Below are 60,948 nucleotides of genomic sequence, written 5' to 3'. Positions count from 1 at the left end.
ACATTCTGTCATCAACACTCAAATTATCATTGTGCTCAAACCTTTGGTCCAGTAATATGACTAATATAATGCTTATTTGAGTGCTTTGATTACACTTTCATCTCAAACAGCGGAGCATATATTAAGAAAACCTTAATCTAAATTAATTACATGGCTTTGATGTTCGAGTTCAATGGGTTGATTAGTGGAGCAGAGACATGCATATTCCTGAAATTGCTGCTGCAAACACATACACTCATCTCTCTCCACTTTGTGTTTCTCACCAGCATGTCATCTCTCTTACTTTGCAACATAATGCACACATATGGCTTTGTTGAAATCCACATTTTGGCTTTCCCCTACATTCTAAACTGAGAAAGAAAACTATATAGATAACTATAACTATATCTATATTAGTGTCTACATCAAGGCATAGTAATGTTCTGTTTATTATAAGCACTGCAACTTTGTTGTCTGCCACTTTAAATGCTCAAGCTCTTTAAATGTAGACACCGATTGGCTGTCAGTGTTTCATTGTTCATCAGCTGGAACAATTTTTTTTTGAAAGTGATTCAAGTGATATCATTCCCCTGTGCCATTATTGTTATAGTTCTGGTTGGACTCTGCTGTTCTTTTACACTCAGAATGAAAAACAATATATTATTATAATTATATTATGTTCCCTGGTGTGAATGGGCCTTTGTAAAAATAGGGCCCAGTGTATTGTTAATATAAAGGAATTATCCGTATTGAATTTTCACACGTTGCCTATGTTTTGAATTACGCTTTGCAGATCTTTAGCAGAATGTCTGAGCTGTTCTCTTCCATACATTGAAAATGAATGGGGACCCAGACTATCAAGCTCCCAAAATGACTAAAAGCCCCATAAATGTAGCCCATACAAATATTTCTCTGACATAGGATATTTTTGTGCAAGGAATAGACTTAAATTTAAGCTGCTTATCAACTTGAAAATCTAGCTCCTTTACAACTTTCATTGTATGGATATTCCCAATATACAATATACAATATGGATATTGTATGGAATGTTATTTCTGAATGTTCTCTAAAACATGGAAAAAAAGTTTAAAAAGTGATTTTTTTTTCTTGGTTATGTGAATATTGCAGACAACATTAAGGAAAATGTTTCATTTTATTATTGTGTAAACAAACATTATAGGAATGCTGCTTTTGAATGTTCTCTAAACCTTCTTAGTCGAATGTCCATCTAAAATCTTAAAGACATTCCATAAACGATGTAGAAAGTTTTTGTTCCATCTTTTTGAGAACGTTATTAAAAAGACCCCATATATTTGAATGAATATGCTAACAACTGGAAGATGTTTGAGAGAACCTTTCCAGAAGATTCTGAGAACATTCCCTGTTTGCTGGGAAATCAGCTTGGATATTCTGCTGTAAATAACTACTTTTGTGTTCCACTAAAAAGATATGAGGGTTTGTAAATTAAGGCAGAATTTTTACTTTTGGGCGGACTTATCCTTTTACAATTAGTATTGAGGCCTTGTTGTCTATGGCTGTGCCCACATTCATTATGTTCACATGTAGATAGATAGACAGACAGATAGATGGATGGGTGGCTAAATGGATAGATCGTAAATGTGCAAGTGAGTTCTACATTCTCTTAACAAATTTGATTTAATGATAGATAGATAGACAGACAGACACACAGACAGACAGACAGATACTTAAAAATGGATATATTGATGGACAGACAGATATATCGATAGAAAGATCACGTCCTCATGCTCTTTGTCACATATAGATTTTGCTGTCTTAAATGTCTGTCTCATGTGCAATGAAATGGCTTCTACTGTCAGATCTTAATTTGGTCCATTCTGACCTGTCACATGTCTGCAGTCTCTGTATTTATGTCTCTGTGCTGTGAGTGTAATGCTGGGAAGGTAATTGCCTCTTAACACTGTAGAAAGCAATTCAGTCTCCTAAAACTCAATGAAAGTGGAATATCTCGATTGTGTGGCTCAGTTCTGGATGTTTTACAGTTCCTCTCACTTCAATGAGTCATAACCTCCTTGAAAGCATTTTTCACAGATCAGGAGGTGATCATGACTATGATCTTGTCATAGTTTCCAATCCAACAAGTGTTTTTTTTTCTTTAAAAACTTGATGAATTTCACAGGTGACAATGTCAGCACGGATATTACTGCTCACTGTGGGTGTGTCTGTCCTGGGACTGTCGTGGGGTCAGCGGACTGAACCCATGTTTGCGTCAGTAACTCAGAATGTTTTCCCGCCGGATTATGAGAATAACCCTACCCAGCTCAACTATGGCGTGGCTGTCACTGATGTGGATGGAGACGGAGATCTGGAGATGTTTGTGTCAGGGTGAGTGTACTAGTCTTCAGATCAAATGCGGAATAATGACGTGAAGCATTTATAATATTATGTTTGTCTAGAGAAAATACTTTTATTAGTGTCTAGAAGTTATATGGTGCTTTTGTGCTGTTTGACTGAGCTTACATTTTTGTGATATTGACACAGAACAGATGCACTGGCCAAGAACATTACCTCAGTTTGTGGCTTGAAAGTGATATTTTCTAGGGGAAACAGAAATGTCAAAGCAATTAATTGGGATTATTTGTAAACCATTTGTGAAATGATTTGGAATTTGTGTTGATGAAAATAGATGTAATTGGAGCGTTCAATGTTTTGAGTTGTGCTCAAGAATGAAATTAAGTGCAACTGACAGAATCGTATATCTCTAGGGAAACTAGAATATGTTTTTCCTTCCATTAAATGACAGCTGAGGTGGAATTGTGGGTTTGCAGGTCAGTGAAATACACCAACAAAAATGTGCCTTGCTGGAAACTGGAGACAAATAAATCGAATATGGTTATACATTAATCCTTCAAGGCATGTTTTTATTTGAGTTGAGTTTTCAGGGAATATATCTTGAATTAAATTTATTTCACCTACCCCAATGGCTTTGTTTTTTCTTGTTTTAAGCATTTTTTAAGCATAAATCAAAAAACAATCATACTTAAAAAAAAGCAGATGGGATATTTTGGGATATTAATGTGGGACATTAAAGTAGATTATATTATTTTAAATATTACATTTTAATATTAAATATTTATATAATAAAATAGATTTATAGTATTAAATATATATATATAATTTTTTTTTACTGCAGACCAAGGTATACCAATTAAGGATTTTAAACTGTGGCCCTTTTTGTTTATTTGTTTGAAATATATAACTTAATATATAGCTCTGCCTTTTTTCTCTTTAGCTACAATGGTCCAAACCTGGTGTTGAAGTACAACAAGTTTAAGAAGAGGCTTGATAACATTGCGGTTGACAACCGCAGTTCTCCATATTATGCACTCAGAGATCGACAGGGCAATGCCATCGGAGTGACAGCATGTGACATAGATGGTGATGGCAGAGAGGAAATTTACGTCCTTAACACTAATAACGCCTTCTCAGGTATGAAATGGTTTCATAAACAAGGCTCTGAAGTAAATGCTACAGTAAATGAATGTTAGTTTCATGTAAATTGTTCATGTCGTTTCATGCAGGGAGAGCAACGTACACTGACAAGCTCTTTAAGTTTCGTAATGGCCGGTTTGAGGATCTCCTGAACGATGACATAAATGAACATAGAGACGTTGCCAATCGCGTGGCTGGCCGGTCAGTTGCATGTGTGGACAGAAAGGTAACACCTCTACTAAGTTTGCTTCAATTGAATGCTTTTGGGAAAGCTTAGTGGAAGAAACATTTTCCTCACTAAATCAACCAAGTGGAAAAAGGAATAATTTGCATGTTTCCCTCAAACACATTTTCTAAGATTTCCATCTATTTCAAGGTCAATCATTTCCAAGTATGTATCAAATGATATGGGAAGTGTTTTCTTCTCCATTTTAAAAGCTGATAAGCTCAATTATTTTTCTACCTCTGCATTTTTATGTTTTAATTTACATTTGCTTTTAGTATCATCCTTGTGGATAATTGTCCCTTCATTTTTAGATGGGGAAGCACAGCTGTTGTTCTCAAAACCTTCTCAGAACTTTGGCTCTTAAAGTTATGAACAAATATTTTTTTCCAGTAATGTTAATAGAACCTTCATTCAAAGTTATCTGGTCTTTCATAATCTTAAAACACAAAATGTTTATACATCATTCATGGAATGTGTTCTTTTTAAAACATTTTAGTTGGACAGTTGTGTAACATTTTTCAATATTACTATTTCAGAAGGTTCAGAGCACATACAAATGTAACGTTCCCATAATGTTTGCAAAATGAGGAAATGATTCCCTTAACATTCATACAACCAAGAAAAAAAGTTTTTAAACCATTGAAAAAACATGGACATTTTGAATGTTTAGAGAACAATAAAAAAATAGTGTTTTTGTAACGTATAGAACATGCAGGATGTTTCGGGTTATTCTCAGCTCTAAAATATTGCACAGACTAGAAGCTGCTCTTCTTGAGTGCAGTCTGTATAAAATGATGTTTAGAAATGGTCATCCAGTAATCATGAATGACTGAAAATCATGGAAATTTCTTGCTCAAAGCATTTGGGAAGACTGTTAGAGGAAAATGTGAATGATAAGTTGCAGCCTGAGGTATGTATTGATCATCAACAGAATTGCAGAACATCAGCATGTAGAATCTGAGGGAAAGTGAGTTCTTGAGGGTGTTGAGTGACTGTTTACATCTCATTACTGTCTGATCGTTTCAGCCTGACAGACTCGAAATCCTCTGCGGCCATCATTTGCTGTCCGCCATTACCGTTGAGTCCTGCCCCCTTCAGCCAACCAATATGATTGTTAATTTCCAGTGTTCTGCAGTATTTGTCTCTGACATTGAATCATGTGCTGTGATAATTAGAAAATGCAAGGCCTCATTTGTTTCTTTTTGTAAGGAGACGTAATAGGTGGGAAGTGCCGCCTTCATTTGTCTCACTGCATGTAGGTTATCAGAGCTCCCACCGTCTGACCGCGCTTCACTGCTAGCTGTAATCCCAGACGGCATGATGAATGGCCAAACATGTCTATGATTTGTATTTAGTCCAAAACACAATAAGCTGAACAGCATATTTCTGCAATTACTTCTGGACTGCATGCTGTTGTGTGGAGCAGTCAGCGGTGAAGGATGCCCAGTAATCCTGGGGAAGAGCTGCAAGGGATTGAAATGGATTTTTTGCACCCGCAGTCATTTGACTGGGCTGATGATAGTGAGACGGTGCTGCTTAAAAGTCCTTCATCAATGATTTTATGATTTAAATGATTTAGGATCAGGCTTATAATACGTTTGGAGAGAAACAAAACAAAATGTGTTTGGTCTTCTTAGAGTTCAGTTGGGAATCAAAAAAATCGCCCTGTCATTTGATACTATGTCGATTCACAAAGAAACTTTCACAAGTTGAAATGAACTGCTGATGCAGATTGAGTTTGCTTAATTTATTCCTAACTACAGTCATATAAGGTCACACAAACATTAAGATCCATAAATCTGGGTTAAATATGTATTCATATAATTACATTCATTCATATTACTGTATCTTCATTCTCGATTAATTCAAGGCAACACTCAATAATTGTGATTTTAAAAAAGTAATTAATAATTTTCACTTTCTTTAGTGAAAAGGTAATCAGATCTGAATCAGAAGAGAAATCAGATCAAGCACCGTTTACAAGTCTAAAAACAGTCCAAAACAGTTCTGAACAAATATTTTGGTGGATTTTGATGTGAGAAGACAACAGGGGAAGCACTTTTTCACTGAAGAAAACATTATTATGGATTATAGACCTGTATTTTGGCCAGAAGCAATGGTTTAACACTATAATGCCTTATGGATTTGTTTCTTACAAATGCACAGCTTTTTGCTTCACAAGATGTTAACTGATGGACTGGAGTGGTGTGGATTACTTTTCCATTATTTCGATTTTTTTCATCAGCTGTTTGTCATTCAGATGGCACCCCTTCACTGCATTGGTGAGGAAGTGATGTTAAATTTCTCAAAATCTCTTTCTATAAAGAAACAAACTCAACAATACTAGTGAACAATTCGCTATTTGCTCTTAATGGCAACCTCAAATAACGGAGTTTCCCCAGTGACTAATAATTGTTTTATATGAATGATTTAATACGATATTTGTATTTAATAATACAGTTAACCAGTCTTAAAACATATATGTTTTCTCTTGGGAACTATGCACATTGACTAAAAATGAGTGACAGCAGCTGCCACAGTTGTAAAATGACCCCTGTATTATATTCCCTTCAGCTTCAGAGACATTAATATTCAAATGCACTGTGTAGTTTTTCTCTCCTTGAAACCAAAGCATTGTCATTTGTCACTTCAAAGTGGACAGGAAGACACATGGGCCTGTTTCTGTAAGAGATGGATTGATCCTCACATTCACCCATCTTCATGGGTTAGTGATTACCTGCATCATGTGCTTATTGCAGCTTTCCCTCCCAATAATACATAAAATACCAAATTTTACAGTTTAGTCTGCAACAAAATATTTTCTTTGTATACAATTTGTTTAAAAGCGCTAAAACAGCAGTGCCCCATATTTAATATTTAACCCATATGAATAGGTATTTATTTTGTGCACAAATTACTAAATACTGACTAACAACTAAATATTGTTAATAATGTTGTGTGGTAATATTTGCATATAATAATAATAATAATAATAATAATAATAATAATAAGGAACAAAGCAACATTATTTATTTATTTTTATGTTCATTGGGTGGGAGGTCTGTACATTTTACACCAACCTTTCAACCCATAATTTTCAACCGAAAACATTTTTGCAGGAAACTAGAGTTGGTACAAAATATGCTTTGAAAGCATTAGTTTCGCATACTTTGCTGGCCCTTGTTACTGGCAACATTTCTGTAAATCTAAATCTTTATTGATAAACAGAGCATGAAATACATGGAGATCATGACATTAAAACCTAAACTGCTAATGCATTCTGTGGCAGCATCTGTTTTAACTCCATTATGCTTTAATCTGTATTTTCTGACCTGAAGTGGCGCTTATGTAGAAACCAGAGAGCGTTTGACATTTTCATTGTTGTGCCTCATTAGGATTCTGGTCACGAGCTGCTGATATTTATATACTTATGTATATATTTCTTTATTTCACCATTTTCATGCTGTTGGATCGTGGGTGTCTTTATTGAAACTGTGTGCGTAAGTTCATTTGCTTGGCTACTTCACTGACTTCATGTCCACAGGGAATCTTTCTGATAATGGGGTGTGAAATTAATATCCAAGGGGAGGCAGTTGAAATATGTGTGTGGTGTGTGAGAGTATGTGTGCGTGTGCATGCAACTGTATGCGGATGAGTGTCTCAACTTATTTCTCTTATGTTATATGAAGATCACAAATGTCTTTTTTGTTGCTATGTTTTACAAATCTTTACTGTGAGAAAATGATTTACGGTATATTAGATTTTTCATAAATTACACACCACTGCAACTAACGATTTTGCCCCTAATTGAGTTTTATACTTTATGGCCCCTAATAAAGTTAGTGTACTTGTTTACTAAGCAGACACCAGTTTCAGTGAAGAAGAGCATTTTTGAGATGAAATATGAGTGTTTTTTAATGTTTGTAAATCATGATAAAATATAGTGCCACCTATGAACAAAAGCATTATGTATATCAATGTCAATCAAGCTGTGAATTTATTTGATATATTATATATTCATAAAACATTACAATAATCCCAAAAAAATTACAAAAAAAGTGAAGTGTGAAGTATAAAAAAAATAATTTGCTTTATTTATAATAGTGAGAATTTTTTAAAAAGTTTTTTTTTTTGATTGTTTATGAGATGAAACATTATTAGTTATTACTATAAACTCAATGTATTTATCTTTTTTTTTTTTTTTAAGGGAACAGGCCGTTATTCCATCTACATTGCCAATTATGCCAGCGGAACTGTAGGTCCACATGCTCTGATTGAAATGGATGAAAGATCAAGTGACCCTTCCAAGGGGATCATTGCACTGTCAAACGTGGCTGAGCAGGCTGGAGTCAACAAGTTCACAGGTGCGTGCCCGCTTATTTATGAATGCGTGAGCGAGAGTGTGTAAATGTGCGATGATGTCAGTAAATATATTACCCAAGACTCTTTAACGGCCATGAGCTTTAGGATCCAGATTTTTTGCCGTGTGGCTGATTTACAGTAGAGCTCAGTGCTCATATCAGCTTTGAATCACTGAGTTATAGACAGTGTTTATCAGCTAAAGCAGCCAGTAATAGAGAGAACAGGGCCCTGGAAGGCAGCGCTGAATAAAGAGATGGAGGTTTTGGCCCACTCAGCTGTTTACTGCACTGAAAGTCATGTGAAGGCACAAGGACAAGTGAGCCGTATTTCAGCTCTGACTTACTCAATGAAGCAGCCATTCCATTAATCACTACAGGGAGAGCAGGGCTTTGGACCACTGTTCGGAGCAGTTTCGGAGAGCGCTCTTGAGAAGGGTTCGAGCGGGACAGTCTCAGAAGGGAAAGCAACAAAATTAAGCTTTCGTGATGTTCTTGCCTCACTATGGAGGATTCTGTCAAAGTCTTGGCAGACTTCACATTTGAATGACACAAAACTTGGAACAGCTTCAACCACAATATGTTAATAAAATTTAATTTAATTACATTTTTTAATAATTATTTATTTAGTTTTTATTTTATTCTCATATTTAATATTTCATTCACATATATTATCACACATTTAAATGACACAAAACATCGATTGGTTTCAACGTTTAATTTCATTTAAATTTTATTTTATTTAATAATTTTAAAATACTTTTTTGTTGTTTGAATGATACAAAATGTGGAATGGTTTTAAGCACAATATTTTTGTTTAGTTTAACCAATGCATATTTTATTTTATTTATTTTTTCACATTTCACATGTTTTATTCACGTATTATCACATGTTTAAATGACACAATCATGGAATGATTTCAATAACATGTTTTATTTGATTTATGTTATACATGCAATTTTATTTTATTTATTTACTTCACAAATTTCATATTTCACATTTTATTTACATTATTCACCTATTATTGCATGTATAAATGGCACAAAACCTGGAATGGTTTCAACTACAGTATGTTTTACCTCATTTATATTATAAATGCATATTATGAAATATTTGTTATTGATTTTATATTATTCTATTCCCATATTTCATATTTCTACATTGTTTACATTATTCACATACTATCACACGTTTAAATGACACAAAACACTATTTTATTTTGTTTTATTTTATTTTAATCTGTCTGTAACAGTACAAAATGTTATAATAATTGAATTCAACAAATTAAAGTCGATCCCTCTCCCAAATTTCTGTTCAAATGTCTTTCATGCTTATATTTAGCATGAAGAAAAGCCTGGTCCTGCTGGGCTTTAAGAAATAAAAGCACACTTTTCTTTAAAGCTGCTTCGAAACATTGTTCATCATGAAAAGTGCTATACAAAATGAAGAATTACTTGCTGCTGTAATTCAACTAGAGATCAGAGCTGTAGAATAGTGATTGCCGGGTAAGATGTGTGGATGTAAAGCTGGTTAAATGCACATGTTCACACTCCCTGTAATGTGATTATGGGCAGTCAGAGTCTGTGTCAGCAAAAGCAGCAGAGAGCCGCTGCTGGGGAAATGAGCTGGAAAGCCACTAATGATTTCTGCTGTGCGCTTGGTGATGATGGCCGTCTCTGTTGTATGTTACAGGGGGACGGGGGGTCGTAGTCGGTCCCATCCTCAGTCAGACCCTACCTGATATTTTCTGTGACAATGAGTACAGCCCTAACTTCCTGTTTCGCAATAATGGAGATGGTACATTTACAGATGTGGCAGCACAAGCGGGTAAGTAAGAGCTGGTGCCTTTCTTTTTTCTGCTGATTTTTTTTTTTTGGAAAGGTCAGTTTGTTAGCCTTTCGCAGCAAACATGCAATGAAATATTTGTATTTGTTGTCACAGGGGTTGATGACCCGATGCAGCATGGCCGTGGAGTGGCGTTAGCAGATTTTAATCGGGATGGGAAGACTGACATTGTCTATGGAAACTGGAATGGACCACATCGTTTATTCCTACAACTCAGCAATAATCGCAAGCAAAGGTTTAAGGTGCAGATTTTAAAATCACTATTTTCATATTCTTTTAGCTGTAATGGAAGCAAAAAAGGGTTTACTGCAGTGCGTGCCAGGCCTGAAACTAACACAGTTACTTAGCTGCCTTCAAAACATTGGTGTTTCTGCCAGGAAATGCAAATCTAGTTGTTGTTTTTTAATTAGATGTGAATATACTGAATGGTAGGTTTCATCTTTGTTAAGCAGAACAAAACATGATCCCTACATTTTGATAATTAAATCCTTCTGAGAGGAGACAGAGGATAAAATAATACCATCTGCTGTCTGATTAGAGTATTCAATTATTCTCTAATCATTGTTCTATTGTTTGCGCAGCGACCTGGCTCTCGTTTCAGCTGGTAAAGCACAGTGATTGTAATTAGTCACAGAAAGATCGAAGAACCTCTTTATTTTCCTGAGACTTACCCAGGAAGTTTTATAAATCTGCTGATAGCTTGACTGAATCAAGTCTGAATGTTGTGAGAATTTTTTTTTTTTCGCATAACCTACTTTTCAAAACTTTGTGGTCAGTAAGATTTTCTTTTTAAAGAATTAATACGTTATTTCATAAAGGATGCATTCAAATAAAAGGTGTTCTTTTGACATTTTTATTTCTCAAAGTATCTTGAAAAAACGTGTCATGGTTTTTCACAAAAATAATAAGCAGCACAACTGTTTTCAACATTGATGATAATGTTTCTTGACCATCAAATCAGCGTATTAGAATGATTTCTGAAGGATCATGTGACACTGAAGACTACAGTAATGATGCTGAAAATTCGGCTTTACCATCATAGGAATAAAGTATATTTAAAAATATATTCAAATAGAAAATGGTTATTTAAATTGAAATCTTATCTCACAATATTACTGTTTTTACTGTATTTTGATTAATTAAATGCAGTCAGGAAAAAGTGAACAGATCCTAAACTTTTGAACAGTATATGTGGCTGATATTTGTTAACTTCTCTATGATAAGGAATAATTGACGACGGGCCGTTGAATTATTAGAAAAATAATGCACACCCGAGGTGGTGATGCGGCCACGACGCGAAGCGGAGTGGCCGTTACACCTCGGGTGTGCATTATTTTTCTAATAATTCAACGGTCCGGAGTCAATTATTCCGCTTATACTACGGTTGCCACACCTCAAGACATCGATCAGATTATATATTTCAAGGGATTCGTCCGGTTTTTCTACTTAAATCGCTATTGTGAGTAGGATTATTTCTTCCGCATCTCATCCAACGACTCTTTTGCTAGTTCCAAAACGTCATTTTAAAGCTGGCAATGGAGGCTTGAGCCGTTGATAGCAGACTAATGCAGTTAATAATGAAGTTATTAGAAAGAGAGCGAGAGAGACAGAGACACAGAGAAAGAGAAACAGAGAGAGAGAGAGAGAGAGAGAGAGAGAGAGAGAGCTTGTATGAATTAGGCTACCTCTGTGTGTCCCTCAACAGTGTTCTGAAGCACCGTCTCTAAACTGTAAGTCTGCTTTAAGATGCAGCGCTGTTATTACCTCGCTAGTGAGAAATGTCATGTGTAGCCTTTAAGTTGCTACACTAGGCTAACTGATAAAATCGTCAGGGCAGCGCTGACAACGATGCGAAGTGATATGGAACTGTAATGCGGTCAAGAAAGCTGCCTGGAACTACGTTCGCCGTGCGTTTCCCTGAAAATAATTGCACACCTCAGAACGTTCGTCAGCCAATCAGATTCAAGCATTCAACGGCCCCGTAGTATAAAACAATATAAGCTACAAGAGGTTGTGCATTATAGTGATTCTACCACAGCTTTTAAAAAGCAGCGGCAAACTCCATGTATTGAAAGTCACAAATACATATGACAATGAATGCATCTAGCTTAAATTACATTTGGACTTTTGAATAATTTTGTGAAATATGTTTAAATTCATAATGAACTTGAAATGTCTTTTAATGCCAGATTTTGTTGGCAACCCTAAGAACATTATGATTTCTTCTGAAACTCTAGATGTGACACATGTGAGGTCACTAGGGTCTTTTTCTCAAGATAACACTCTGAAATGCGTAAGTCTTAAAGAACCTCAATCTGCTCTCTTTAAGAACATTGTTGTCTAGGAGACATTTGTCCTGTGGGCCCAGTCAGAATTTGTAAATCTGCTAATCTTGAACTAATGGTTTAATTAGGCTATGAAAGCAAGCCTGTTTTTAAATAAATAATAATAATAAAGAAGTAATGATCCCCATTATCTGAACCTTTGGATCTGTATCACCAGAGTGTGTTAGGTAATTGTGTTTGGTATGGGTGGATTGGCGCTGTGTCTGTAGGTCTTTCTCAGTTTTAGTTTGATCCCAGTGTTAGTGGCAGTGATTGGCTTCTTTAGCACAGAGATAAATGTCAGCAGGAAGCTGTTTTATGGGGGTCAATTGTTGGGTTAATGTCTCATGGGAGATCTTACAGAAGGATTTGTGCATCAGCGTAGGGCAGTGTGACCTTTGCCATGTATAATTGCATTGTGATTAAGATGCTCTGTTATTCCGTGTGTTAATTAAACTTTGGTTGAACAAGCACACCAGCTAGTGGAAGATCATGTGTGAGTCATAATAAGGGAAATAATTGAGCAAATTCAGACTGTGGACCTCGTTCTATCTATCTATCTATCTATCTATCTATCTATCTATCTATCTATCTATCTATCTATCTATCTATCTATCTATCTATCTATCTATCTATCTATCTATCTATCTATCTATCTATCTATCTATCGTTCTATGATCTATCTATCTATCTATCTATCTATCTATCTATCTATCTATCTATCTATCTATCTATCTATCTATCTATCTATCTGTCGTTCTATGATCTATCTATCTATCTATCTATCTATCTATCTATCTATCTATCTATCTATCTATCTATCTATCTGTCGTTCTATGATCTATCTATCTATCTATCTATCTATCTATCTATCTATCTATCTATCTGTCTGTCTGTCTGTCTGTCTGTCTGTCTGTCTGTCTGTCTGTCTGTCTGTCTGTCTGTCTATCTATCTATCTATCTATCTATCTATCTATCTATCTATCGTTCTATCTATCTATCTATCTATCTATTGTTCTATGATCTATCTATCTATCTATCTATCTATCTATCTATCTATCTATCTATCTATTGTTCTATGATCTATCTATCTATCTATTGTTCTATGATCTATCTATCTATCTATCTATCTATCTATCTATCTATCTATCTATCTATCTATCGTTCTATGATCTATCTATCTATCTATCTATCTATCTATCTATCTATCTATCTATCTATCTATCTATCTATCTATCTATCTATCTATCTATCTATCTATCTATCTATCTATCTATCTATCTGTTGTTCTATGATCTATCTATCTATCTATCTATCTATCTATCTATCTATCTATCTATCTGTTGTTCTATGATCGATCTATCTATCTATCTATCTATCTATCTATCTATCTATCTATCTATCTATCTATCTATCTATCTATCTGTTGTTCTATGATCTATCTATCTATCTATCTATCTATCTATCTATCTATCTATCTATCTATCTATCTATCTATCTATCTATCTATCTATCTATCTATCTATCTATCTGTTGTTCTATGATCTATCTATCTATCTATCTATCTATCTATCTATCTATCTATCTATCTATCTATCTATCTATCTATCTATCTATCTATCTATCTATCTATCTATCTATCGTTTGTTCGTTCTGATCCACTCATCTTTCCATCCATCAGAGATGATCAGTATTGTCTCATGCTCAGCTGTACCTCCTCTGCTGGTTCCTGTCCAGAGATGGCCATCACCTCTCCTTCAACCAGACAGCAAGAAGGTCACTTCATGGGCTTTCACCTGCAGGCTTTATGAGCCCTATAATTAAAATTGGGGTTAATACTTGAGAGACTGCCAGCATGCTCAATAACTCTTCCATGACTCGTTGCTGCACTATTGAAGCGCGACGATAGCAGTTACTTTTCTCTGCTCCCACTCCTCAAAAAAAGTTTTTAGACTGTGATTTACCTGCAGCTTAGATCTTTATGTCATAGATATCATGCATCTGACACTCCAAATCTTAAAGCTGATGCTCTCCTGCCAGCGAAGGAAAAAATACTTTCCCGTCCCAGTTTAATCTGTAGAGAAAACCGTATTACAAGGAAGGCGTTCTTCAGGTGATTTTCCAAAGTGTAAAGAGTGTCAACACTGCGGTGTTGCAAATTTTGATATGCTGATATTCTCTGTACCAGGACATCGCCACACAGAAGTTTTCCATGCCATCTCCTGTTCGCACTGTCATCACAGCCGACTTTGATAATGACAATGAACTGGAGGTTTTTTTCAACAACATTGCCTACAGAGGACCATCAGCCAACAGACTGTTCAGGTGTGTACTATACTGATATGCATAGGCTACATCTTGCAGTGGTGCAGAACACATAAAGGAGATATTTAGCAGGATGTTCACACTGATTTTTATTTAGTAATATTTTGCTTTTATTTTAATTTATATAATGATAATAATTGCTTTAGCTTTTAAATGTATGTTTTATTTTAATTTCAGTCATTTTGTTTTGGGCTTTTTAAATTTATATTTTTGTAATATTTCTATTTAGCTTGAATTGATTTTCATTTCAATTTTAGTTTTATAAATTATTTTCATTTTGATCATTTTATACAGTTAGTTTAGAGTTTTTCAAATCTAGCATCTATATTTATATTTGATTTTATTTTAGCTGTAATTTTATTGACGTAAACACTATTCACTTCCATTGTATGGAAAAGAACAACAACTTTCTGATTAAACCTTTGTCCCTTACAAGATATCAGTAGGATATAAACAAATTGTATTGTTTTATTAAAAAATAATAAGAATTAAAAAATGAATGTACAGTAACCTGTCTTGGATCTTTTTATACATGATCAAAATGACCTGTATTATCATTATGCAACAGATTTATTTCTTTAACATTTACATTGTAAGGTAGGAAATAATTATGGAAACTCTCTCTCTATTTTGGGGATTTGGTGGTAAGCCCAGGCGGCACGACAAGCCAGCAAGTCCAACTGCCAGACCACAAACAAACCCAGTCCAACCACAACTCTACCTGATGGGAAATTCCCCCAACATCCGACCTCACCCGTTACACGATGGCTTTCTAATGAGAAAACTGGATGTAGCATTAAACAGAACATTGTTTCAAATTAGTTTCTAATCCCATACTCAAACAGTCTGGACCTCGGTTCTCAGAAAGCAAAGACTTAAGCTTTATATAAAGAAACCTTTTAGTTAGCATTATTAGTCATCAAAATATAAAGTATGAACTTTCAGCCCTAGAAATGTTTTAACTGAATCAATATTGTGGGGGTTTCATGAGCCCGTAAATTAATATCTCCTTTGAGACATGTTGTATAACATGCAGCTGACAAGGTACATTTGTCTTTGACTGTTCCTTTGTGTGGAGCTCTCTCAAGCCAAAAGGCAAAGTGAGTAAGTAATTAATCTTTACTATGGCAGAGTTTCTCGGAGAGAACACGGAGATCCACAGATCGAGGAGCTGAACGTCGGGGAGGCCGCCGAACCAGAGGGACGGGGAACCGGTACGAAGGGTTTGGCTCATTGGTTCATTCCATTAAAATGTAGGACTGTTTATTTTACAAATGACATATTAAGTTTTTCCCCTTAAAATTACTTCAAAATGAACCAAATCTTTTGATTTATTATTATTATTATTTTTTTAGTTATGAAGGACTATTAATGTTCTCAACTTCATGTGGTGACATGCTTTGAAACATCACATTCATCCTGTAAAGGCTAGAATGTGTTGATGCATCAAAGTACCATACTAACTTGTCAATCATCCACTGTGCTTAAACTTTTTTTTTTTATTTATTTAAAACTAACCTTAGTTAATACTATGATAGTCTCCAGTGTGCATCCTCTCTTTCTTTTGACATGGTTAGTGAAAAATGTACACTATTGTTCAAATGTAAGGGGTCATTAAGATTAGTTTTTTTTTTTAAAGAAAGAAATTAATATTTTTATCCAGCATTAAACTGAACATTATATTTCACATATTTTTGAACTTCCTATCCATCAGAAAATCCTGAAAAAGTAGGATCCTTCACAAAATAGAAGGATCACCTGACACTGAAGTCTGGAGTAATGGATGCTGAAAATAAATAACATTTAGAAAATATATTAAAACAGTTGTTTTAAATTGTAATAATATTCACTTTGTTTCATGTATTTTTTCCTTTCAAAAACATAAAAAAAAAAACTTACCGACCCCAAACTTTTAGTGTAAATACAGTATCGAGCAGTAGTGTATTGTTAATTGGGCACACATATTGTATAGAAATTATGAGTTTTTGGTGTAGATGAACAAACAACTAAACTGTGCAGTGACGGGATGGTTGAGTTTATCTCCAAACCTTAATCCTAGTTATCTCCTCTCTACCACTAGATGGCATTATAAATCCAGGCTTGTGTGTAACTGCATCTTGGGTCATTTACTAACATTTACAATCAGTGCAGTTACCACTCATCATCATCATTAGAAAACCACTGTATTAATATAGAACTGGTCTAAAGTTAAAGATTTGTTTTTGGTATTAATTTTGAGAACCAGAAACAACATTTGTTACAGCTGTGTCTGAGCAGAATGATCTGTATTTCAGGGGCAGCTGTGACTGATTTTGATGGAGATGGACAGCTGGATCTTCTGGTGACGCACGGGGAAAGTGCAGCTCAACCCATCTCAGTGTATCGAGTCACTCAGGTGAGGACGTGTTTTAGGCCTGTCAGCCACTTTTAGGCAAAATACTAAAGGTTTCAAGGAGAAATAAGATACACTTGGTTTTAGTATCGACTTCGTCTCAAATGCCTACCCCCCCTTACAATTCCTTAAGAGAAGTAAAAGTGCAGTATTTACAAATGAGACAACTGTATAATGTAAAATCGGCCACGGTCATTTGTAACTTGTATGCTGCTGCTTTCGGTGTCATTTGCTTCCAGTTATTTTACCTGTAGGCCTACAAAAACAGTCCTTTATGCTGCTTATACTACAAATTGGAATGATATATTACTGTAATTTATTATCATAGTCATAAACACACTGGTTTGTAGCGCCAATAGTTTTTACCATATACTTAAAGGAGGGGTAAGCGATCATGGTAGCCAATGTTGATATTTGAAATCACCAAAACAAACACGCCCCTAGCCCAAAAGGGTCTCGCCCCTATTTTGATAGCTCCGCCCCACACATACGTAGCCTATGCAACCCAGGCAATGATTAGTTCTGTGAAACAAAACGCAAAACCAATGTTACACCGTGTCTACACCGGATGCGTGCCAAAATACTGTAGAAGTCATTATAATCAGTGTTGCTATCTACACTGGATGCTGCGCGGCTCGACGCGACAAATCCCCGTCAGAAAACTGCTGCCGCGTTCTATATATGACGTGCTGACACAAATTTCAAATGATTTTCAACGGTCGTTTCATCGCATCCAGTATAGGCAGACTTTAGCTGTTGTTGTCTTGCCTGGTGTAGACAAGGTGTTACTCACCTATCTAGAAGAAACAAAGCAACCTCGGCGTCCGATCGCAGGCCTTCCGCTCCTTGAGTTCTCTCCAGCGCTGGAAAGCTGATCAGATATTTACATGGGTCCTACTTCTTGCCTTATCGTTCCGCAGACGTTTTCCGCTTTTTTTTTTTTATCCGCCATCTCTATCTTTCTGTCGCTCGGCTTGGCTAATGTCCGTCCTGTTCACTGAACGCTCTCTCCTCCACATCATGAGTAGACACGCCCCTTGCTGCTGATTGGCTACAAGTTTGTTTTGGTAATTGTCCCTGACTCAGTTTTCGAAAGCATTTTTGAAAAATTACATAGCCCACCTTTCACAACTGAAAGTGCTGTTCTGACATGGAGTTTTAAGTTGTTTTGTTTCTCATTACAGGGCTCATCTAATAAATGGCTCCGAGTTATCCCACGCACACAGTTTGGGGCTTTTGCTCGTGGGGCAAAGGTGATAGTCTACACCAAGCGAAACGGCCCTCACATGCGCATTATAGATGGAGGATCAGGGTACTTGTGCGAGATGGAGCCAGTGGCTCACTTTGGACTTGGTATGTATTTCTTTCCCACTCTCTTTCCCTAAAAAGCCTGCCTGCAAAAATCTTTGCGGGAAAATCACTTTAAGGAAGGAACGGCTATGAAATTGACCAGACCTGTAAAATATCTATTTCATAAGTGCATCCACCATCTCGGAAATGTTCAGGGTCGCCGAGCAGCAGGAAAACAAGCATTCGCTCTGCTGACTCATTACAGAGGAACAATTATGATGTAACTCCAGGTCATGTTCAGCGGGGGGCTTTGGGTCTCAGTAACATAATCCTCCGCGTGGAGGCCGGTTCCTTGAATATCCTCATAGACTGAAGGCCCGGAGAGAAGCCTGCAGGTGCAGCAGCCGGTGGCAGCAGACCGGGACCTTTTCCCCACGGCTCGGCCGTGTTACAGATGCTTGGAGGCACATGGCTTCATCTGGGAGCTATCGGACAAATTTGTGGCAGGAATAGGCTGCCAGCTGGAAGCTCAGATTGTTCTGAATGTGCTGTGAAAAACAAAACGATAGCCATCAGTGGTCACTGGATCACCCTGAGGCCTCGTAAATATGTGCGTACGTGTTCAGGCCTCTCATCGATGTTTCTTTCAGTAAGAGTGTTTGCAAATTGATATAAAATATCTGCTCTGCAAAATAAATCCATAGTACAGTTTATGTTATCAGATTATGGAAGTCCAATTTATTTAATTTTTTTAACACCCGTTTTTAACACATTTTTATCTTACAATTGCAGCTTTATTTCTTGAAATGATGACTTTGTCTCAAAATACTCTATGACATAATATCTAACAATGGTACCTTATATCTCACAAGTGCATCTTTATTTCTCACAGTTGTGACTGTACATTTCACATTTGTGAGTTTATATCTCATAATGCGACTTTAGTTTTTAATAAAGTTCCCAGTTATGTTTCAGATTAAACAGGGTGCTAGAAATGTTCTTAGTGACCTAATTAGTTAAATAGAGCAGAATTTAAATTCTTCAAAATTCAGACTTTCAGAATTAGATTTTTTTATGTTTAAATTAATAAATTAATTTTGTTTAAGAGTTTAGAATTTTTTGATTTTTTGAACAAAAATATACTATGGTATATACAAATAAATAAATACAATTTAACAACTGATCATGCCAAAAACATTTATTTTTATTTTATATTTTTAGACTACATTAATTATTTTTTAATTAATTTATATTGTTAGATATTTCAAATTTTTTGATTTCTCAGACAAAAAATGTGCTTCATAAAATATGGAATTTTAATATATTTATTTTTTCAGATTAAATATACCTTTAGGCACCTCAACAGAAAAAAAAATGTAATTAATTTTTTATTCATATTTTGATTTCTCAGACAAAAAAAAAAGATGTGATGATAAATTCTAAATAAAAAACATAATTTTTTCTTTTTAGTGTACTATGGGATTTTTTGTTAGTGAATATTATCAGTATTACATGCAGTTACCTAAACCTTACAATCAATCATTTTCCACATGCTGAATTTGAAGATTGCCTTTATTACATAAAAACCCGACAGATGCTCAGTTGTCCTCTCCAACTAAACTGCGTCTTTCAGTAACCGCTGGTGAAATGTCATGCCCTGTGGATCTGTTTAGCTAAGAAATATCGCTTTAATTAAGAACTGGGAAGGCAGTCAGCTTCTCTCCTGCTTGACCAAAGGCTATAATGGAAAGAAAGTCTAGCGCCCACCCTGTCCCTCCTAATTTTAACTCCTTTGAAGTTCTGCCTTCCTCCTCCACCACATTCATTTCCAATGGGTGATCTCTCCGTTCATGATCACTATGACAGTCTCCTCTAACAGCCATGTTAATTACTGTCCCCGCCGTCTGTGAGAAAGTGTCTCTGCCAATCAGGCTGAAGGTAGTAAATGGATGCTTCTGTAAACCTTCTTAAATTAAGTGCTTTCCAACCACCGTGCCATTTATACAGCTCCTTATTTCAGCCACTGAACAACAGACAGATTTCATCGGTCTGGCATATGAGAAGCTCATTGCTTTAATGCCTCAGTGACTGCTATGCCAAAAACTCTCTGGCCTGTGAACCCCACACACCGGCAGTCATGAGAAACCGGTTCTGCTGACATCAAATGAGACATGTTCAGGCCTCGCTGCTCACGACGTTGCCCACAGCTGAGACTGAACGCATTCTTGTGCATTTGTTTAAGAGTCTACGTGGTCTGTGCCAAACCAGAGCCTATTCCAACCTGGCTTTTGCCGAGAAACTTCTTGGGAGGGCCCTTTCTCCAGAATGGTATTTTTCCATGGAGAACTGTACATTAAGAAAATAAATCATTCATTATGATTTAATCCTGAGGGGAAGTTAAAAAGACGGACTGTTCGTGAAGTACTGAAAGGATTGCTGCTTTGCCGCCCTGACAGGGAAAGATGTGGCCACCAGTGTGGAAGTGTTCTGGCCAGATGGACGTTCTGTGGCGAGAGCTCTGGAGCCCAGCGATATGAACAAAGTGATGGAGATCTATTACCCTGAGAATGAGGAAGAGGCGACCCAAGTGGTGGAGATCGAGGTACATACCCTGCCTGTCATACTCAAGTGTTCTTCTTTATTTGAGGGGTTTAATTGTTGTACAAATGCTCTCTCTTTTCACAGTGTGGACCAGGATTTGAGGTCAATGAAAATGGGCGTTGCACTGGTAAGTTATTTTGAGAGACATGACTTTTAACCTCCCATTGGCCTAAATCCCATAAACGTATGCACATGTGCACGTACACACACACACACACACAACAAATACATATGACTTCTTATATGTAGATTTGTATATAAATAACAAATACTTAACAAATAAATGTTTAGAGAAAGAGAGCGAGAGAGAGGAGAAAGAAATAAAAATAATAACAATTATATATGAATATTACTATATATAAATAATATATATGAATAAGAATGTGATCTGTTTTACCCAGTATCACTGTGAGCTGTAGACTGTGCGCATGCTCAGGACATAAGTTTGAGTTCGGCCTGGATTATAGTGTGTCCCATCTATAGTATAGTCTCATGCAAGAATGAAAGCAAAAGTCCTAAAATAAAATAAAGGCATTGGGTCATAACTTTGGCTACATGCTAATGGGAAACTGTGAGTCAAGTCTCCTTTGTGATTCACATATGAAGCCCTATTTGATAACGTTGTGCAAAGCAGTCCAAATCAGTCGCTCATGAGGCTCCATTTCAATTAGGATTTTGCCTTTAATAGGAATCTTCCTATATAGGCAGTAGACAGCATGGCAACTCAGCAGGTTTTGGAACAGAAGCTGTGTCAGTCATCATGAGTTTGGGGTAGTAGGAGCAACTTCTTTGTTCCATGCACACATTCAGTATAAAGATATCTAAAAGTTTTCACTCCCACAAATAAATGTGGTTGTCACTTCTCCTCTTCTTTGTCTAGACCAAGACGAGTGCACACAGTTTCCATCTGTCTGTCCTCATGAGCGACCTGTCTGCACCAACACCTACGGGAGTTTCAAGTGCCGTGCAAACAAGAGGTGTAACCAGGGATACGAGCCTAATGACGAAGGGACAGCATGTGTAGGTGAGTTGAGACTAAAGCCAGATGATTAGAGTGGATTGATGCAATCAGGAGCCCTTGAGAAAAGCTGTTTGCCCTCACTTCACAAAGGTTGAGTTTCACTTTTGAGCTTTAGGGCAATAATGTCTCAAACTGAGCTCAGATTTGCAAAGATACCAAAGTTTGCAAGTCATAAATTTAAATATGAACTAAAACATTTCTCACTTCCAAGACCAAATGATGCTAATTAATATTCTGATTTAACATCAACTATTTTCTAATATCGTTCTATTTTAATTTCTCCCAATTCATTTTTGAAATGTGAATACACTGTTAAAAGAAAAACTTTAGTGTAGGATTTTTCAGAAATAATTTACAACGATACAGTAAGTAACGCACTGAATTATATGTGAAATCTTTAAGTTATTTTCATGTAATCATACAACAGTAGGTTGACTTTCTTATGCTTGTGTACTACAGTAGTTTTCATTTGAGCCTTGGTTGTTGCTTCAGCATGTTGTGTTATTTATTTGTTTGTTTGTTTGTTATGATCTTGACCATGAGATTTAAAAAATGTGTCAAAACTGTGCTCAGATTTACAAAGGTACCAAAGTTTGCAAGTTAAAAATTTCATTATGAACTCAAACATTTGTCACTTCCAAGACCAAATGCAAAGTGAGTTTACAACTCTATATTCTTATTTTACATCAACTATTGTGTAATATCATTCTGTTTTCATTTCTCTCAATGATTGTGGGAAAAAAAGTAGAATTAAGATGTATTTGAAACCGTTTTCATTCAGAAATGACTAGAAAAATTCAAAATTTCAAAGAAAATGCAAGCAACTAATTTTTTTGGTAAAACATGCTTCAATAATCTTTACATAAAAAAACCAAAAATTACAGTGTAGTTTGCTTCTCTTTCCTTTATCTCTGCAGCCCAGGTGGCTTATTTTGGAGGAAACAGATCCTCAGCCTCCAAGCTCTTGGCTTCCCATCTTTGGCCTCTCGTACTAACTCTTCTTGCTGTCTTTACTGCTTGCTTGTGGGCATGAAGGGCAGTGCCTCCCCTCTCCTGACATCTTTCACCCTGCTTGGTCTGCTTTCCTTTCGTTTTCGCACTGAGGTGTTTGGGAGTCAGCTGTAAAATGAACTCTCCATGGACCTGTCGCTGTTGCAATGTCGTCATTAACAGACCTGTATAAATAATGCTTTGCTTTCCAGTTGGGAACCACAAAAGATCCCTTTTTTGAAGATAAAACAAATATTCCCACACAAAGATCTTCATGTTCATCAACTGTGATGTGGGATAAGATTGTGATTGTAATGATATTTATGAAAGGCCGTGTCCCCAGCATGTTACAGGCGATTATGAGTTCTAGCGCATTCAGTCTCAAATCGGCAGAAGTGTGTTAGCAGGTTTTCCAGGAGAGCATATGCCTGGCCATCTGTTTCACGCAAGGTTGCATTCCTTGTGCTCTGAATAATACATTCACCAGAGATTCGTACTGTACACTTTTGACCCTCACCAGTATTCACGACTGCCCTTGGGATCGGTGCATGTTTTTGGCATAGATGAGTATTGCAAAACACCGTTTAATTTAGCAAAATGTTGTTCAGATTTATACATGTGGGATTTCACAGTCATCTAGCTGCAGAAACATATAGACCCAGACCACATCTTTTAACTTTAAAATATAGAGTTCAGTACAGTCATTTTCTATAAAAAAGTGTCCATTGTCCAAAACAGAGATAAAAAAACCCACCTTAAAAGTAGTCCATACAACTTCTGTGCAGTTTTGTGTGAGAAATAAGCAGAAATTTAAAAGGAATGGTTCATGCATATTGTGTAATATAAGATGAAAATATGTAAATACAACAAAAAGAATTTGGTGTAGGATTTATTTGAAACAATTTTCACTCAGATATTGCTAGTCAATAATAATAAAAAAAACCTTTGATTGAAATGAGAAATATTAAATCTATTTTTTATTTTCTCACGTGAACTACTCATTGTAAAATTGAATGTTTCATACAAATGTCATTACACATGACAGATTTTTTTTACAGAACATAGAAAAGAATCTTCACATAATTTCCCCCCCTCATACATAGATATGACCATGTCTGTCCCCAAAATGCTAAAAATCAAAACAAAACAAAAAATAGCTGAGCGTCTATAATCCATACAGTCTTTTTAAGACCGTTTGTGTGAAGAACAGACCAAAGTTTAGGTCATTTTTCAATTAAAATGATGGTTTGTTTCTCACACAAAGCTTGCCAGTGGCTTCGGAAATCTGGAAAGAAAGCACACAAGTCATATGGACCACTTTTATTGTGTTTTGTTTTGGTCCTTTTAGAGGATGAGAAAATACATAATGACAGAATTTTATTTGTAGGTGAACTAACCTTTGAAGTCATTATTCACTGGTAATGGCTTTGGATTCCCCCCCTTATTCTAAACCGGTCGGCTTAGTAAATGCATTACTATGTATTGTAGATGTTTATTTTTTTATTCATTTTTATAAATTGATTTAATCTAGCCTTCAACCCTACAGATTACAGATTGCCATGCAGAATATTCAGCAAAGGTTAATGAACCGTGTGCGGCTCAATGAAAAAGGCATTACGAGCTCCGTTTGCTTTAGATGTAAATATTATTTCCTACTGAATGTCCTTGACTGAAATGAGACTGCTTATACAGGATCACCCATTTCAGTGCATCTGTGTTGCTACAGAGCTCAGAATCCACATTCGTTGCATTTTTGAAACATTGTGTGTTGTCATAACTGGACTCAATGCTTTTGAACAGTCGCGCCAGAAACATTTGATATGAATTCACTGTGGTCTTTGATGGAGGTGTTAAATAACTTCTGAACTGACTCATGATGTGTGCATTGGCTAAAGACCCCTCAGTCTCCAGGGGCGAATAGATTCTCTTTATTGTATTACACTGTTCTAATTTTCCATGTTATGACTCAGACGAAACATGTGCCGACTGCTTCGGGAAAAATGTCAGATTTCACAAGAGCTGACAGATGCCACCTATAATTATTAAATGATACATGTAGTTAACGAGCAGATTAAATCAAGTTTACCCCAGTGTCAAGGTTACAAGGAAAGGCACAGTGTGGAATGTTAATAAATGCATGTTATGGTAAAGGATATGTGAAAATATGATCTGTCTTTGTAATTTCTGCCAAAGTGATTCTGTTGAAAATGCCAGCATGAGTTTCTATGCTAGTCTAGAGTGGTTTGAGCTGCTTAACCAGCATGATTTTCCAGTAAAAAGACTGGTTAAGCTAGTTAAGAAGCTTGGTGGGCAGCAGACCAGCATGCAAAACACAACATAGACTGGTGTGTTCAACAGGAATCAATACTGAAGTACTGAATGATTAATCAGATTATATTATGAGCTGCTCCCGATAAAGATGTAATCTCCACTTTTGTGTAGAAATGATTTATATGGAAATAGCACATAAGTCTATACTTTCAGTGAAAATATGGCAATGTTGACTTGATCCCGTCTTTTGGTTTTTGAATGAATAGTTGCTCATTTTCTTTTGCAGAATTCGCTATAATTTGGGATCCATGTGTAAAATAAAGTCAAGACCTTTTTCTGTTTTGTTTATTGTCTTGTTTTTTGTCGCAGCAATGTTCAATATCTATGAGCCTCCCGAAGCCTGCTACCACCTCAAAGTAAAAAAAAATATATAATAAAATAGTTTATACATGAGGCAGAGAGGGTCTTCCATTCTCCCTCTATACAAGGTTTTCTCATAACACTTTATAACCGTAATTCAAGTTAAAAAGTTCTAGTTACTTGTTGGAAATCATAAATGCTAGTTTGAATCATCCACACTACTGTTTAAAAATTGTCAGTAAGATTTAATTTTTTTTATTTTTTATTCAGTAAGTTCACATAAAATTTATCAAAAGTGACAGTAAAAACTTCAACATTGATACAAATTTTCTTTAGAACTTGGATTCATCAAAAAAATAAGCATTTTCAACATTGATAATAATAAGAAAGTAGTACAAATGCAGTGTTTCTTGATCAAATCAGCATATTAAAATGCTTACTGAAGGATCATGTGACGCTGAAGACTGGAGTAATGCTATTGCTGTCACAGGAATAAATCACTTTAAGATACATTCAAGCAGGATTTTATTTATTTTATTTATTTTTATATATTTTATCAAATAAAATCTTTTGAATGATATAGCCGTAAAAATGACCTTAACCTGCTTGAAAACCTTGTTTTATAAGAACAGCTTTATTTGTTATGATTCTCACAAAACCCTATTTTTTTTGTAAAACAAATATATGTATTCATTAACTAAGTTGTCTGAATGCTTATTCTGTGTCTCAACATCTCCAAAGCAAACACAAACATCAGCAGGTGTATGGAGGGGTCACTTTAAGAAGAGCAGGGCACGTTGGGCACACGGGTTACCCGAGGCTGTTACAGCTTGCTTTCTTGCAGGGGCTTACTCAAGTATTCAAGACATATTTCAGATTTCAGCCTCCCAGTTAGCCCAAGAGTCAAACAGATAAAGAAAGAGAATGAAAGGGAAAAAAAATGGAGCAAGATCAAATCTGAGAGAGGAAAGCAAAGAGTCTTTTGAGATGTGAGATCGCTGTGTGTGAGTTTGTTGTGTTTGAATGCTACATTAGATCCCAAAGCCTGGGTCTGGGTTTAAAAGGGTGAAGTGTATGGCAGGCAGCACTGGGCCATGGGTCTCAAGGTTCAGTACTAGCGGAACTCATACCACTGATGTACCTGTTTACCCAGGTGCTCTCCTCTGGCCATTACTGGGCGACCAGCCAGCAAGGTAGACGAGAGACATATAAAAGCACTTATAGTTTTTTATTTTTTTAGAAACAGATAATCGTAAATGTGGCGACATTATTACATTGGTTGTTGTACATATCGTGGCCGTTGATTCGTTCTAAAAGATTAATGCTCTACTGCGTTCGAAAATAACGTACCAGCTACATCTTAAACCATTCCGAAAAAAGCAACAAAAGATCAAAACACATTTGCAAATCTTTTAGCTCTTTTATTGAGCGTTGTGACTTGTGTTTCACAAAATTTGTACCCGAGCACAATTGCAAATGCAATGCTGTACCGGGAAACTAATATCAGAAAAGCCATAAATATGGAGCTGGTAATAAGTTTACAAATCATTCACGGTCATAACATCTTTATTTATTGATAATCTGCCCCTGTAGTTATAATTTGTGTGAAAACTTGTTGGTGTTTTACTGGCACTAGTGTTAATTTTAGTTGGAGAATTGTATGTATAGCTACGTTTTAGGAGTTTTGCAAAAATGTTGGTTCTGCAGAGACAAGTTTTTCAAACAATGTTGCAGAAAAGCATAAAATACACCACAGTGCCAAAGTTATAAGTACACCATCTTCAAAAATAAACGGGAATAGCACTTTAATTCCACTGAAAACGAGTTGTTTTAAATTAATAACCATGTTATGATTTAATGTTTAAAAGCACATGGGTGTGCTCTTTGGGTGTCCACATACTTTTGGCCATTTACTGTATTTGGTGGAGGCAAGAATAGATTCATAGTCAAATTCAAATCTATAATTCATCTCCTGGCCAGTTCTTCGGTTCTCTCTCATTGTTCTGTCCTGCTCCACTGATAAACTATTGATGGGGTTGAAAAAGAGAAAAAGAACGACCACTTAGATGTTGAAGAGAATGGGAATAAAATTGGTACTGATAGCTTGTATTCTAGATGGAGGAATGCAGTAAGTCGGTTTGGGAGGTCTGAACATCACTGACTGACATTGTTTGCTGCCATTGGCGTTCCTCACATTGTAAATAGGCCAAACCAAAAGGGCTCCTTCTCATAAATGAAGCACTTGAGGATACTTGGCTATGATGGATTAAAGAATTAAATCTTCTAGACTTTTTCTTCTGATCTCTGTTGATTTGTTTGGGCATTTATGAAACGCATTGGACTGATTAAAATAGTTCAAAAATAGTTTCATGTAATACTCTTGCTTGATGTTTTTGGATATTATTCATTCATTCTTTTCTAACCAATATTCACATTATTATCTGGTTAACATGAACGTTGTGAATTACAGGAAGGGTTCGAAATGTTTTAAGCAGTTTGTGCAATGTTTTTCAGTCTTGGTGTGTGGCCGAAAGAGGCAGAGGCACTGAACAGGTCATCGTCTTTCTCAGAAACAAACTACATGTTGTAATCTTGAATTAAACCCTCGCTTTCATAACATTGCTAAATGTATCTGACAACAGAGCTTATTGCAAAAGCACATATTTAGATTCAGTGTACACTAGATGTTGCGTCCTACAACAGATGCAACACATTCGGCGCTAGTCTTTGAAGTCGAACACCGTTAGCCAAAGCCAGCATGGACGGCTTTTGAAAGGACTGATCCAAATTCAGTCAAACCATAATATTTGCACACTAAATCCAGCCAGAAATTAAAGAAATGTCATGGAGACTGTATTGTGTTCATCCTGTCTTATGAAAGTTCTGCAGACTGAGTGTTTAAATAATAAATGAAATGTGCCGTGAAGATTGAAAGGATCATGTTCACAATTAAACTGCCATGTAACAATCAGAAGCATGAAGAATTGGAGTTTTCCCTCTGTTAAGATCTCATTCACACGCTGTACTGAATGTTCTGCACATGTTAATGTGATCAGATCAAAATCAGCCACATTAAAGGGGGAAAATTAAACGGAGACATATTGTGCCCAGATCACTGAATTTGAAGATGGTGTATGTAGTTTTAAGCAGTAAATAGTCATTACAATATTATGTTAAATATAAACATAAAAAAGTATAATAAATATTTAAATATAAATATTTTCAAAAATATCTCTAAATAATATTATATTGTTAATTATAAAGTTTTTGGATGAAAAAATTATGGATGATTGACCAGTGTGAGCAAGCATTTATTATACATTTAATAAATTGTGTTCTTTAAAGTCGGTTGTTCAGTAAGATTTTGTATTTTTAATGTGACATTGATTTCACAGGATGATTTCTTGATCTTAATGAATTTAGGACAGATTTGTATACATTGAAACCCAAATGAGATAATTTATCATTTATATTGGAAAACAACAACAAATTGCAGTGCACTTCACTGGCTTATCCATCTCTGTTCCAGTCAGAAAAATCCTTTTAGAGCAACATTTCCTGGAAGTTTCAAAATGATTGTCACTTTATTTAAAGTGACTTTACAAGAATTTATAACAAAATTTGATCTATTTAGCATATATGATGACGTTTGCTTCTCAGACAACAATAAGTCTTTCAGCCTCCGCCTGCTGTAGTCCTTCAATTTCATTCCTCTTTGTTTTTAAAAGTCCAGAACGCCAAGCTGGCCTGTGTTATAATGCTGGATTGATTTTCATTTTCCCCTCGGTTGACAAAGAGGATGACGTATGCTTTTTAAATGGGAAATCAACGGCATTTCAATAAGTTTTTCATCTGCTGACCATGACCTGCGTGTTTACCGCTATGGGGAATATAAGTAAATACGCTCATGGAAAAACTCTTGCTCACATTGCACTTAGGCCTTGAATTCGTTATAGCTGCTTGTTTTGTTTTCTTTTATCATTGTCCAAAATAATAATGACTCCAGTGTTTTAAGTAACCTTTCTTTAAATGACCATACTATCTGCTTTTCCCTGGAGATGTTGCAGCAATAAAGATGTTTGTTTGAACATTTGTAAATTTACATAATAATGTGATGTTTCATTTCTGCATCACTAGCATCAAATAGAAAAATTGTAACACTTTATTTTTAGTTTTTCGGGAGGCTTGGTAGGTTTCTTGAAGCATCTTGGAGACGTTGCCACAGTTCTTCTGGATTTACAAAGCTAAATCCAGAAACAAAGCATTTACTGAGTGATTTCATTTGTAGCATTTTTTCCAAACAATCCTCATGGAGCAAACCATTTTTATTCATTGTTGCCATTGGAAAATCAGAAAGCTTGGTTTATCAGCAGGTGAATCTGTTCCTCTGCACTAATATCCTGGAGGAAGAACAGACCCAATGCAAATGCCCCATAAAACTGCAGAACCAAACGCAGCCCGGGGTTGCCAAAGTCATAACTCTAATCCCCCGTCTCTGGCGCAGAATACTCGTCTGTCACATCAAGGGCAATACCATTTCCTCTCAAATAAGAATATATGACTTCTTCACTAGCCAGTAATGCTGCTTAATGTCTGATGGGAGAGAATGACTTTTTGGAGAGTGTGCGAGCTGGACCTTGAATTAGCCTGTAGAGATTGAACAAAATGATGAACCTGCCGTGTTTGTGAACCGAAGCTCACACATGCCCAGAAATGAGTCTGTTTTCATTTTAGCGCTGTCTGTGAAGGGGGAAAAAAACTCGGCTGATCTCCGTTTCCAGAGGAACAACAAAACATTTTATTTCTGTTGGCATTCTGGATACAAGCAGAAGAAAATAACTCTTTTCAGAAACCTGCTCACATCCAGACATTTTGGGGATAAATATATGTTTTATATAAATGGTATAAAACTTTTTGATACATTATTTGAATGCAACATAACAGTAATAAACAGCAAACCAAGTTTCAAATGTTTGCTGCTTTGTTATATATTCTCCATTTCAAGGTATAATAAAACACATTTGTCTCTGTAGCAGCAATGAGCCAGAGATTGTATTCCTAACAGAAGTAATAAACAGTTAATGTAAAGTTATGACTCTGCATTAGGAAGACATGAGCATTTCACTTTTTTTTTAATTAAATCATACTCCAGTGTTTTTTCTATAGTAATTGGATCAAAACAATATAATATATAATACAAAACTAGTATTTACATTTTGCCATATCAAAGTACTTTTTAAAACACATGTAATGTTTTTCCTATAGGAGACATGTAGGATTTCCCATCTTACCTATTCAGTCATACACATCCAATATTTGTTGATGTAAATGAAAAGTAAGTATTGTGGAAAACTCAAGGAATAACGCTAGACGCTCTCTGCCTGACACTTTATATGAATTATATACAACCTGTCTAAAATAGCAGGCTTGTCCATATAAACAATTGGTAAAATATGTCTTTTTAATGTAACTTACATTTTTATGTCATGTTTTACTGATTTGTATGGATCAGCCCGGGGCTCTTTCAGACTAAATATTGTAAATGTTGAAGGGCCCCTCATACTCCATCATTAGACTTGAAATCAGTCAATCAAACCAAGACATATTTCAGATTCGAAGTTAATTTCTGTCAAACCGTTCTGGCTGTGGGTGAAAGAGGTTTGGCAGATTTACTTGTAAAATCTTTCCTGAACAACTTGTCACTTTCCGGCCCAACAAACAGTCAACATGAACTCAAAATCAAAATATACTTTCTTAAAACATGTTCCTAATATTATTGTGCAATTCATTGCTGCTTGCAATTCCAAATAATAAAAAAATGCTGGAAAACCAAACCAACTCTAATCTAGAAAAGCCAATTTTTTATAATCCATTCAAAATTAGGTCCCATTGTAAATTGTTCTCAAAAATATATCATATGACACAAAACAAAAGAGTCATGAACAGGTTCATGATGACTTAAACACACATTTCTTCATAATCACCTTCCCAACTCCCAAGAGCATCATTGTAATAGGACAACTACAGACATTCACTCACTAAAGACTGGAGTCCACATGTAGACAAAAACACTCATGCATTATTAGTGCAAGTCATGTACAATTTACAGAAGTCCACAGTCCTGATGGATCAGCGCCAGGGTGGGTATCACCACAGCAGTGAAACATGAAGGCAGCAGCACAGGAGATCTATGAACGCTACCATATTACAAATCAGATGAGTGGCTTTCAGAACTGAGCTGAGGAGCACACAGGTGGGTTACAGTAAGTTTGGACAAGTGGGGAACTGTAAATAAAATGGGGAAACGAATGACGATGAACAGAGATTTAAAGGGGTTGTATCATGAAGAATCAAATTTAACTTTAAAAAGTGGTTTCACTGAAAACGCGGAGGAAAACAGATCATTATGAAACCTTAAACATCAACACTCACTTTGAAATGGTACCGATACTCAATCAGCATTGAGAAAGTTGTCTGTCCAGTCACGGTTAGGAATGATGGATGAAGTAGGCTGGCTCAAGCGGATTGTTTATTTCAATGGCAGTTATTCGGCTTTTTTTTTTCAATGTCCCCAATAGTTTAAGTCCAATTTTGCTCATGTAATATATTTTATGAAGAGGCTGTTACTGAAGGATGGGGCAGTTAAAAACTACAGTGTATTAGACTGCAAATCCACAAGCTTGCAGTTTGCATGTCTTAAAGGCACAGCAGCAAATATATATATATATATATAAACAGCCCATTTAATTTTAAAGGTCAGAAATGGTGGAAAATATGGACAGATAAATCATGACAAAACATGGTGGGGTGGGCGACAGGAAGGAGAATGTACTTAAATAAATTGAATCAACAGTGCTTGTTTGAATAGAAAAGTGAACATATATGTAACAGACACTCTCAGTTGCAATGATCATGGTTGTTTTTGGCCTCTCTGTACAGTTTGGGGTCAGTAAGATATTATTGATTGATTGAGAAAAATTTACAATATTTTTCAGCAATTATGTATTAAATTGATCAAAAGTAAAAGTAAAGACTTGTGACACTGAAAAATAAAGTAATGGCTGCAATTCCGCTTTAACCACAGGAATAAATTACATTTTAAAATATCAAATTAGGAGACAAGTTATTTTAAATTGTAATAATATTTCAGAATATTACTGTTTTACTGTCTTTTTGATCAAATAAATGCTGCCTTGGTGAGCATAAGAGACTTCTTTTCAAAGATTTTATATATAAAAATCTTACCAAGCCCAAACTTGTACAAAGAAGAAAAAAAAAAGAAATCCAGCCAGGGTGTCGAGTTGATGGAAAACATGAAAAAAACCCAGTTTCAAACAATATTTATAATAAAATTTTAATAATGCATTAATAAAACAATGGAAAAGCAAAATGTGACCTGCATTCACAATACAAGCATGCCTGCTTTTTTGTAAACTGTGCATTGTCTGCTTATTCCAGAGCCATAAATACCACAGACAGCTAATCTCAATATTAGAGGGGATTGTCCTCAATCAATATGGTTGATGGCTATGGTTACCTTTAGTCGTATAGTGAATGAATGTTACAAGATTACATTTGTTTGTACAAATGAACAGTTGTGCCACTTTGCATGTGGTATTTTAGTGCAAATCCTTCATTTGATTCCCTAAAAGTAATAATTTACATATGATACCTCATTCATATGTTAGTCTTAATATATACAAGTATTGGCTTAAATAGAAAGCTCATCACTACTTTCCTGGCACAGTTAATACTGCACTATTACTGCCCACTTTTTTACTTAAACCCCTAAGTCAGTCGTAGCAGACTATGAAAGGGGTCGTTATTTCTTTTAAGAAAATAATGAGCATGCATTCTTGCATGAATTATGTCTGAGAGTCTAGCAAATATGCTTAACATGAAACCAACAAGAGCAATGAAAAATCTCAGCTCATTCCGAACAGTTCGTAAGTCAATCTTCTCTGAACCACATCAGTCAAAATAAACTTTATCTAAGGTGCATTTACATGTTGGACCTGCTCCTGTCAACATTGGCTCCCTTGACTCCCTGCACAAGCACAAACCAGAGGTAGAGTTTATTGTACAAAAAATAATTACGTAAAAAACTAAATAAATAAATACAATAAAGAAACATGCTGCCAGAAGGGCTGCCATTTTCGATTATCCTCCACGAGCAGATGAGATATTTGCCCGGTTTGGTGCAGGTATGTGGTGGAACTAACAGAAGGAACATGAGCCTAGAGCGCTGCAAAGGTTCAAGCCTGCCAGTGAACTGAGGCACTGCTGAGTTTGGCCCCTGCGGTACATCATGAGGATGAATAGAGCGAGCTCAGTCACTGTCCAAATTAAATAAGCACCAAAGCCCTGCTGGAAACTCCAGCTTAAGCTGGTTGCTGTGTTACGGAACTTGGTAGCTGATAAACCAGCTAATTGCCAGCTTTTTAGCTGAATCAAATGTTTCTAAATTGACAAATTCGAAATCATCGATATTGTTATTGAACTGAAACAACATTGAACTGACTTGAGCTCAATAATTACACTACTGACTTCTGTAGAGCTGCTTATAGCTGAAGGACTTTACAGTTATTGTACAGAACTAAATCAACACTGAATGAACTGGATCTGAATAATGGCACTATCAACTTTTTTTTGGAATTTGAATCTGTCTAATATCTCAAGTTTGCATAATTGATTTTCCTGTTTATTACTATGAAGCTACTTTGAAATAATCTGTTATGTATAAAGCATAACATAAATAAAAGTTACTAGACCAAGGCTATTATAATTAACTAAAACTACAACCATAAAAAAAATTATATTTGAAATAAAATTAATGTGAAATAGAAAAAAAAAAAAAAAACTTCAGCTAGTTTCCAAGGCAACATTTCTCATTTTGATTTAGTTTAATTTGATCTACTAAATACTTAAAACTAAAATTGAATATAAACTGTACTAAAAATGAAAACATATAGAGATATATATAAATTATAATACAAAACACAAAATTATTAAAACTTTAACTAAAATGTACAGGAAAGCAGGAAATATTAAAATAAAATCTAATTCAAAATATTTAAGGTGCTGTATGTAATTTGTTTGACTGTGCTAAAGCATAAAATTACCAAAATATATTTTCAGATATTTCACATACTTGTATCACTGAAAAACAATGCTACAAGCCAGTTATTCTTGTGAAATGTGCGTTCCATGTCGGAAAGTCTGTTTTTCTTTTGGTATTTGTGATTCCCCCCACTGCCAATTTACCCAATAGTATTTTGACACTCTGGGTTGCCAGTTGAAAACATAGCGTATTGCAAAAGATCTGGGTCATAGATCGCATTAGCATCAATCCTACTCAACCTAAAAAGCCTGATCATCCATCTTCAAAGATCTATGACCAGGAGGTACATTAAAATGAGGATAAATCAGCTCATCAACTTACAGTGTCAGGCTCATCAACTTGCGTTGCCAGTTGTGCTCATTCATTTCTTTTTGTGCCCTCAAACTGGTAACCCTTGTGAGCATAAAGTCTGAAAAGGAGGGACAGGAGAAACAACTCCCCCCAATATTTTGAATTTGACCCCACTAGCTATTACATACTGCACCTTTAACAAAAACTATAATCGTATCATATTTCAAAACCATCTTAATGTGGATTTTCAAGAGCTAACACAATCTGTAGGAAGCACTCTGTCCATTGTACCTGTCTGCTAGCCCTTTTTATTTCAGTATTGAGGGCATCTGATCAACATGTGTCTGTCACTAATGGAAATGCAGAGGAGGCTGAATTAAATGAGGTGGATAAGGGGAGGTGTGTTTGTGAGTTAAAGCTCCTGGCTTTGCACTTGTTGTTTGGAAGAAGCGAGTGAGCGAGCAGTACCTGTACTTCCTCTCTCTCTCTCTCTTTCTTTCTTTAAAATCTGGTGCTCTCATGTTTCAACATGCGGATTTTGGGGAGCGTACTGGCCCCCCTGTACCCGTACCCCTGGTGCTGCTCCTCCAGTCATTGAGCTGTGCTACTGGACGGAGAACTTCCAGTGGAGCTGGAGCTGGTGGAGCCACTGTCTTCAAAGATGGAGATTTCAATCTAGACAGACACAGTCAAGGGTTAAATGCTGTGATGTTGAAATATAACAAACAGTGTATGAGAAATGTAAAGACCTCATTCAATTGTTTAATGAGCCTTGTTTCAGATATCATATTTCCTTTTTTAATCAGGCCAATAGGAGGCGTCATATTGACATATTAATGCATTTGGAAAATGATTTAATCTAAAGCTATTTATAATGCATTCAAGTTACACATTTTATTAGTTCATGCAATCGAACCAATACATTAGTCTTGCTTGCACCCTACAGTTTGCTTCATAAATTTTTTTATTTTTTAAAAATTATATTAATCAAAATTGTTCATATATAATTTAGAATCATTTTGATTTTACAAATGTTATTAAATAAAATATACGAACATGAGTTCAAGATCAATATTCATTTATATTGTTGGTCTTTTATCCCAGAAGACATTAAAAATTTAAAAGTTTGAGGTCAGTAAGATTTTTTACAATACAGAAATAAATACTTTTATTCAGCAAGTATGCATTAAATTGATAATTGCTCAAATGTGACAATTAAGACAAATGATTTCTATTTCAATTAAATAGAAAATGTTCTTTTGACAAAAAAAAAAACGGTTTCCAACATTAATAATAATAATAATAATAATAGTTTGTTGAGCACCAAATCAGCATTTTACAATAATTTCTGAAGGATCACATGACACTGAAGACTAAAGTAATGATACTGAAAATTCAGCCATGCATTGCATGAATAAATTACATTTTAAAATATATTAAAATAGAAAACAGATAAAAAAATCTTACTGATGCCAAACTTTTTAACGGTAGTGTACGTACAATAAATGTTTGTTTTGTAAAGTACACATAACATTTAGATGGCCTTAACATTCATAGACCACTAAAAGCCACAAAACCCAAATTTGGAGCCTAAAAAAGGTTCGAAATGAGAGTTGGACAGCTGTTAAAGGCATTCCCTCCTAACAAGAAACTGAGACCTAATCAGATGTTGAGAATATGCAATATTTTGCAGACGTGGTAGCATAACAATAATGGAATTTAACCCATCACCCGATTGATTTAATTTAAGTTGAAAATGTCTTTCCTATGAGCTAAACCAAAGCTCTGTGATGAGTTACTGGTGGTCAGTGTGGTAGGAACTGAATGGCAGCTATTGTTTGCCCATTGCTCCTAAGGTGACAGCTGGTTGGATTGCTGGAGCTGAAGATGGGTTGCCAAAGCCAGCCGGGCCTGCAGTCAGCGGGAAGAGGGAGGAACGGGATTGCCAAGCTAGCTTGATGGTTCACTGGATAGATTTCCCAAAAGGAATCACTCAAAATTATGGGATCCAAAGAATAATATGTTCCTGGAGGATCTTTTGGGAGTGCATTTACTGTCATACCTGAAGACTGTAGACATATAATAGACTTTGAGAGAAAAGAAACACAATAGTTTCTTGAAAGATGCTGAAATTTCCTTACATATGGCAATTTAATATATATTATGAAAAAAAGGAAACCAAAATAATAATAAAAAAGAAAGCAGGTTGCCAAGGCAACTAGCAGACTATTGGGGTACATGCAGTGCATTGAGCCTGATTTCTGCAAAGCGACAAGCATTCAGCCAGGCATCAAAAGACTTGACAGGAGCAATGTAGCAACATCTCATTAGGTGAGTTGCTTAGAAACAATTAGTCTAGTTCATGTTGACCCAACAAACGGCAACATTTTAAACTTCTACAGATGCCTGTTGGATTTATAACGTGAGAAACATAACCAGCATTTTCAAAATGATTACACACTGACCCAACACACTGTTATAATTGGGTCTAATTTGGTGGTAATTTGTTGAAAAACAGCGTGAACAGGTCTCAAAGCTACATTTATTTGGTTATTAATACAGTAACAACATAACACAGCGAAACATCATTACAATTTAAAATAATTGTTTTCTATTTTTATATGGTTTAAAATGTAATTTTAAAACATGAAGCTGAATTTTTAGCAGTCATTACTCCAGGCTTATTTGTGCAAAAATTAATTTTAGACAGAAAATCTTCATATATATAATTTTTAATTTACAATTTCAAATGTGTGTGTGTTTTTTACACCGTACAGTGTCACATGATTCTTCAGAAATCATTCTAATATGCTGATTTTATGCTCAAGAAACATTTCTTATAGGAATGTCAAAAACGGTTGTGCTGCTTCATATATTTGCGGGAACGCTGACACTTTTTTCACAATGCATATTTGCAGAATACAATTATTATTAAAAAATAAATGAAATGAAAAGAATCTTACCGGCCCAATCTTTAGAAATGGTAGCACTACTTTATTTTAGCATGGCTCGTGGGGATTCCCTCAATTTTGTACACTCTCTGCACCTTTTAAAATGTACAGTTTTGTCCGTTTTAGGTACTAATATGTTCCTTTAAGGTGGACCATTTATGTTCAAAGGTGTACGTTTTGAAAAGGTACCACCACTGTCACAGCTCCTTTATTTCGAGCTATTAACACTTAAAAAGAAGTTCAAACAATGTAGATATTTGAGTTATTGTTACAAACTTTGAATTTTTAATAATGTTTAATTAGGACAACTTTGATTAATGACACAATTTGGGTTAAATGTGCGCTGGAAGCAAATGGTGTATTGTGATGCAACAAAACTAGATTGTTCCCTTTCTGATATTTTATTTTCTCTTCTATATAAAATCCTATTGGTGGATATTCAGTCTGACTTTGAATATTAATGGATTCAAACTCCAGCTGTCAAACAGTTCAAGTGTCTTTAACCTGCAAGTGTCTTTTAATCGTCTTGACAAACATTCCTTTTCTAGTTATTCTTTAATCACACAGACAAATTGTTTCCAGGTCTGGCCTCACACAGTTTCCTAACTACAACCACAGTGCTGGAAAATGGAAAGAAACGCCTACAAATAAGGCTGATTTTCCATTCTGCTTTATATCAACATATCAAAGTGTCACCTCAGCAGAACAGCTGAATGTGAAGTGATATTCTTTGTATAGATTGTGGCTCTTATGAAAGTGTGACTTCTCATTTTGGAAAGAACAGCAGACACACAATCACAACAGTACTGACTTGTATCATACTTTGCCAAACCACTTTTTTTTTTTGGAATATCAGAAGTAAAAGAAAATCATTGGAAAGTATTTTACCTTAAAGTGACAGCTAAACATTTTTTTTTTCAGTAAGTAAATAAGATAAGTCATCAAAGTTTATAGATCGTACATCAAGCTGGTGCCAACACACACACACACACACACACACAAAACATCTCGAGTGTTTGCAAAGGATACCACTCTCATGCCTCTCTCGATGGGGTCTGTGAGGAGCAAACCTCTGGGTGCATAGATCTTCTCATTCTGCTCCTGAATATACATGCTTATCTTTTTCAGGATCTGTGGGGTTCACAGAAGAGACACAGTGAGGAGGAAAACGAAAGGTTATTATGATTCCTCTAGTGATCCATTAAAGTAAGCATAAGATAAAAACTACATTTTTAACCATATAGCATAAGGGAACTTACTATAGGATTTTTGCAGCCTTTTACCATTAAAATCGGGATATTTTTTTTTACTGTGCATTTAAAAAAATATATATATTTTAATTAAGTAACATTTTAATTATTTTAAAAAACAACTATAATACAGCTTATCTAAAAACAATACAAGTCTATAGTACTATAAAGCTAAATAAATGCGTACATTATTACATTGTATATTGTCAGGGTCATTTGTGAAAACATCAAAGCTGTATAACAGTAGTTTATTTAGATTACTCAAGTTTATTTGTTTGACTTTTCAAGTGAGCATTGCAAAGGCAGTCTGTGTTTCTCTACCCCAGTGGGGTGAAACTGTGCATCACTTTGCTTTCCACTCGACCTTTAGCTTTAATGACTTTAATGCACTTACATTTACATTGATTCATTTAGCAGAGTCTTTTATGCAAGGTAACTTGTATTGCATGTAAGGTAAACACTGTACTGGTTCATGCATTCTCTTGGATTTGAACCCATGACATTAGTTATTGCCATGCTAACTTAACATAATTTGAAAAATAATAAAAAAAATGTAAATCCTAAAACCTCTATTTATTGTTTCTTTACAACCTGTTTATTTACAGATTCAAATTAGATTTTGAATTCCAGATTTTCAGTACCATCTTAGATTTCCAAACCATATTGTATATGTATATATTTATATCTTATATTTTTCTGATGATTGTCAGCAACAGAGCTGGTGCTATAGCTGTGGCAGTCTGGGTCTCACAGTGTTTTATTTTTTATTTAATTTATTAAATGGCATGGTAGCACAGGTAAAGTAAAATTGTCAACAGAGCGCAACAGTCAGATTCCAGAAAAGTAAAAGTCTCATCTCATTTTCTCCAATAAGAAACTGATTTTTTAGTGGTATTACCATTCAAAAGGAGACGTACAATGAGATCTGAAGTTGTTAAGCAATGATTTATGCTTTTGGAGAAGCCAAAAGAGTTCAATGGTAACTGTCTATTCCCATAAAGCATTGCAGATGGCATGAAGTCATTATGTCTTTTTAATTTTTTAAAATGCCTGGAAGAAATGAATGTCAATAAATCACTGGAGGCAAGGCAACTTAAAAATTGTCTTGTGATTCCTGTACATATACTGTATTTGAAATAATGACTGCTCACTTTTTAATAATTATAATAATAATAATATTTATTTTTTTATCGATTTATTCAGATTTTACATTGAACATGTGAAATGTAGTCTGTAAAATTTCCAACTCGTGTACCACAGGTTGAGAACTGCTGCAGCTCAACAGAACAAAAGGTCATTTTGTGATTTACAGTCTCAAGCCTTGACGTTTGACACAGTGCAGCACGCTCTAAATCTTTGTCTCCACTGCCCTGACTTGTGTGTGTGTGATCACTCGTCTTTGATGAGGAAGATGCTTATCATGCTAGCCCAGGGCATGAAAGAACTCATCCAAACAAAAGTGCTCATCATGGGTAGGTGCAGTTTATCAGAGTTTGCCATTAAGGTGGGCATTTTTACAGTCTGGAGTTTACAAATATCTCTCTGGAAAAGCCTGATGTGACCTCGAAGTTCAGGCATGAACGACGATGTCACTTCAAACATGTTAAAGCATGAAGATGAATATAGTGCGAGAGAGAGACTCTTAACTTTACGTCCGCTCTATCTCAGTGCAGGTGAAGCACACCTGTGTGGAGTAATTTGCTGGCCTTTGGAAGTATATCGCTGCACTGAATGCCGTGTTATGATTTGGTCAGATATGCCCACCACAAGGGAACTATTGTCTAAGTAGGGCGTATCTACACACATCAAACCTTTATCTCGACTTCGTTTGCCTGCTATTCAAAGAAAGCGATTTCCATCTGCCTCTGCGAACGTGTGTGGTCAGATCCAAATGGGCCAGCACATCAAAATGTTCAAACTTTCTAATGTTTTGGTTCTGTGTGAATCCTTGGGTGACCAGGCCTGAATGCTCGTATTTGATCTTCAAAGGCGTCCATTTGTTGGAGCTGTTCTCAATCTTACATCTCAGAACTGGCTTCTTGATGAATGTTGAGTGTATTGCAAATGAAACAGGAGAAGACTTTATCTTGATACCTTTTCATAGCGTGTCTCCATGCACAGGAAGATGATGTAGGCCGTAGCACAAGCCAGGCAGCCTTCCAGGTATGATTGACCGCCAATCTTTTCAGCCTCTGCATAATAGTGGTTGAGCGTCTTCACCGTTTCTTCAAACAGGCTCTTCTCGATCTGTACACAACAGTTAGGTTAAACTCATTCAGTGGATCCTCTGAAGTGAATGGGTACCATCAGAGTGAGAGAGAACATCCCAAATAATCCACAAATAACTCACACAACTCCAGTCCATCAATTAACATCTTGTGAAGCAAAAAGCTGCATTTTGCAAGAAACAAATCCATCATTAAGATGTTAAAACTTCACACCTTTTCTTGGTCTTCTATCCATAATACTGCTTACTTACCACAATGAAAAGTTGTCTGGTTTGAATCAGGAGAGAAATCTGAGCAGATCAAGCATTGTTTACTAGCGAAAACAGTGCAAAACGATTCTAAACAAATATGTCAGTGTATTTTGATCTGTGTGGACTACAAAGGGTGGAGTTTTTCATTGGAGGAAGCATTATTATTGATTAAGGACTATATAAGGATTATGGTATTTTAGCTAGAACAGTGATGCTTTGAAGTAAAAATGTCTTAATGATGGATTTGTTTCTCACAAACACATTTTTTGACTACAAAAGATGTTAATTGATGGACTGGAGTCATATTGAGTACTTGTGGAATATTGTGATGTTTTTTATTAGATGTTTGGACTCTCATTCTGACGGCACCCATTCACTAGAGGAGATCTCTTTGTGAGCAAGTGATGTATTGCTAAATTTCTTCAAATGAAGAAACAAACTTATCTGCATCTTCGCAGCCTGAAGGGAGTAAATAGCTAGCAAATTGTAATTTGAGTAAACTATTCCTTTCAGATTGAGGCAATCAATAGTTTTCAGAAGAAAACAATGCATCATGGGACGTGCGACCGCATCAATGAAACTCACCCTGCTGTCCAGCTCTGCAGGGAACTTGGTCTGGAATTTGCAGATGGTGCCGTCACTGTAGTCTCTCTGAATGAAGACCTTGGTGGCCAGAGATGCACTGTGACGCATCTCCTGGAGGTTGTGAAACTAAAAAGAGGTGCAAAATACATCAGGAATGTCTCAAAGGGGGCGCTCATGAGCACACTTCTGAAACTTAAAATGACAAATGGCACAGTCACAAGGCCAGTGATATGACTAGCGCCTTGTGTGTACATCATTTTAAACATTTGTCATGTAAATCATTACTTGCACTGTTAAATCATTGTACACGTGGATAAGAATTTGTGATTTGACACTTAAAATTGAGAGGGTCCTGACAGTATGACAATGTGTCAATTAATTTAATGATTTACGGTTTCTATCTCTTCCAAGGCACACAGAAAACCTTCGATATAAAATGATAGAGACTGGCCCTACATCAAAAGCCCATCAAAATGAAAAATGGACATTGGCCTCTGAAGCAATAATATTTTAAAATATGAAGGAATATGTATGCATGTTTATAAAATCCGGGCCAGAAAGAAAACAGAGCATCAATCAAACGAAGGAAAAGAAACACTCAATGAATTGTTTTAAGACTTTGTGTAAAAACCATCTTCACCAGCTCTGGAAACATCATGAAATGAGCCAAGACACAAAACCTGATGGAACCAAGACACAAATCCAGCTCTAATGACAATTTGCTTTGTTCCATTTCTCCTGATTCTCTAATTGACAATCAGACAGACATATTCCAGCACTCAGTCTGTCTACAGTGGCTGTCAGTAAAAGTATGTTTCATAAATTTCATTTTCAAATAGTAATAACTGCATGAATTAAGAACAGACCACAGTTTTCTGTCTGAGCATATCACTCATCACATTGTAAGCAATGCATCAGTTTCTTTCTTTTGAGACCTTGTTTCCCCCTTGTAAACAAATCCATATTTTAACAGATCAAGACATAAGACAAGGCTCACAGCTTTATTTTCAGCAAAAATGAATTGGCCTCACAGCTGCGGTCTCATTAGTGTAATTGCTGAAAGCTTTGATGCCAAAAATAAGTCTATTGCTAATTCTCTCTGTTGCTAACATGGTAAAGTTACTTTGCAAGGCCAGTGCTGAAACACAGAAAGAATGATAAAGGTTTAATGATTATTTAAAGGTGTAAAACATGACTTTGGGCTGTAGATGACAGGGAAAAAAAAAAAAAAAAAAAATCACAAATTAAATATTTTTAATACTGCCATTGTTTCTCCTAGAAAGCAATGAGATTAAAGATTAAAAATATTAAATGACCCCATTTACTCACCCTCAAGCCAGGTCTATATAACGTCTTCACCCATTTTATTAATTTCTTTATATGTCTATTAAAGTTTTTATTTTTTATTATTTTAGATTTAGTAATTTTAATAATTCAAGTCAAACTAAATGAAATTAATAAATGTTGCCTTGGCAGCTAGCTGAAGTAAAATAAGTTAAGTCATTTTTCATATTTGTTAACAAAAATGTTTTTTATGGTTTTAGTTTTAATTAACTATAATATCCCTGGGGCATTAGCTTTAAAAAGACATAGAATCACTGCTTTAGAGGCCTCAACAATAGCTCAAATTGGCTAAGTCTGCAATCATAGTCAGGCATTGTAGTGTTTTAGAAACATCTCGGACAAAAGTTGATAATTAAATGAGGCACAACTAAAAGAGCCACCCCTGAGCAAGATCTCAAGAATATAGCAATAAATTCAACTACATGTTGTCATTATGACACTATCCAGCACTGGAACAAATACAAAGAAAGTCAGAATTAGCAACCAAACTTCATAAGGATGGACGTGAATGATAATTAGTCTTCACTGTTGCCACGACACACAAAGCCTTTTAGTTCACGCCAAATGAGACGAGCCTAATTATCCCTGCACTCCTCCACTGAGGCATCGCTCAAAGAGACTCAGGTTGAGGACGCTCATAATAGCTGTTCTGCTGTCTGAAATCCCACAGCAGCTGTTAGCATAACCACAAGCAAGTGGCTTATCTGGCCACATGGATGTCCACAATTGGATTTCTCCCAGAAGACATGTTAAATTATTCACACATGGGAGGTCATCTAAACTGTTATCTGCAAGTTATGCATGTTGTTCCAAACCTGTATGACTTTCTTTATTGTGAAGAGCACAAAGAGAAGACAATTTAAAGGAATAGTTCAACTAAAAACGAAAATTCAAATTCAAATTCAAATTTTATTTGTCACATACACAGTCATACACAGTACGATATGCAGTGAAATGCTTGTACGGCAGCCAGTGACCTTAAAAAAAATATTAATAAGAAGAAATACAAAAGAAAATAAATTTAACTAGTAAATAAACTGTACAAATAAGGGCATATATATATATATATATATATATATAAATTTTTAAAGTGGCAATGCAAAAGTGACTTATGAAACGTTAAAGTGACTTATGAAGTGACATGTGCAATGGTTCAGATATATAAATATGTATTGCATGAATGTGTCCATGATTGTCCAGTCAATGTCAATGTTTCAAAGATATTACTCCTGTGTGATGGTGTGATTGAGAGACCTTATCGCCTGCGGGAAGAAGCTCCTCCTCAGTCTCTCTGTGTTGGTCTTCAGGGAGCGGAATCGCTTCCCAGACCGTAACAGAGAGAACAGTCCATTGTTGGGATGGCTGAGGTCCTTTACGATCTTCCTGGCCTTGGTCCAGCACCGCTTGCTGTAGATTGAGTGCAGGTCAGGGAGTTCGGTGCGGATGATGCGCTCAGCTGATCGCACCACCCTCTGTAGAGCTCGTCTGTCCTGCATGGTGCTGTTTCCAAACCAGGTTGTGATGTTTCCCGTCAGGATGCTCTCTATGGTACAGGAGTAGAAATTCCTGAGCACTTTAGAGGGCAGTCTGAAGTCTCTCAAGCGTCTGAGGTGGTAGAGACGTTGCCGGGTCTTTTTCACCACGGTGTTGATGTGACAGGACCATGACAGGTCCTGCGTGATGTGAACACCGAGGTATCGGAAGCTGTCCACTCTCTCCACTGGGCTCCTGTTGATGATGGGGGTCTGGTAGTTCCTCTCCTGCTTTGTACTAAAGTCCACTATCAGCTCCTTTGTCTTGCTGACGTTCAGGAGGAGATTGTTCCTCTGGCACCAGTTCTCCAGGTTTACAATCTCCTCTAGGTAGGCCGACTCATCATTGTTGGTGATCAGGCCCATCACGACAGTGTCGTCAGCAAACTTGATGATGACGGTGGAGTTGGTAGTGGCCACGCAGTCGTGGGTGTACAAAGAGTACAGCAGGGGGCTCAGAACACAACCCTGGGGGGCTCCAGTGCTGAGAGTGAGTGAGGCTGAGACATGTCCGCCCATCCTTACTGCCTGTGGTCTGCCAGTCAGAAAATTGGAGATCCACTGACACATTGATGAGCTGAGTCCCAGGTGCTCCAGCTTGGTGGTGAGTGTGGAGGGAATTATGGTATTAAATGCAGAGCTGTAGTCGATGAAGAGCATTTTAACATAATTCCCTTTCCTAGTGTCCAGGTGTGGAGGAGATGTGAGATTGCATCGTCTGTGGAACGGTTCTGGCGGTATGCAAACTGTAGTGGGTCGAGTGTGTCCGGTAGTGAAGAAATGATGAAGTCTCTGACCAGGCGTTCAAAGCACTTCATCACTACTGAGGTGAGGGCTACAGGGCGATAGTCATTGAGAGAAGCAGGATGAGGTTTCTTCGGGACAGGAACAATGATGGACTCTTTGAAGCATGTGGGGATCACCAAATTTGGTGAAAACTGACTCAGGCCATCCAAGATGTAGTATGATTCTTCATAGGAAAAGATTAAGAAATTTAGCATAAATCCTGCTTACCTATATATGTATGTATGATCCTCTGTAGTGAATGGGTTCCGGAGGAGGCAATATTATTATGGACTCATATGTTGTCCAGAAGTGATCATTTACAATTAAAATGTCTTAATGATTGATTGGTTTATGACAGACAAGCAGCTTTTCCCTTCATAAGACATTAATTGAAGGACTGGACTTATGTGGATTACTCAAGATGCTTTTATCAGCTGTTTCAACTATTCCTTTAAAGAACACTGAGGTTTAAATAACATTAGACCCATAGATTTTTTGCTATTTCTGTGATCCAAAGTAAGTCATACGGTTACATCCCTTTAAACAGTTTTATATATTATTTATTACATAATATGCTATTTAAAGAATTATTTCACAGATAAATTCTGTGAAAACAGTTGAACATACAGTAGTACAGTATATATTAAAATTGGAATATATTTTGATTGTCGATATCTAGTACATATAAAAAAAAACACTTTGATGGCACTATTTATCAATCTGTTACTATTTAGATGCAACTTTATTTCCATTTCCATTTTCCATATACTGGCATGCCTAACAAGTTACTAACAATTTCAGACTAAAAACTGTTTTTACACTATTTTCTTTTCATTGTACAACAAAGTTTTATCAGCAAATGCAATTGGAAGTGGCAATTTCTGCAAGCTCTTGCCATTTTTGAGTCCAATTTGCATCAGACGTCAGTAAATGGATTGTAGGTGGTTAGTGGGCTTAGGCTATGACTATAAAAAGAGTAACCATCCAATTTCTGTAAATACTGAACTGTCAAAGTCAGCATGGCTGTAATTGGTGAGTAAGTTTCAAAGGTGAATGAGGGTACAGTGACATTCCTGAAGTGAGACCATTAGCATCATCGGCCATCACAACTCTCAGCAGTGAGATGGTCACGGCCAATTAAAATTCATCAGTTGAGGAAAAGGTTATGAATTTGAATGAAACGGTCTGTCCAGCAGGAACATCTGAGGGGTTAGAGGTTGATTCTAGATGCTGCCAATATTGACCCGCATTTCATACGTAGGTGAGCAGATCTGCAGAGGCATATTAGGAAGAAAGATGTGTACATTCAAAACTTCACAGGCTTTCGGGGCATTTCCTCTTCCTTCCCTTGTGAATGGGGAAGATGATTTTAAACAGATGTGACAGAGGCAGAACATTTACAGCTCTCGGGTTTCTTCCCACAGAAAAAGAGAAATGTTGATGCGCTCTCAAACCCTTGAGAGACACTGTAGAGGAAGCAAAAGATAGACTCGCTTCAGTTTAATGGTGGTTTATAGACCTACATGTTATAAGTGAATGAGTCCAATCGACTGAGAGAGCAAAAAAACTCTTTTCTGCCCTGGAGGGCTGGGTGTTTAGCAATATTTTGGACTCATTACACAGAGAATAAGTCAGCCAGCTTATGAGCTCAGCTTTTAAGCAGCACATAAAAGAGACTAAAACCATTCAAACGAAATATAATATATATAAATCATATCATGTTACTACTCACTGATGCACAGGCCAGCTGCCCAATGTCACTGAGCTCCTCAACTACCTACCGTAATACTGTATGGAGATTTTTTAAGTTTTTCAAAAGATAGATACAATGAAACAATAGACAGTATGTTTTATGTAGTATGTTTGTACTAAAGAAATTAATATTTGCATTCAATTAATACTGTTAAAAATTCTACTGAAAATATATATATATATATATTTTTTTTACTTTCTATTTCATCTGTTCTACTCAACTGTTTAACTCAAGTGGGGTTTTTTTTTACTCACAAACAGATCAATAAGCATTTGATACCCATCCTGTGCACAGATGCCTTTATAATCCAACACTGCTGATCTTGAGCACATTTTGTTATCCATGTTAATTAAATACCAGGAGATTATAAACTGACTTTCCGGTCCCCCAAGAGACTCATTTGCTTTTAAATAGAATGCGGCTGCCTTTTGATGCTTGTTTATAAGTGAATGATTGTCATACCAAATAGATTTTCTCAGAAAATCAGCAGAACAGTTCAGTACAGCTCAGGCAAAAATAAACTCATAGGAATTGCTTTGAATTTGTATTTAGCATTAAGTACAGACAAGTATTTGGACGCTTAATAAGATATAAAAATATCTGAATCTCATTGCATTAGATAGCAAATATTAAACCAAGCAGTATAAACGTTTAGCACACAAGCAAAACCTTTCATAAATACTTAGTTATTAAATGATATAACTATGTTATGTTCAAAATTAAATATCTGGATCCAAAACTATTCCATAAACTGGAACAAACTCAATTTATGCCAAGTATTCTTGATTCTGTTCTAAGCACCATTATGAAAAGCTCTCATTGCATAGTTGTGCAGGTTACATTCAGATTGTTAACTTGTAACTGACCTCGCCTGTGCTAAACATCTGCCACCTACTAGAGACTGAACAGAAGGAGAACTTCAGAACGATTCAGCAGATATGTAAGATTGATTGAGTGTAAACAGTGCATGGATGCCATGGCTTTAGAAAATGAAGCAGCTCTTGAAAGGGCAGCATGTCGTTCTCTAACCGTTAGCAGAGATGCTGAGTGCACATGGCCTCGGGGTCACATGAAACAAATTACAGGTTGCTTTAGCGGTGACACTTTAAGAGGGCTGTTACACAGTAGAACTGCTTTCTGTCCTGCTAGTTCATTGCTTCGCTTGTCCACCCTCTCTCACTCCCTTCTTTCTAGATGCAAATATATTTTCACTAAACATTCAGCCTGTCTTATAATTGTAAATGTGTTTCAGACCAGCATACGTTTTCTGGCTAGGTCAGTTCAGTACGAGCAATATGACTGCATTATTAAAATGTTGTTGTTTTACAATCTTGTTTTGTCATTCCCTTCTAATGAACTCAAGATATTCTGGCGATCACAGTTAACAAGTAACACAAATCAAAAAAGTTTATTGTGTTGTATATAACTAATTAGATTTGGCGCAGAGGGTAAGTATCCAAAAGTAGATGGCTGTGTTTGGATTTACTTAGCTATAGGGGATAAAACAGTCCCAGGACATTTGCTAAATCTTAATAAAACCATCCTTTTGCCATTCTAAAAATATCATTTACATATATAGTTTTATTTTTTTTATTTTTTTTTTGAGAATGATACAGTATAAATGAAAAAAAAAAACATTAATAATTACAAAAGTGCAAACATTATATAGCAAATAAGCAATTTATTATTGCTTTTTTTCTTTTTTATTATAACAATTGTATTCTAATAATAATAAAAATGGTATATATATATATATATATATATATATATAGACTAGCCATAAACCTACCTAAAGGAATTTTTTTTTGCATAAATGTGTGTGTGCAAAAATATTCCTTAAGGTAGGTTTATGGTTAGTCTACATTATTTATATGAAAATGACTAAAATCTGTGGTAACCTTATGGTGTATCCATACCAATGTCCCCACAGGGATAGAAATACCAGTAAATCTGGACCTTGTGGGGACATTCTTTGGGCCCCATGTGGAAAAAGGCTTATAAATCATACAGAATAAAGTTTTTTTTTTTCTTAAGTTTTTTTGTAAAAGTTTTAAAAAAGGAAAAAAAAACCCAAAGCAGTAGAAAGCAGAAGGTTTTGTGTGAGGGTAGGTTTAGGGGTAGGGTAAGGGTATGGAGAAAATACAGTTTGCACACTAAAACCCATAATGGAATGGAATGTCCCCATGAAACATGGTACCCAACGTGTGTGTGTGTGTGTGTGTGTGAGTGAGTGTATGTTTGAGTGTAGCTACCAGGCCCTTAAAACACAAATCAATGTGGGAGTCTTTAGTAGCCATGCTATGTGCCACTTCACAAGGGTAAAAACACTGCTGACTTTGGACTCTCATCTAGACAGATAAATAGCAAGCAAACCTCCAAGGACTGTCTAATGCAGCAGCTCTGCATTAAAACAGAAACACATCACACATCAGTTGTCACAGTAGCCCCAGAACATAAAACAACCTGATTTATTTCCAGCAGTAGTTATTTTAAGGATTAACTCCAGTTAATTTGAGGTGCATGTCAAAGAAAAAGCTAGAGAGCCATCTAAAGAAGCCTCAGAGTTTATGGCACCAAATGTTAAATTGACCAGTGAAGCGAAGGAAAGACTCTCATTCCTGGAACATTCCCATGACTCATTACAATATTTTTTTTAATGAAAACTAACTGGATGCAGGACAAAAAGACCACAAGATGCCCAGAGCAAGTGCATGACAACTCTTCTTGTGACAGCAAAAACATTTTTTTGCTCAGCGAATGTTGGCTAGGTGAGAGTCAACAATCAGTTTCAATATCCTAGTAAAAGTAAAATCTAGGTTGCTGAGGGATACAATTGTTTCCCTGAATACATTACAAACCATGGAATCTCATTGTGTATTCTCACTGGGGGGATTTGTCTTGGTACCTTCTGAATAAATCTGTAAACAAGATGATTAAACAGAAAGTGCATGCAATCTATACAGATGCCTAAATATAAAACATTTAATATGCTGTTTGGATAGGAGTTGATGATGCATTAAGGATAAAGGGCAGCCATACAGACATTATTCCTAAATAAAGAAAATAAATGGCATTTGGAAGATATGCCTTTAGAGAAAAGAGATGTGGATGCTTATGCATATTAAATATGCCCATCCATGCTTGCATTCTCTGTTTAATTATGAATAATGATGCATATGATGTCAACAAGAAAAAAAAGAAAGAAAAGATTAAATTTATGAAGTTGCTAAAACATTTATGATGCTAGAGCATTGCACATGGTTGCCAGGGCGTTGCTATGCTGGTATTAACAACAGAAGTCATAGAGGGATCTTAAAATAGTATTGATAATGAAGGATTTGTCAGAATCTCTCCAATCACCAACACAAAATATATCAGTGAAACAAATCTCACACCAGATCATCTAAAGACTATGACCATTAAAATTGCACAATTGCTAATAGTGAAGGAAAGACACTGGTTGTTGTATTATGGTTTATATGCAAGGCGTAATACACTTAGCAGGTCATTATTGCAAAATAAACTGATCAACATAATCCGTGTTTGTTTTGATGTCCTACTTTTACACAGCTTTTTACAAATTATAAACTGAAATAAATAATAAAACAAATAAATAAACTGAGAAAAAATATTTGAGGGTTTTTTTTTTTTATATAGATTACTTGAAGAAACAGGAGCACATGAAACATGGGTTTCCCCGATCAACTGTTAGTTAAACTGTTACCACGGTCATTAATCGCAAATATATGAATAGCTCAGCTGACCAATCAGAATCAAGTATTCCAGAGAGCCGCGTAATAAATTCTTCTACTTCAGCATCTGTTGGTTTATTCAGTCTGTATATTTATGTCTCTGTCCAGGGTGCTGAATTAAACATCAGTCTGTCTGTATCATTCACACTTTCTTCGGTAGATCCTCTTTTTTCGACCACAAATATTGATACTTCACTTTTGGCTGGTTTCATTGGAAAACTCCGTGTAACATCGACGAAATCAGCCTTTAAAGGAAACGTCGTCTCCATTTCTTAACTGGCTTCTTTGAAAGCGTCTCATCTAAAGCGTTTACAGAAAACATCGTGATTCAACCCCACAGCAGGTGTCAAAACAACTTCACCCAAACCACGCGAATGAAACGGACCCGCTCTCCGCTGTCTGTTCATCTCGCACGAAGCTCAAATGAAAGCGTTAATGACTCTTACCTCTGTCGCCATCATGCCTGAGACGGTGGTGGATCTGTCCCGGTGCTGAAATCCTCTCCACTCGTGGGACAGTAGCGGACGGAGAGATGAACGCGCTGGAGAGGGTGGAGCAGCGTCCTACTGATGGAGGAGGAGTGACTGGTACAGAAAGTACAGATGTGTTTCACTTCATGTCTGTAGATACACTGGATCTTCTAGAGCAGGGTTCCTCAAATCTTACCCTGGAGGTCCAATCTGCCGCAGAATTTAGCTCCAACCCTGATCAAACTCACCTACCTGTGATTTTCTAATGATCTTGAAGACTCTGATTAGCTCAGGTGTGTTTAGGATTAGAGCTAAACTTTGCAGGAATGGTCCAGATTTGAGGAACCCTGTTCTAGAGACTCTGAGAGAGGGAGCAGGACCACCAGAGGAGTACATTACCACATAAACACTGAGGTTAAAAAGTACTTCATCAATAAAGAAAGGCTCTCCTTTTTTTAGATGCCGAGACGCTTACAGTGACTACACTGTAGCCTAATAATAATAGCTAATAATAATAATAAAAAAATAATAAATAAATAAAGTCATGTCACCCAGAAAGTGTTGAATGTAACAGGTTTAACTTGTGTTATAAGTGAAAAAAAAAAAAATTAAAATCCTTATTTATGAGACAAATTACATAGAAAGGTTTGAAGGTTTACATTTTTAAGGTAGCCAATCGATGCAAGATTTACACAATTCTATACATTCTATACAATATCCAGCTAACAAAATAATATATTCTAATAATGTTTCAATAGAGTCCCTTTGAGTTATTTACTTATTAATGTTCTCTAAATGTTCAAAATGTCAACTTTTTTTATGCTTAAAAACATTTTTCTTGGTTATGTAAATGTTAGAGAAAACATTAAGGGAAAAGTTCCATTTAATCATTGTGCAAACATTACGGGAACATTAGTTTTAAATGTTCATTGGAAGTTCTGAAACATAACTAAATAAATAAATATTACATCTAGGTAAAATGTAAAAAAAGTAAAAGTATTTTTTAAAATGTTATTTATAACACTGAACAAAAGTTATATTCTATTAACTTGTTCATAACATCTAGAGAATCTTGCCAGAACATTAGCCAAAATTTCTGATAACATATTTAAAAATTGACATTAATACAGCGACATTGCTTGACACTCAAGATTCAATATTCATGTTTTCCATGGTGAGTTTCAGCTACTGTACCTTCTGGAAGAAAATTCAGACTCCCCCAAGGCTGAACAGGTTCAATCATTCATTCTTGCCGTTAAGATTTCAAACACGAAGACATATTAAATAAGGGTTTAATGGGTTGTGCAGTATATGATGAAGGTGACCCATGAGTGTATTCACAATGTACAGTACATGTGGATGGAGGACTGTACATATTGAGATGCAGGCAGTGGTGTGGATATTATATTGGATGGACTGATATCTGATGTGAATCCAAGTATAAAAAAATACATTTTATTTTACCCTAATAAACACTTAATATTCCATCTGAAATGAAATTATGACAGGTTTATGTTGTGCTGGCATTTCCCTGCGTCTGTTGCAAAAATATCTTTCTCTGGCGATCGTTGCGGTGGCTCAGCCTGAGTCATACATGCATGAAACAGACTGCATAATTCACAGGAAAGGCAAAGACTCTTAAAAATTTATCGATTGCGCTGCTGATGTTTGGACACTCATGGGCTTCGACCAATACGTGGAGAGTAGACGAGAGTAGTCATGTTTTAACCATAAGCATGCCTAATAAAAACAAGCAAAGTGCATACAGCATATGCCTGTTAAAGTTAGCTCTAAATGAACATTTCAAAGCACAAATCTGGTGGAATGCACTGTGTAAGACTATTGGAAAGCACACCTTAACTAACGGCCTTGTCTTGACATGAAAATAAGATATTATTGAACAACACACACTTGCTCTCTCTCCAAACAGGAACATTTGTCATTGTCGATAGCTGGAACTCAGAGATAGCTAATCTGAATCATATTGGACACAGGACAATACCATCTGCTCCTGTCTCTGACTGAAACTGTAACTGCATGCTACATAATCATAGCGAAAGAACTTCGCCTTGCATCCAAACAGTAAAACAATTAGCATTACAGGCCCACGTGGGCTGACATAATCAAAAAAGCGTATTGCCCAAGGCATGCATGCAATCGCGCACACGTTCAGAGATGATACATCTGAGAAAAAACAGAGGAAGCGTATACACTAATCACAGCTTATTTGATTAGACAGCATAACGCCTTTGGGAATGTCAGATAATGTAAGGTCAAATTTGAACAAACATGCAAAACGTGGGAAGCAAAGCTGCTTTATTTAATTTCCAAAATTATATTTTCTCTTATATCAAAGGAGATTATAAATGACTCCAATCTTTCATAATAGGCACTTTTGATTTCATAAATAGGAGAAATCTTTCCTGAATGAAAATAGAATAGGAAAGCATGCCGAACTAAGAGCATTTACTTGAGTCTCACTCTTGATTGTGTGAAGGAAAATCCCAGGCATGCCGACGAATGGGAATCTCCTCCTTTGTCTTTCATCTGCACAAAAATGTCTTGTGCAGATGCCACCATCCCTTGGCACAAAAACGTCTGTCTCTTAGGAGGGAACTGGAAAGAAAAAAGAGGGTTTGATCTGTGATATAAATAAAACATTAAAACGTCTCGGTTTATTGTGTCTTTTTATAGAGGTGTTAAAAATAAAGTGCTACAAACATTGCAGAAAGGGAGCTAAAAATAGAACTCCCTAAATAGATGCACACAGGCACCTTTCAGAAGAGATTTCTATAGCGGCAAAACCATTCCTACTATGCAGTGCATTTTTATGCCCTCATCATGTCTTAATGCAATGGATAAAATATTAAACTAATCACAAAATCAAAAACATTAGAGGGTGAATTTGATACGTTCCTTATATAAGCTTGAGTGAATGTTTATAGAACTATTCCAGATCTTTTTCTTTCTATTCTCTAATCAGCACGCTTCCTTGGGAATATTGTTTTAATATGAAATAATGCAATGGATTATTAAATCTGATGTGTGCTGATTTCTGAAAAAAATCTGGCAGTCTACACAAAGGAGTTCATAAATGTTTAGATTTAGTCAAATACCACAGAACATCAAATCTTTCTCATTCATTTAGCAGAATAACATTTAATTTTTTTTTTTTTTTTTTCAAAATCCTAAAACCATCTGTTTATTTCCAGGTTTAAATCCAGATTTTCATTACGAACTCAGACTTTTGGGGCTCACTGTATATAATTGCTAGGAAGATGTGTCTAAGGACAATGAGAACGTCACTGTTGCTAAGGAAACCGAACAAAAACAGATTCCTCTTTTTTTTTTTTTTTATCCAACCACCTGGAATGATCTTTGGATCACACTAAACTCTCAGTAGGATCCTTAGGCACATTCAGATGGAGAAACGTGTGAGAAAAACATATTGCAATACTTCACAGACCATGGAACTATTGATTTTGGTGTGTGAAGTGCATTCCTAAGGTTGTTTCCATTCTCTTGGCATATTGTTTATGAAATCTGGCATTTCTTTTTGTAATATTAGACTGGTGTTGACACGTACAGCGAGTGTTACTGTCTTTTAGTCGGAAGACATTATCATGACAAAGGACAATTATTCCTTTGAAAGGGAATGTTCACCAAATGTCTTTGACTTCTTCCTGAGAAGTTGTACTATTTGTAATGCAAATAAATGTAAATGTAATGCAATTACATTTTTTTTCCATTTGTAATTTGTATTCATTGTTTTCATGTGAATGAAGCATTTCTAGTAAACTGCATGGTTTAAGTGTAGTGTTTTATTTACTTTTTATTTCAAAAACCATATTTGACATTATTTTAATGAAATGAAGCCCACTAATAAACCAGAAGGTGGTGCCAGTTAATAATGTAAACAAGTTTTATTTTCATACAAAGTGAACTTTGTGCATCTGTTATTTGGTAATAACAGCAGATTTTCCACAATGGAAAATCAAAATTGTAGACAGCACAAAAGTGTGTGGCCATTCAAACTATGCTGTCCAGCACATTTACTGTTTGCCCTTAGAAGGTTCAGGGAAACCTCTAAATTTCCTCAGATTTCCTAGGACTCATATGCTTCAAGGGCACATTTTCTGATTTCAATTTGTTTAGGGATTTTTTGCAATTATTATTATGCGTTTCTGTGTGTGTGTGTGTTCTGCAGCACTGGTCAGGCTCTTTGCCACCAAAAATATCCTTTGCCTAAATGTTGACTTAACAACAGGAGGAGACAGCTGGAATGTGATCAAAATCATGTTCTGTTCCAGGAACACAGGAAATGAGAATTCTGAAAATGCAAAAATAAAATATTATTAACTTGGAATTGTTAGAAAAGCAAATAGACATTTATCATAGTTTTAGAACACCGAGGTCAAGTGAACTTTGTCACATTTTCAGCCAGACGTACAGAATTGGATGCAATATTGGCAAGGCATGTGGTATTGCTTCATGAAAGTATTTGACGATACAATAGACTCATTATATCTTATGACTCTGGTCGTTAATGTGTCTTAGGGAAATACGATGATTAAATGTGTCTCCAAAAATCCAGTGACAACACAACATGGGAGCAAAGTAAAACAACATTCACTCTCAAAAGGAGCACATAATCAACAAGAGGACTGAGATGTGATTAAAGCCCTTATTTGATTAATGGGATTTGATTAGTCAAAGTCAAGTCTGGCAGAATATATTGTTGCTAAAGTATCAGTGTAAGATGAAGAGAAGACATTTGGCAGGAGTAAAATTCTAAAGATAAATGGAGAGGTAGAAAGATACTACATGAGATATTAGATATTTTTGATGGCCTACCTTGTCATTGCAGCAGCAATGATCACAAACATGACCTCTTACCATAAGGAGAAGAGCTGAGCTTGAGGATTTTACACTCTACTATAATCTCCGCATGGAAAAGATAGCTCTACCTCTTCAAGATCTAAAAAAAATTCAATTTTTTACGTTTTAAGAAAAAAAAAAACAATTCAGAAGTACAAGTTTATACAACTTTTAGTCTTAATGTATTAGAACATATTAAAAACACAAGCACAAGCACACACACACATACACACACACACACACACACACACACACACGCGCACGCATGCATGCATGCAAGAAATAACTAAGAGCAAACTATACAAGACTAATTTTCAAAAGTTTGGTGTCAGTAGGATTTTTTTTTTTTCTTTTTGGAAATAAATTAATACTTGCATTTAGCAAAGGTATATTAAATTGATAAAAATATGACAATAACTATATAGTATTACAAAAGATTTCTATCTGAAATAAACGCTGTTCTTTTAAAGAATCCTGACAAACATATAAAGCACATTAATATTAAACATATTTTCACAAACATAATAAGCACAACTGTTTACCGCACGTGTGTGTGTGCGCGCATGTGTGTTTCATGCAGCAAATCAACATATTATAATGAGAAGGATCATGTGACAATGAAGACTGGAGTAATTCACTGGAAATTCAGCTCTGCTGTAACATCAATAAATTATATTAAAATTAGTGCTGTCAAACGATTAATCGCATCCAAGATAAAAGTTGTTTCGTTTACATAATATATGTATGTGTGCTGTGTATATTTATTATGTATTATATAAATACACACACATGCATGTGTATATTTCAGAAATATGTTGTTTATATATTAAATATATTTATTTATAATATAAATTATATTAATATAAATAGACGTAAATACATGTAAATATTTTCCAAATATATTTATATATACATAATAAATATACACAGAACACACGCATATACAAACAAAAACTTATTTTGTATGCGATTAATCACGATTAATCGTTTGACAGCACTAATTAAAATATATTCAAACAGTGATTTTAAATTGTAATAAATGTAAGAGACACCACAAAAGCATTTAAAAAGCCTACTGACCCCAAACCTTTGAACTGGTGTTGTATACACAGTTACTGAGCAACAAACTCAATAGGAGCATTTACAAATTTCAACTTCGATTTAATCATACCACTAAAAAGAAACAGCGAAAGTGTTTATATGATGTCATGGTGTGCTTTATCCAGTCTATACAGGAGAAATTAGAAATATTTAATCATTTGCTTTGACAGTGTCCTTTGCACAATCCTGCTGCACCTTGTAAAATGCAAAAAGTCAATTAGATATATAAAGGACTAGATGAACTTTGGCAGACATGCTAACATATAATATGGCAGCTGTAAACCTATCAAAATCAGCATTGACCAGACAGCGATAAGCATCTTTACCAGGAAAAATAATTCATCATTGCATCTGCTGTGACTGGGGGGAAAAAAACCCTCAAAGAACTGTGAATTCCTTCTGAAAAGCAGAGTTGTAGTTGGTGAGGCACCATAAAACTAAGGGCCTTTCACAGGCCCCTACGGCCCATTTAAAAGGGAACTCAAAGGCTAACAGAACTCGCATGCTGCTTTCTGTATCTATTAGGCCGGAGGAAGAGGTTTAGATTAGAACATCTCCATACTTGTGCAGACAGACACCACGTCTCAAATATCTTTTTCCTGAGGTATCGGAACTTAGTGATAATAATTGCTACCGGTACAAAAATTAAATAAAAATGCTTCCATAAGTAGAACAGTGAGCAAATAATTTCTGTAATTGACATTACAAAAGCCAACACATGTGGACGCACACACTGTTTAGTGATCAGAAGCATGCTAATAGCTGGAAAGACAAGAAAAATGTGGTTAAAGAAATGACTTGTGCTGTTTTGATGAGTTTAGCCGTGGTTTAGCTGTGCTGGGACGCTATTGTGTTTGCTGCGGCTTTTGGCGGGCCAAACGGCTTCTTGTCTGTTTCTGATTAATCCAAACCGATGACTTCAGAACTCTATGTCCATTTGAATACTTCTCTAGAATGGAAGTTTATAAAATGGCTCCGTTTTTTGTCAAGACTGATTATTATTCCTCATTGTATAACACATTTTTTATCCATTATATAAAAAGAACAAAGATTTATTAGGATACAAGTACTTTCAGGTTGCTACATCTTCATCCGATTTTGACCAATCTCTTTGGTTTGAGTATCAGTATAATTTGTCAAGAAATATTGAGGCTCAAATATTCAGCAGAAAGGACCTAGACCTTCTCAGTCTTTGGAGCTCAACATCTAAGTTTGGTCACTATATGCTTTCATTGCAAGTAAAAGAGCAGCAGGATTTCTCCTTTTGTGTTACACATAATGACATGGCACATGAAGATTAGGAAATGATTACAGAATTACATTTTCAGGTGATATAGTCTTTTAGATGAGGCATTTGGTGTATCTGTTTGAACGATTTCACAGCATGTGTCTCTATCACTAGTGGTCTCAACTCTGGAGGACAGACACTTCACTAACAGATATCTGGCCAAACTTTCTGTATTATGATCTGTAAATTGGCTCAGTAGGATCTTCTAAAAGCCAGTGCACCCCAGGCTCCTTTTTAGATTAAGAAATCATTATTTCATCAGGAGGTCATGTGCCAGATTTAGTTCACATGTAACACCACGGAACAATACCCTTGGCAGAACTTATCATAAATCAGTCAAAAGCTAGAGTATATGCACTGAGGCATCACTGCCAACCTGGTAAAGAGTGTGTTTTTTGGCCGATGAGAGCTTTTTAATGTAACAGAATCAAAGTATAATGTACCCAAAAAATGAGAAAATTATTAAATTATTTACTGAGCTTCATGCTGTTCCATTTTATTCTGTAGACCACCAAAAAGATGTTTGATATTGTTCACGCTACACTATTCCATACACTTCCATACAAAAGATAAATGCAAGACACTACAGAGGAAATATATATACATATATATATACACACACACACACACACACACACACACACAGTACGACTAAAAAATTTAGGGTCAATACGTTTTTTTTTTTAAGAAATTAACACATTGTTGATAATAATTAAAAAAAGAGAAAAAATGTGTTGTTTTAAATATTGCAATATTTCACTATATTACTTTACTTATTACTATTTATTTATGTATTTTACTCTGTATTTTTAGTTAAATCATATTCAGCCAGAGAAAAAAATCTTACCGGCTTCAAATTTTTTGAACGATAGTGTATGATTGTCTTAATTTAATAAACAATTATTGAAATTTGCTGACTTATTTCTGACTTGCATCTTTTCTATACCATTTTTTTTTCAGAGTACTTTCTCTCTAATATTATTTTAAAAACGTTGTGACTTGTAATGCCAAAAATAAGTAAATAAAATGTAAATTAATAAATAAATACAAAATTTAAATGAAAAAAAAAAACAACAGAAAATACCTTATAAGAATTTTAAATTACTCGAGTTTCATAGATATCATATTTTACCACCATTTTAAATATTTTTTAGCCTTCATTTGTAGTGTCTCTCAAACAGGTAAAATTACACACTACAAGTCCAAGGCAGCCATACTAATACACAATCGCAATTGCACGATTCCAAGAAATCCTGCCCAAAATTTCAACATGAACAGTGTGTGAACAATAGCATCATTAATTTCCTGTCATCATATGGCAGGGCAGATGGACATGCCCTCCAGGCAGAAACGACGGACTGTGCTTATCCTGACACCACAATGGCGGGTTTCCACCATCCCACGTGGATGCTCTGGCATGGGTGATACTTCCTGTTTGACGAGTCAGCGTGTCAGAGCCACAGTTTGTCCATTGTCCAGCAGTGACATAAGGCCAACATGACAGAATCCAGGGAGTGACTAAAAATAGGGCAGATCAAAGGACACAGGGAAGGCTGGACATCGGTCTGTGAGAACAGCGCCCTCAAGTGGACTAAAACAATTTTAGCAAAGGTAAGAGCCAACAGTAAATTACAGGCATGCTTAAAGGCAGTATAAGTGAGTTTTGATAACTTCTGTAACATTTAGATGAAGACATGTTAGCTAAATTGAATGTGTAAAATAACTGACAGGCAGAGAGCATTCGAGATTTGATAGAATAGCATGGGCTCCAACTTTTTTTTTTTTGCTGCTTCCAGAAGGATGTCACAGATAAAGACATGAGCTGACATGAAAAAACCCTGGGAAAAAAAACTATTTATATCTGTTAGCAAGGAGGTATATTTTATGTATTTTATAAAACAGGTTCTTGTCTGC

General features: G+C 35.7%; 1 protein-coding gene across 1 annotated transcript; it reads left to right on the top strand.

The window, feature by feature from the left end:
• Window positions 1–2,143: 2,143 nt before the first annotated feature.
• On the top strand, window positions 2,144–25,439 carry LOC306884252 (cartilage acidic protein 1-like; the record flags this gene model as incomplete). The annotated part of the gene is made up of 14 exons (XM_079439985.1): window positions 2,144–2,343; window positions 3,251–3,447; window positions 3,540–3,676; window positions 7,884–8,040; window positions 9,727–9,861; window positions 9,976–10,121; window positions 14,392–14,528; window positions 15,660–15,742; window positions 16,823–16,923; window positions 18,105–18,273; window positions 20,667–20,812; window positions 20,896–20,938; window positions 21,692–21,835; window positions 22,750–25,439. The coding sequence occupies 14 exons, from the start codon at window positions 2,144–2,146 to the stop codon at window positions 22,863–22,865; spliced, it is 1,911 nt and encodes a 636-aa protein (XP_079296111.1). The 3' UTR covers window positions 22,866–25,439.
• Between the last annotated feature and the right edge of the window lie 35,509 nt (window positions 25,440–60,948).

The sequence above is a fragment of the Barbus barbus genome, assembly GCF_936440315.1.
Source record: "Barbus barbus genome assembly, chromosome: 18".
Lineage (NCBI taxonomy): Eukaryota > Metazoa > Chordata > Actinopteri > Cypriniformes > Cyprinidae > Barbus > Barbus barbus.
The sequence above is the reverse complement of the archived record's forward strand: the minus strand, read 5'-3'. Positions and strand labels throughout refer to the sequence as shown.